The sequence below is a fragment of the Pagrus major genome, chromosome 9 (assembly GCF_040436345.1).
Source record: "Pagrus major chromosome 9, Pma_NU_1.0".
In the NCBI taxonomy this organism is placed as follows: Eukaryota; Metazoa; Chordata; class Actinopteri; order Spariformes; family Sparidae; genus Pagrus; species Pagrus major.
In genome coordinates, this window is record NC_133223.1 from 16,239,551 (window position 1) to 16,311,639 (window position 72,089).

At 40.6% G+C, this 72,089-nt stretch overlaps 4 protein-coding genes across 4 annotated transcripts in view; 2 read left to right on the plus strand and 2 right to left on the minus strand.

The window, feature by feature from the left end:
* The first annotated feature begins 12,746 nt into the window (after window positions 1-12,746).
* Window positions 12,747-17,668, plus strand: ednrbb (endothelin receptor type Bb). Its single transcript, XM_073473727.1, has 7 exons — window positions 12,747-12,980; window positions 13,111-13,223; window positions 13,412-13,616; window positions 13,910-14,050; window positions 14,668-14,801; window positions 14,884-14,992; window positions 16,777-17,668. Exons 1-7 carry the CDS (start codon window positions 12,762-12,764, stop codon window positions 16,945-16,947), a joined length of 1,092 nt encoding a protein of 363 aa, XP_073329828.1. The 5' UTR covers window positions 12,747-12,761; the 3' UTR covers window positions 16,948-17,668.
* Window positions 17,669-25,660: 7,992 nt separating this feature from the next.
* On the minus strand, window positions 25,661-29,746 carry cnmd (chondromodulin). Its single transcript, XM_073473132.1, has 7 exons — window positions 29,675-29,746; window positions 29,387-29,521; window positions 28,745-28,885; window positions 28,514-28,627; window positions 28,222-28,375; window positions 26,417-26,604; window positions 25,661-25,888 (listed from the first exon to the last, which is right to left on the minus strand). Exons 1-7 carry the CDS (start codon window positions 29,744-29,746, stop codon window positions 25,661-25,663), a joined length of 1,032 nt encoding a protein of 343 aa, XP_073329233.1.
* Window positions 29,747-32,849: 3,103 nt separating this feature from the next.
* On the minus strand, window positions 32,850-36,702 carry LOC141001969 (protocadherin-8). The gene is made up of 3 exons (XM_073473134.1): window positions 34,258-36,702; window positions 33,948-34,132; window positions 32,850-33,183 (listed from the first exon to the last, which is right to left on the minus strand). The coding sequence occupies exons 1-3, from the start codon at window positions 36,700-36,702 to the stop codon at window positions 32,850-32,852; spliced, it is 2,964 nt and encodes a 987-aa protein (XP_073329235.1).
* Window positions 36,703-66,481: 29,779 nt separating this feature from the next.
* pcdh8 (protocadherin 8) overlaps window positions 66,482-72,089 on the plus strand; it is a 6,765-nt gene continuing 1,157 nt past the window's right edge. Inside the window, exons 1-2 of the mRNA XM_073473135.1 lie at window positions 66,482-66,554; window positions 69,907-72,089. The exon at window positions 69,907-72,089 is cut by the window's right edge and continues 114 nt beyond it. Coding sequence (XP_073329236.1) covers window positions 66,482-66,554; window positions 69,907-72,089 — 2,256 coding nt within the window. The remainder of the gene's footprint in view (window positions 66,555-69,906) is intronic.

Consider the following 72,089-nt stretch of genomic DNA (forward strand, 5'->3'; position numbering starts at 1 on the left):
TGGGATGTCGAGGGTCCAAAACAAAAGTCTTTGCCCTTGAGATGGCCCTCGCTTCATGCAGGTGCTGAAGGTCATCAAGGATAACACCAGTAATCTCACGGCACAGCATGATGATGTTTACCAGAGTTTTACCTGTAGTGATGTGCCTGAGATTTTTCTTGACCTTTTTCTTTAAAAACTCTAGATGGTTACTACTGACATTGAACATTTTGAGCTCGGGCAATACTATGCTCCAGAGAAAGCAAGAGAAAAGGAGTGAAAGAGAATATTCATGTCACAGTGGTGCGTTTTCTGCCATCTGCAATTTCCATAAAAATCTACAGTGTGAGTGTAAATCAGCCATATACCCACATCGAGTGACTGTATGAGCTCAATAATTTAGAGGTCTGGGAATAACACTAATTAACAGGCCATATATAGTAACTAGATTATGGGAATAAATCATTACAGTAGTCAGCAATTGACTAGAAGTCTAGACTAGTTGTAGTAGATCAAAATAATGTTGCCATCAGCTACAAGTAGTTTGAGAATGCATTTAAAGGAAGATCAGACAAACATACTAGATCTGCTTCTTTTATAAAGTATAAATTATTTGTGGTCTACAAAAAACGTTCCAATAAGGGATGCTACTAACTATCATGGTCCTGTCATTTCAATTTCATTTGATGTGTTTCCTGGATTTTTGTGCTGTCTTTTGCTCTGTTTCCCTCGTGCGTTCTTGTACTCCTCAGCCGCCTGCATCTCCTTGAGTTGTTGAGGAAATTGATAGAAGAATAATTACATTTAGGGAAAGTTATGCCTGCAATATGAAAATAAGTTGCAATCAGTGGAGAAGAATACAACCTATTACATTTTACTTAAGACTCTACTGGATCCGTACAGCCTCACACAACAAAGCATTGTTCTCTAATGCACGCAATTCAGCATTTGCAAAAACATGATGTTGTGTTTATTTCCAAAATAATGCAAATTACCGAACACAACCTGAACATCCAATTAAAAAACTGACTTGAACTCATGCAGTTTTATTCAGTACCCAAAGGAAGTCTTATTAATGTTACAGTACATTAGCATAACTTGCATGGCGGCTGGATGAACAGTTATTATTACTATGTGGTGTTTGTCAGTAGCTGTGTTTCATACACATGCCAAATAATTGGGTAGGCTGGGAAAAGCGGTGTCCCAACTGAGAAAATAGGTATGTGATAATTTTGGGAGATGTGAGGAGGGATTACATGGATGATGGGCATCTAAAATACGTGTGTTTGTGGTTTATTGTCTATTTTCTGTATGTACAATGTGTTTTTCTATAAGAAGAACCAATGACGAGAACAAGCTCCGATGTTGGAAAGAACTTCCTCCTGGAACTGCCTCTTGGAAAGTCGGAGGTCTTAGTCAGCTCTTGTACGTTGGGTTTTTATTGGATTTCACACATTTTTCAGTCATCATTCAATTCTGGACTTCAGCTATACTCTTTCATGAAAACAATTTCAATATCAATTTAGCACTGCATACATCACAGCAGATCTTGGAAAGCACAACACGAATGCTGTATATATGGCCCAATCACAGACAGCCTACACTTCCTCCCTGATATTTTTTATTTCCTGCTGCTAGGTTCCAAGCTGATCTTAATGCTTTCTGAGAGGTCTGCATTGCCAAACCATTTGACCCAATCTTCCATAAATCTCTTTCTATTAAGCTCAAGCTCTGTACAGTCGGAATGTCACAGTAAACGACTATAAGCACCAGTTTAGGCTAATATAAGGCTGTAAACTGTGACATAGCCATAAATGATATCAGCTTTGGCCAATTCTCTGTATTTCTCTCTTAATTTACATGAGTTCTTATATTTTCGGAGGTGACTTCTCCTTTTCCCTTTGTCTGCTAAGCCGCTGCAACTGGATAGTGAAAGTGTACTGGTGGGATATGCAGGTCTGCATCTGGCCAAGGAGAGAGTAAATCTCTGAACTCTTCATTTGGATGTATCTCTCCAGAACGTCTTGCCACGGCTTGTCATGGCTCTCTCGATAAATGAGCGGCGTTAACAGAAAAATTACATTACATTCTTTTTTTTTTTTGGATCACACTTTTTTATTAAGGTCTTTGTAATAAGCTTCATCGCTGACGAAACACGGATACTTTATGATACCAACAGCGTTATAGTGTTTGCTCAATTAGTTGTTGGAACGAGTTTTTACAGTTTTGACAACATTTTGAAAATGATTAATTTCACAATCATAATAATGTTTTTGAGGAAAAGAGATACTTGTATTCTGCACCTTTCGCAAGCTTTGTAGATGTGTTATTTTCTAAAATGATTTGTCTACATAAAATTGTTATCAACATGACCTTTAAGCATCTATAAACTGTAATCAAGTTTCTCATCAGTACTTAGAAATGTCTTACAATTTCACAATAAACATGTTTCTCATGCTTTTTTTAACACTTATTAATGTTCTGGCATCTAAGGACTTATAAGTCCCTTTTTACTTAAGGCTTATTATAAGGACCTCATTGTCTACATTTGTCATGTACAAAACAAAGAGAAATACTTGCTTTGATGGTGCATTTATCATCACCTACCTTCAGCGTTGACCCCACGCTGAAGCGCACAGTGTTTCTCTGATGTGCAAACGTGACGTTCTTGTGACTGTATGAGCACGCTGATGTGTGGGCCCAGGGCAAAGGTTAGAGGCTTGAAAGGAAGCTTACATACATGCGGGTCAATAGACAACCAATTCCAGCGCCTCCTCAAAGCTCCTGTCTCTCTGAGGCAGACAACTCCAACAGGGGTCAGATTAAACCCTCAGACACAACACAGAGATTAGCACCACACCCGTTCTGACCTTTAGCCAGACAGCAGTAGGTTAATCACAAAGCTTTCTCTGGTGTTCTTTACCATTTGGTGTCCAAGATACAAAAGATACAGTTAAGATTGTTTTTTTCACACCTAATAACATTCACATTCAATTTCTAATAGACTTAATTAATGGAATAGTTGGACAGTTTGGGAAATATGCTTATTCACTCTCTAAAAGCAAACATTGATATCAGTCTCATATCTGTCAGCTGCCAGCAGCTGGTTAAACCTAACACAAAGACTGGAAACACAGGGAAACAGCAAGCATGGAACCAAGCCAATCATCTACAAGATGAATCCAAAGAAAATTTGGAAAACTATGAAAAAATAGGGGGAAAAAGAAAAGGTGCAAGATTTTGCATATAATTATATAAATAGTGAGTGAAAGAACAATTCCTTCCTGACGATCGTCAACTTACAGACACTTGTACATGGCCTGACTTGTGATTGTCACCCCTTTGGACGCTTCACACACACATCACCTCCATAACGCAGCATGGCAGAGAGGGAAATCATGGTTGCTCTGTGGTGGGCTTAAGCTACAGCGTTACAAGTCCTAATTTAAAAGTTTGTTGTAACTTTCGTAAGGCAAAGGCAATACCGCACTGGTAGTGTTTTGGTTTAACGAGTGGCTGGGCTAACTGGTGACTTTCAGCTGAATTCGTCCATGGTAAGCCATCTTGCATTTAGTTACTGTCTTGAGTTGCTGAAACTACAGCAACGCCGATACTACAAAGCCACAGACTTACCCTTAGTAGTTGCTAGCTAGCTTCCCTAAACTATGATTCAGTGGGAGTTAACAGGCTTACATTTCATCTGGGCTTTTAGCTGTGTAAGTTCTGCTGCTATGCTAATTAGCTCAGCCCTACATCACATGTTTTGTTGCGCTGACTGGTTATAGGTCTATCCACTTGGACCCAGAGGCATTTCGGTATGCACCCGCTGATAAAGGCCCTTGGAAATCGAAACTGAAATGCAAATTATTCTGGCGGTGCCAGGCAGGCTCATTTGTTTAATGTGTATGAAGAAGAAGGTGTAAAAACATCTATTTGATGTTTTATGGGGGTTATTTGCTGCCACACCATTTCTTGTCAGTCTTGATGCTAAGCTAAGCTAACCGCTAGCTGGCAGTTACTTCATGCGTACTGATGTAATAAGCTACAATATTAGAGTGGTGTCATCCAACTCTCCTCCAGAAAGCGAATTAACATATTTCCCAAAATGTGGAGCTATTACTTTAAGGCCCGATTTTTTGTTTAAACGAGTATAATAACAGTTATTATGGAGGAACAATTACCATATCATTCCACTGGGATGGTAGCATGTGGAGTAGCCTTTATTTGTGAAAATGCCTTTGATGCGTGGTGCTACGTCCTTGTCCTCCAAGATTATGTAAGTGAAGTCAGACGCTCCTGCAGAGGATATTATAATGGCTGCTTTCCCAGAAGGATAACTTTGTCTATTAAGGATCATTAACACTGTGCAAACCTTTTATCAAAGGGAACAAACGTGTACCCTCTCATTAAGTACTTTCACCTTGTCCTTGATCTTCCGCTTTGAGCGCTGCCTAAAAGGATACAAATCATTACCCGTTCCATCTGGACATAAGGTGAGAAAACATTTCTCACTTTTGTAGAACTTCTTCATCACTTCCTTTATCTGTGACAGAAAATAATTACGTTATTTATTAAATTTCTGGGTAATACACTGAAGATAAAACGCTTCTTGTGGTTTATGAGAGGCAACAGCACAGCAGTAAGAGCAACAGCATACCTCTGGCTCTCCATCTGTCTCTGCCTGCAGTAAAAACATGCCAGTGGTAGTTTTGATATCTATATTAGGGACGTGAGGCTGATTGTGATGTAAAAAATCTTTTGTAACAGTTAGTTTTGATCTCGTTACGGTCTGAGCAGACAAAAGAGAAAAACCTTTTATTGATTTTTGGTAATTGAGAAGCATAAAAGAATGCATACTTCATATATTCATCACTTGTGAACTTGTGAACTTGTGTGTCTAGACTAGAGGCCCAAGGTTGCATACTTACAAAAGTCTTTCTTCCAGTTTTCTTGTTTAAGTTTTCTCTGGAGTTGAAAATGTCTCAACCTACATAGAAGTATGTTATTTTCTGCACAAGTGGGAGAAATGCACATAACAATGCCAAAACCTGAAGGCAATGTAGAATATCAAATTCAGATGCGATGAGGGGAGCTCTTTTATGGGTTACAATACAGTAAATCAATATCAGTGTAAATGTCATGCAGTTCAGGTACATGTATGTCCTTTAGCAGCCATTTCCAAGATCCAAGCGACATCTAAAATAATTGCAGATTGGTGGAGGACAGGTTTGTTACTCGCCTGTTCTTCTCCCGCTCTTTAGCAGCTTCCCCCTCCACCTCAGTCATGACGGTCGCATCAACGTTCACATGAATCTTTCTATCCGACTCCTTCTGCACCGATTGTTCTCTGTCTTCCAGGATAAGCCATCTCATTTGTTTAGCTCGCTCACAGCAAAAGAGCTGAGTAAAAGAAAATGTAATTTCTCACTATACATTTTTTTCTTTTTCTATTTCTATTTCACTTACACCGCTCCCTCCCATGAAAAGTCTGTCTGAACATTCATTATGTCTAACGAATTTTCAATTTCTTGCGTGAGGTAAACAAGTCCCACTCACCCTCTCCAAGTCTCTTTCACTCTCCAGCAGTTTACTATATGTGAGGGGCTGACAGAGCTGCTGGCAATAGACACACTGAGCGAGATGCACATCCTGTTTCGATTCAACCTCTGGAACCTACAGAAAAAAAAAAAACAGATTCACAATCACCTCTCCACCTCTGATATTATAGCCTCCACTCGCTGCTATTACTGCTGGGGAAATGAAAAAGGCCATCACTGTCATTTCGAGGCACTATGGGCAATGTAGAGATACAGGAGTAAGTCAACGGTAGCTTTTCAACAGTGGGAGTTTGTTTTGGCTCTGGCTTGTATGCTAAGAGACGAAGCAGCCCCACACGAGGTATATCATGTTCCTTCTCTGGCATCTTTTTATCCTCTCTGTCCTGATGGGAAAAGACTCGTAAAGATTGTTTTATATAAACTACTGTACATACAATATAGCCTATATGTTGACTGTATAGAAGGCTTACCAATCTGTTTATTGCACCAACTGTAAAGCATCTTAAATATGTAAAAGTAGTAATACCACTGTGTAGAAATATTCACTTACAGGAAAATGCCATGCATTCAAATTTTACTTAAAGGTGTCATTCGTAAAATATGGCCAGAATTCGGAGGTACTGTAGCTCCAAAAAACAGGGGGCAGCATATCACCAGATCAACTGGCAACTGCTGCTCTCTGCTAGCTATCCTTCACTGTAGCTAGCTACCGTTAGCTCATTAGCCCCTGGCTCAGTAAGCCATGGAGGCTGCTGACCTAAAATTGAGGATTTATTATGACCAGCCCAGAGGACAGAAGACAAACCAAGACTGTTTTATTTATTTTATGTCAAGTTCGTTTTTTGTGATGAGATACGAGACAATTAAGCAGTGTATGGTTGTATTTTTCTTTTTAATAAGGAAAAGCGAAGCAATAGTGTTTTATTTCTTGTCATTTTGAGAGTTAATTTTGTTCATTTATTACACTAACAGCTCCCATTGGCTATATCTGGCAGCTGAAACTACGGGAGCTATCCGATAATCACATCTTGGGGTACAAAGTGGTATTACGTGGTTTAGGTTAGCTGGTTAGCAGGCAAACTTCAGTAGTTGTCTCTGCAACAGGGCACATGAACATGTGTGATAATGTCAGTTCAGTTTTTGACTGTTTTAAACTAAAATTCTGGCCATATCTTACAAATTGACGTGTTGTCATCAAAACATACATAAAGTAAAGTTCCCACTTCCCACTTCTCTATTTGTATTTTTATTAATTATTAACACTGATAGGGAAAGCAACTAATAAATCGGAAACAAATGGAGTTTTAGTCAAATAAAGGTCTACATGATAGCATCAGCAAACTCTTTTCATTTCCTTACAAAAGTCATATTCATTCAAATTCATGTTTAGCCCCTGTTCTTCCATGTCCCCCCTGCAGTGGCTCTATGCCCACCATCCAGTTTGAGAACCACTGATCTATGATATTATAAATATTAATACATCATCATTTATTTATTTCTTGATTATAATTCATATTAGTAATATGAATCTGGAAAATTAGCAACTAAAGCTGTCGGATACATGCAGTAAAGTAGAAGTACAAAACAGAATAAAATCGAATTACTCATTTAAACTACAAGTATATCGAAATTGTACATATTAGTACAGTACTTGAGTAAATATACTTAGTTACTTTCTGCCACCGGATCTTGTGCTGTTTAAACAAAATTGACTTCACCTGACTCGGCATAAAACACACATCTTGCTGGGAGCAGGCGGCCTGTGAGCAGCCGGGGCCACTGTCCACACTCAGCACCTCTGCCTGCAACAACTGCGGATCATCAATTTCCTTTTGAACTGCGCAACAGAGAAATAATTGGGAAACTTGACAGATGTCGTGAGAGGCAAGAGGGGGCAGGAACAGGTGACCCCCCTAGCACCCAAACTGATGACATGGCTTACCTTGACAGCTGAAAGAGAGGCTCTGCTCCACCCACTCCCAATCTGTCTGGGTCTGTGTGCTCACCAGAGTAATGAATCTTCCATCCAGCACATGCGCCTCCATGAACTCTGGTGAGTCCGGACCGCTCAGGAGGACAGAGACAAAAAATGACAGCAGTGCTTTAATGGCAAACCTCTATTCATCTTTGAGATAAATTGGTAGAGTTTGGGTCCTGTGGGGGCCGAGCAAACAACCTAAACAAGAAGACTTGCAGCTGCCATTGTTATCTCCTAAAGTTGTTTTGGCTGATGTGCTAGCAAACAGTCGTTTTGGTGTCATTTTTGGTCAACACAGCAGCTAGTATTTGTTGACTTTTCTTATTTTGCTATTTAGTTGCTAACCTTATCAGTCTGGGTATGTTGTGCACAGGGATTTTATTGGAGATTTTTGGTGAAAAGTAGGCAAGCTAACAAGATAATAGGCTAATGTTGAGGAGCATAATGCTTTGTAATATCCCTGAAACCAATGTCACAGCCGAGCCTCAGACTAGTGTTTTGACACTGAATAATATTCACATCTTTATCCATCGGAGAGGTCAATTGCTAACTGTAATAAACCTAACTATCCATGTTTTTACAGGAGACTGCATTCACTTTGACTATTTCAACACAGCAATGGTGTCTTCAGCAAGCAATACACATAAATCAGACAGCTGTGGCAGTTTTTTATGTAGTGTTTACATATATATATATATTTTAAATGGCTTTTTAATGCCTTTGACCAGCCTGGCCTTGAATATGTTATTATATGACCATCAAAGAACAACGCGGACCAAAGGCCAAGCATTACAAATTGTTTTAAGGTCAATTTTACAGCAGCTCAAATGAAAATGTGGGTAAAATGTAAAACTGTAGGTTAAATATATGGTGTAATATAAGCATAGCCATTTCTTGCTACAGTATGCAGACTACAGTATGTGGTTACACAGGGCCACCTGGGGGTTTCCATGCTGAAATTAAATTGTCTTATGAATGGGCTGCTGAACTGTGACCGCACTGACAACAGATGTGTTGTAACACCTTGTTGCGGTGGCTCAGCAGGGTGACCAGACATCCTGAAAAGTTTGGGACGATCCTGAATGAAGAGCAGTTGTTCCAAATACCAAATTCTGTCCCGTTTGTCCCAAAAATTAGGAGTAATAGATAAAAAGAAAAGCATAGATGAGAGCTGTCTGCGTGCTGTGAGACTCGATTTGACTTGAGACCTTACTCGGTGACACAGTATTATTAAAAAATGCCGCTCTGAACATATTTTTAGAACGCTGCCAAATTGTCATGAATAATTAAAAACATAATGGAGATCGGCACAACAAGCTGCTACTGTCACCTGAGCAAGTAAAACTCAAAATCCAAATAAGAGAACCCTATCATTAAAATGATCAATTAGTCTAAATCAATTAGTAGATCAATTAAAATATTCTGATCGAGTCACTTATGTGAGCTTTAATTTCAAGACTATTATTGTTGTGTTTTCACTTTTATTTCTATCAAACTGATAAGACTAGATAACGGATGTCATTCCACCAGTTTTAAACCAGATGATAAAGAGTGCAGCTGCCACTGTGGGAGGAATTTGTGATAAAAATATTTTAAAAATGTGTTTGTAAGCTCCTACAGCTTAATGGCATTCTTAACTTCTGAAAAAAAAATGTTTGAAATGACTGTAACATACCTGTCACCTGTATATAATGGTTCATGCTTCTTGTTAAGACATCTCGGACCAGCTCGTCCTCATCAGATAAACAACCGTATAGGTCGACTATAAAAGCAGTTTATTACAACCCATGTTGATGTTTCTTGTTGGGTGGCGACCTCTACTGGCTGTAGTGATTACTACCGCAGCAAAGGAGGAAGTCAGGCGAAGTAGTAAAGAGTAGTAGAGTGAGAAAGTCCTTATAGGTTCGGGTCAAACAAACAGGACTTTCACCCAGGAGACTGTTGTTTTTATCCAGTGTGTAACCAAAAGTAACCTGTGAACTTACTAATGAGGTGAATAGGAGAAGGAGAAGGATACGGAGCAGTTTTTTTCCTCAGGCTCAGTTCATCCTTTGCGCACCACTGTATAAAAAAATTTTAAACTCAAATTTAATTCTACAACCCTGGTGTTGTAAAATAACTATTAAGTGAACCTTTAACCTTTTTTTTTAACCTCCAACCTGCTTATGTTTGCAACTGAAGTTAGCCTTCATAAGTTACCTAGTTATTTTAACCCAAACCATGATGTTTTCCTTAACCTAATCAAGTAGTTTTCTTGCCTAAACCTAACCAAAGTGCAACTGTACAACAAAGGTTTGGTATGCCAGTTGCTGGTACGGTGTAATGGTCATGTTGTTTTGGGAACGGTGATATGTGTTTTGGGAGTAACTGGTAGTCTACCCATTTACTCGTTTAGGTATCTATTTTATCCATTTTATACACTGTAATGTATAATTATGTACCTAAAAAAAAAAAATCAATAAAAGGGATCAGAATCCTACCACCATAGTTTCACAAAATAGGGGCCCCCAAACAAGATTTTGCACAGGGCCCCCAAAATGCTAGAAACGGCCCTGTCAATAAGACACCACATGATTAATCTTTAATGAATATTCTTGTCATGTTTATAGGTCTTTCTATTGTAAATTAAATATGTTACTTACAGATTCTCTTTTATAGGCAATGCACTGAGACATCCTGGTTCTCTCCAATGGCCTATATGGGAAAAATACAGTTGTAATAGTGCGGTGTGTGTATAGACAGCCTGGCTGTGAACTGCTGTCATATGCTTTCTCACCCAACTCACTTTTCTTAATCGAGTCTCCTTGTTGAAGCGCGCCTGCACATAGTTTCCCAAGGTCATTTGTCGCTAGCGGAGCGCAGATTTTAGTGTTCAAAAGAGAGCTGGAGCAGTTGTCTGGTACAATATTAACAATGGGATCTCTCTGGTCTTCATATGTCTCATGCTCCTCCAGGCTTCTCGGGTTGTCACACAGCTGTCGAGGGGAGAAGTCACCTTCTTCAGCACTCTCAGGAGATGCAGCTGCAGTGTCTCTCTGGTAGGATGGAGACCGATATGACAACTGAAGCAAAATCTCAAGAGGACACTCACTGAATATTTCACTGTTCCATTTGGATCATTTTTGTTATTGTTCAAGTGCAGTTTCCCGGCAGTAGTTTTGCATCAGGTTCATGTCTATGCAAACTGTCCTATAGTTATTCGCATTGTTGTTCTCATTACTAAGCCCATGGCACACCAATCACACATTCTCCAACAAACACAGACAAACACAGATGTTTGCTTGGTGTGTGTCATGGCAGTCTGTCCTTGTTTGGAACTGTTTGGAGATTTTTGGTTGGATTTGACACATTCAATCTGTGTTTATCTGTGTTTATCTGTGTTTGATACATTGGAAAAAATCACACAGGAATTTAAGGGAATCGTTTTATTATTTTATTTTATCTTGAGACCCTTCTTTTCATAGTTTGAAGAAAGCATGTGATAGGAATTTGCTGTGTCTTTGACACACTGTAAGATAATTCAGGGTTGTTTGTTTACACAATAACATTTGATATTTAACATTGCAAACAACTATGAAGGTAATGATTGAATTGAATCTTACTGCCTTACACGTTTAAATTTAGTAACTGGGAGTGGTTTCACATATTGTCTTTTTATCAGTGCTGGAGCAAAGTAACTCCAATAGGAGCAGCTGCAGCTTTTCTTTGCATGAAATTAAGAACTGACTCTCCACACTGAGAAAATGTTAAAGGAAATCAAATGTATTTGTAATATTCATCATCATGACTGAAAAGTTGTTGATTCAACTCACAACCTGAATATTAAGGTTACTGAACATGTTTTTACCAAGTTCAGTTAACTGAATAAGTTAATTAAAATATTTAAGACAGCTGTTGAGCTTACATTTTTAAGTTGAAACAGCCTGAGATGATTTACACTGTGAAGTTTTCTTCAGTTTGCCATGATTCAAACAGACTATTACAAAGATAGTACTCATAGTGTGCGGCTTGTGCATGCCCGGTGTTCATATTGCCTGCCTGCCAGTATGTTTCATAATTGGACTGTGACCTCATCAAACTTGCGTAGGTTGTACTCACGTGTTGCCAAAGAGATTCAGTCCCTATAATTAACAGTCTGACGTTAAAGTGTTAATACCTTTTCAAATAGCCTGTAGTACTGTTTTGGTACGACTTGAGAGAAGATAACAAAACCAGATCTGTCTTTATCTACCAGCTCACAACAAAGATGAAAATGTGATATCTCAATCTTAATATTTTATTATGATATTTCCTATGTTTCCTGCATGTTGAAGAGTTTTTGGCACTTTTAGACAATTTAAGACACAGTGGCTGAAATATGCCGCCCTACAGTTTATGAGTACCACACCACTGTGGTAAACACAAATCCCAGAGGCTCTGTGACTTTAAGCAAAAAAACCAAAACAAAACCATTATCTCATTACTAGAATAGATATTTTATTTATATATTTTGATTTTTTGTGGAACTTTGATGTTCAGCTAACTTCTTTAGTGAAAGAGAGGCAAACAATCGGAACATTATATCCCTACTGAGTCCTTTACAATGATCTCACTCTGTGATAACAGACAATACACTTCACCACCATCCTTTCATTGAGGATGATGCATCAAAGAAAGAAATTACAGTCACTACTGACAGATTTATGACTAACGCTGACAACAGAACCTCAGTCTATAAAACCCTGATTTCCGTCTGCTTGGTTATAATATTAACAGCAGGCAGAGCAACGGAGTAGTAGTAAAGCTGTGCTTTGTGTTGAAGGGACACATTTCATGCACATTTTGCACATCTAAAGGTAAGCTGGCATAATTTTGTGTATCATATTGTATCAGTGCTGTTTATTTATTGTTACGTTTGATCAGTAAATTAAATTAATCCTTCTCCTCACCTGAGTGCTTTGCTGCAAATCTCAAGGCTTTGACGCCGTGCTAAACATTTTCACTCTCATTTTCAGTCTGCCGCTGACAAAAAACAACATTTCAGGGGCCTTTTGAGGAAATCATCAACAATGTGGACCATGGCTTTTGTTCTTTGTTTGGGAAATATTTTCATCAGCGCTGAGGCCAGCTATCAGCATTCAGAGCCATTCGCTGTAATTGAGCACTCTGAAACGGCCTCCCCTGGTCTTTTAATACCAGAAAAACCGAAATCAAATAGCTCAATTCATCCACCCAGAGTAGCAGGACCAAAACCACCACACCCTCCTATGTGCTCGGAGTCGGCTGGAATCAGAGATGCCTTCAAATATGTCAATACTCTGGTCTCCCTTGTTGTTTTTGTTGTTGGGATAGTGGGGAATACAACCCTGCTGAAAATCATATATGTAAACAAAAGCATGAGGAGCGGACCAAACATTCTCATAGCGAGTCTGGCTCTGGGGGATCTAATCCACATTGTGATAGACATCCCAATCAATGCATACAGGGTGAGTTATTCATCTCATGCTGAGAAAACAATGTAGCACCTTACTCTGTTCTCTTTTTGCCCATTTTAAAATTTCAATCTCCACTTGAATTGTTTCTGCTCACTGAAAGTGTCCCCTGTTTTTGCTCCAGCTCATGGCAGAAGATTGGCCATTCGGCGTGATACTGTGCAAACTTGTTCCATTCCTACAGAAAACCTCCGTCGGAATTACTGTGCTGAGCTTATGTGCTCTGAGTGTTGACAGGTACGGAGATAAGCAGCACTGTCCTGCGCCCTGCAAGGAAATAGTGTTTGCCAGCTGGTATCTGTATTTCATCAAGCAGACAGATTTGTTTAGCATTAGCCCTTGAAATGTTCTTTAACTGAATAATTTATCATTGTAACAGACAAAAAGTCCCCTAAGCCATAACATTTTCCCATTGATTTCAGCAGATACCGCGCTGTAGTATCCTGGAATCGAATCAAAGGCATCGGAGTTTCAGCGTGGACAGCAATCGAAATAACTCTGATATGGGTTATTTCTATCCTGCTGGCTGTGCCTGAAGTTGTCGGCTTTGATATGATAACAATGGACTATAAAGACAAGCATCTGAGAATATGTCTGCTTCATCCCAGGCAAAGCACTCAGTTCATGCAGGTAATGCAACAGGACAAAACAAACAGATCAACATGTGTTTTGTCTTTTTACAACTTAGAAGAATAACTGTTGACGGGAAGATGAATTAATAATGGCTCTAATATTTTTCTACTAACTTCTTGTAGATGTCCTTGCAAACCCATACATATATATGAGTGTGTGTGTGTGTGTGTGTGTGTGTGTGTGTGTGTTTTCAATATTGTTCGATGCATGCTGTTATGTAGCAACTGCTGAACATCATGTCATTTGCAGCACCACCTGACTGTAGGCCTCTTGTCATGTCTAATCAACAGTTTTATAAATCAGTGAAGGACTGGTGGCTGTTTGGCTTCTACTTTTGCATGCCACTGGCTTGGACTGCCATCTTTTACACGCTCATGGCCAGGAAAATGCTGAGGAACACTCAGAACACGTTAAGCGACCACACCAAGCAGGTTAGTAGTTAGTGCTTTCAAGCACATCTTGCAACTTGTTTTTCACATATCACTTTACAATAAGGTACACAGAAATGTGAGTAGTTAATGAATTGTTAATGAGTAATTCCTGAATAACTGTGATTAGAGGACTATATAATAAATAATGATGAGTTCCTAGAGAAAGGACTGGGAGATCACTTATTAATGAATCATTAGGTGATGATTAGTTCATAGATATCTTTGAATTGACACACTGACCACTTTCTTCATGAGTTGTTTATGATTAACTATGAACCAGCTGCTGAGTGGCAGGGACAAGTAACAACTCATTAACTACTAATTACAGAATCATTAGTTACTCTTTTTGTATACCTGTAGGTAAAGTGTAACATTATTATGTATAGCATTACTTAATGATTAAGTAATTAGTATGTAATGCGTCTATTGGGTAACTACTGTTATGTTTCATTTTACTCAAAGATGCAGAAAAAGAGTAAGTAATGATTCATTAATTAATTTATGTTCAATGAGTCTGTTGAGTACCTACTCATATTCTTGTTTACCTTATTGTTAAGTGTTACCCTTATTTTGTTCTAACATCAACTTTAATATCAATCACATCTTTCTTTTTTCAGAGAAGAGAAGTTGCAAAGACTGTCTTCTGCCTGGTGATTGTGTTTGCACTTTGCTGGCTGCCTCTATACCTGAGCAGGATCTTGAAATTGACCATATATGATGAGAAAGATCCTAATAGGTGTCAGCTACTGAGGTGAGCATAAAGAGGAATTAAATACATTTTTTATTGTGCTCTTTTGTCTGGTAAATGCATAATTTTTATTCTCCTTTTTCAGCATCTTTCTTGTCCTGGACTATTTTGGCATTAATATGGCATCACTCAACTCGTGCATCAACCCTATCGCATTGTACATAGTCAGCAAAAGATTTAAGAGATGTTTCAAGGTAAGAAATGCTGTCACACCCTTTTTGCTTGTCCGGTTGTTCGTATGTAGGGTGCTGTTCAATCTTAGACAAATGTGATGGGGGTGAAAACAGTGTGAACCACAGTCGGATGAGCTATCATATGTGTCATCAGGACATATGGAGTCATGTCTGTAAAATGGCTAGAGTGAAAGCAATGACCCGAGGGCATAATAAGTGAGAATGGTCTGGAAAAACATCGTCAGGAAAAAAAAAAGACAGACACTTGGCAATCTACCAGACAGTTTTCACTGAATCAGAGTGATGTCTTATGAGGAGGAGGAAAACATAGCTTCAAGGCAATTTTCAAGGAAAAATATTTTAAAAGCCTTTATTGTATTAGAGGCACAGAAGGACATATCTAAAAACATGCTTTGATTTGTTTGGGCTGTCATTGGGCTTTATGCACACTACAGTGCATGAAGAACTGTTTTTCCTCTGTTATAATACTGCAAGTGGTGGAAGAATTATACAGATCCTTTACTTGAGTAAAAGTGCGAACATCACACTGTAAAAATGCTCTGTTACAAAGTCCTGCATTAAAAAAAAATGTTAAGTAAAAGTACTTAGTACAATCATGAAAATGTACATACTTAAAGTATTAAAAGTAGAAATACTCAATACAAAATAACAGCCAGTGTGACTCTTACACAATTATGTATTTTATCATTTGATTGTTATTACTGAAGCATTTATACGTAAGCAGGATGTTACTGTTGTAGTTGGTTGAGGTGGAGGTGGACTGCAGCTAATGATTATTTTCATTATGGATTAATCTGCTGAATATATTCTCCATTTATCCAATAACTGTTAGCTGTGAATCCCAGTTAAACAAACAAATAAATAAATAGATTATAATGATTAAAATAACTTTATAAAAAAGCAGCAAATCCAGAAATTGATTCAATCAATTAATAATTGATTAATAGACTGATCATTTTAGCAAAACATCATATTTCATAAGTTCTTTATATTTTTTTATGTGCAAAAATCTTAATTTGTGATATAGCAAGTAATTAAAACTGGGGTAGAAGTAGAAAGTGGCGTGGAAATAAAATATTCAAGTTGTACTTAAAGGGTAACTCCAGCAGGAGTACGACTGCATATGTGAAAAAGTAGTACAAAGCCTTTTGTGGCTGCATGTAATCTGATAGATTTCCTCCAGTGATGTCACACAGTGGCTAAGTTGCACTGTGGGTAATGTAGGTGCCACGTTTTGAAAAGCAGTCCTATAACACTGCTGGACTCATCATGGACAGAATCGATACAGCAGAACCAGCGATAAAACCTTTTCTAGTCCATGCATTCTTCTTCTTTTTCAAAACTGGGTTCCTACATTGCCCACAGTGCAACTTACCCACTGAGTGAGTGATTGCCACTGGAGGCAGTTTATGTCTGTGCAGTGCTCCCCAAGACCTGTGAGCACACTTTAATGTGTAAAATTGGTGGAGTTACCCTTTAAGTAAAGAAGTGGAGTAAATGTACTTCATGATATATTGACTGACTACTGCAAATTATATGATAATCACATCCTTTTTTTTTTTTAGACTTTTTTTCCTCCCTTTTAATATACATTTTTTTCTTTAATTAAAAGAACCCAAATTTAATATTGCTTTTGGCACGTCCCTCCACAGAGAAATTAAACAGAACCGCTTCTTAAGACTGCATCCCACACATAAATAATGCTCATAATATGCCATTTTTCCTCCATGTGAAGCTGATGGGTTTTCCTCTGACCGAATGTCTTTGCGCGTGTGGTCCTCCAGGCATGCCTGTGCAGTTGGTGTCTACCTCATCAAGCTGTTACTCGTGACGAGGTTCAGTCTGTTTTGAAGTCCAGAATGCAGGATCAGGCCTCGGAGCAGAGCTGCAACATCAAAGCTCACAAGCAGACTTCAACACCTCCACCTGAGCAGGAGAACGCTTTACCGTGTTAACCAAACTCGTGTGCAAATCCTTTGTGAGAGTTCTTAAGTATTTCTTTATTAAATATATATATATATGGCTATCAGTGCAGCTCTATCAGGTTAAATACAATGTGAAATACCTTGTGACTAACATGCAGCTCTGTCTTTTGTACTGCTGTCGTCAGTTGAACATCTGCTTTGGCATGAGCAACCTGGAGTCAGACTGTTCAGACTATTTGCCCCTGGGGCTTGACTCACTCCCAACCATTACATCAGATTTTACCTAGTACCTATCCTGTATCATGCATCACAGTCCTCAAATCACTGTTTTGGGCACGATGTTAACCTGGCAGCCATCAACAGAAATCTTGTCACGGCTTACTGCCGGCATGTATATTATTTTGATTCTGGATTCTGGAAAGACGCTTCTGTGCCGTAGGAAATCAAGCAAATGGGAATTCAGAATTATTACGGTGGGTTTTATGGGGTTCAGTGTATTATTAGCACATAAAATGTGTGTTTTCATCTCTGTTAAGTTCCCCATACACAGCAGCTGAAGAGTTTACAGCGCTCCTTTCGTCCTCGAACCTTGAGAGAAACATATCAAATTGGTGCCACCAGTAGATTCCGTCTCCGTTGCTGAATGACTGATTGATGGTGGCCTATTTTTAATGCATTGTTAAATGTGTAATGCATGGAGACACTTTATAAAAGACCTGAGAGTGGCGAAGAAGGAAAACGAAGATGACAGAATGAGGTCAGGAGGAGAGAGGGTGGGAGGAGGGGGAGGGTGGGAGGGAGGGAGGAGGGAGGGGGGGTTGTAGAGATGAGCACCTGATAGGTCTTCCTGTCACAGGACAAGGCAAGCACAAATAGAGCGCTGTTCTCCCAGCTAATGCTGTATCAGCCGGCGAAACTGCCTCGATGCTGTGCGCTGGAATGCCTATTAAAAGTTTATCTTGTCTGAGCAAAGAGCAGAGCACTCGACTGTTTGTAGAGACTCAGTTTGTTTGAATAAGAGCGTTTGAATGCTTGAGATGTTTGTGATGCTTTATAGAAAAGAAATGTGTGATGAAGACACATCTTCGTTATGTTCAAGCCATTAATCTCTGCAGTAAAGCACAACTCAAGCTTGCTTCTTATAGCAGTTTTCATTGTTTTAGGGCACATGTACATGGAAAATCACTTTTGACACGCATTTCTTTTTTTTTTTTAAATGAAAGAATCTGATAGAAAATACAAGATAAGACTTTTTAATTTGATATGAAACCCTTGTGAAAATGGCAACTTTGTTTTATATCATGACTTCTCCTTGTCAGTGCCATTGTACAAAGTGTTTGTCGCTCTAATAGTTCTTGGCACATCAAATAGAGAGCACATGGAAACGCTGGTTCCACATCACATCAAACCAGCAGGCTGCCATCTTTATGCGCCTAATCGATTATCATTGCTTTCCTCCACGTATAAACGCTAGATTGAGCAGTTAGAATCAGGTTTAGGATGTTTATTATGACAGATGAGCAAGAACCAATGTAATCCTTTCAGATGTTAGTGTGTACATTCAGAATCATGTAAAACGCGCAACATTTTAAGACCATCTTGTATATTAAAGATAAATTGGAGGCATCTGACTCTAAAATGTGTTTGTTTGTGATTAGAGATGCCAAAAATATGTTTCGAGACAACGGAGAAAGTAACATGCGCGCTTCAGCCCACACAGTCATATTGTTGCCCGCTGTGCGACACACTCGTGCACCTCTCTCTGTTCTGACATAAGAAACAGTGTCTCCTTGTCTCTGATGCTTTGACTGCTAGATACAACAGTGTTGGACAGGAGATGAGAGTTCAGTATGCTAATTGACGCTGAAGCTTTTAGCAACACATTGCCCATGTATTTTATGTACTTATGTAAATGTATACACATATTTTGGAATCTGTCCTGCTGGATTCTTCTTCAGATTTTGTGCTTAAGAAAAGACTTTAAAAAAAGAAAATCATATTACATTTTAATGGCACTTTTGATGGCTTTAATTTTTTATTTGTGCAATTAAAGCTGGGGTTGGTAAGATTGGATAAACAAGCAAGAGCAAGATAAGCATCTAAATAAAAACATCCCTCCAGGCCTCCCTCCAGAGCCACTCCTCTGGGCAATACCAAACTTTTTAAGTTTGATACAATGCCAATACTAATCATTTTGTAAATGATAAGAAAAGAAAAAAGAAAGAAAAAGATCATTACACTTAAATCACATGACACATAGCCTTGTTATGGCTTGAGTTTTTGGTTTGGTCATTTCCTGTTTTCATTTCTGTTTCAAGTTCTGTCCTCATGTGTCATGTTTTGCTTTTCATTTCCTCCCTTTGTCTGTTTTGCTGCCCTTTTTGCTCCTCACCTATCAGTAATCACCCCATGTGTTTTTAAGTCCTTGTCTTCCTTTCTCGCTTTGTCAGTTCGTCTGTTCTGTTGGTCATTAAGCTGCTGTTTCTGTTTCTGTTCTGTATGCCTGTGTCACTCCTGTTCCTTGATTTGTACCCTTTGGGTTTTTGTAATTTTTTGACTTTTCATTCCTGGATTTGCCCCTGTCTACTTCCCCTGTTTTTTGATTACGTTCATATCTTTTTTTGTATCTTTTTGATTTTGTATTGTTTTGAATCAGTGTATTATTAAAGCTCGCTTTTTGTTTCTACCTGCCTGCCTTTTTGTGTCTTGTGTTTGGGTCCCTTTTTGTTTAAACTTTAAGAAGCCTATTAATAAGTTAAAATTATAACTATAAAAAATAACTGAATAACAACTGTAAAATTATTATTATTTTTTTAAACATAACTCATTACTATGATTAAAATGTAAAATATTGCCAGAATTTGAAGGTCGCTCCAAACAAGTGTGGGGCTGCATATCAACAGAGTAACTGTCTGCTGAGAGTCGGACAACAGTGTGTATAGCTGGAGCATTTTCACATCTTACTGGAGGATTTATTTTTGACAAAACCAGAGGTGGCTGTTGAAAAGACAAACCAAGGTGGTTTTGGTGAGTCTTACTTTGTTTCTGTTGATTTGGTATGAGGTGTGTTTTACAAGGAGGTAATGAGGCAACTGGCCTCCCACTTGCTTGGTAAGGAAATATTTCCTTTCTTGAAACTCGGTTACCATTTGTGCTACTTGGTTATCGACTCGTCTGTCACTTCCACTGTGGCTCACTTGTTCTTTGGGTGAGAGTTAGCTAGCTGCTAAACAGCAGGCTCTGGGGCTGTGCACTGTGAGCACAGCACATTGATGTCATGGCTAACCATATCCAATTACCTCATGTCTCACTCACATGTAAGAAACCACCTAACATCAGCTATCAAAATGAACGTTAACATAACGGAAGTTTTGGCTGCACTTTCTCTGCCATTCTCGTGTTACTAGCTCACCTCACCTAGGCTTGCGAAAGACTCGAGTCATGCGGCACTGAGGCAGGTACAGGTAGACAGACAGGTAGCCTGTCCAATCATTTGATGGTTGGATGGGCTTATTAGAAGCCTGTGACGTTTAGAGGAGCCAGATTTTTTTTGGGGGGTATTTGATTTTTTGATTGCTGTATGGATGTTAAGAGATTTTCTTTAAATATAACAAAATGCTTCTAGAATAACTTATCAGCCGGTAGCTGACTTTATGGAAATCCGAGGTTTGCATGGTGCAGCAGCACACGCCATCAGACCCTTCTGTCAAATACTAATTTGCGTCAAATGCTGTCAAATGCTCCAGTCTCATTCGTCATTGTAAATGCCAGCAGATAATCAACAAATGGTGCAGTGCTATCATGTCCCCAGCAGTAAAAGCTAACAACTGCCAGATGACACTGACAGAATCATGCTCTGGTATTCAGAGACAGGTGACGTCAGTGTCAACATCGGCGAGAGCGGGTGTCTCAGACCTTTTTAGTAATCTCTCTACACACACTGCTCAGATAGGCTCCCCACGGTGCTGCCCAGACTCCCCAGACTGTGGATTTAATTAAACAGTGTGAAATTAATTAATCAGTGGGGTGGCAGGTAAAAGGACTCCTCACTGGAACTGCTCACACAACCAAGACAAGCATTTCATGTGCGCTGACAGTTATTAATTTGCTGTATGTTTTCTACGAGTGTTTCTATATAGAGATGCTGAAATTCTGGGAGATTAAAAAGCTTGGCATGGGAAAAAAGCCATGCAAATTATCAAAATAACAGCCCCCGAAAATCAAAGTGTAAACCTGTGTTTGATCTGTTCTATCAATTAATTAAAAATTTCAGTTCTGTATAATAATATGGTGCAAATTAGATGGAAATGAGATAAAATATTCATTTAGTTATCTGGGGAATCTGCCTGGAGGGCTTTTTAGTCTTCAGTCTGGCTCAAAATGCTGTCCATATGGCAATTATGTACAGTAGTGTTGCAGGAGGATTGGTCTGATGCCTACTGGCAGAGAGGAGCCTGCCTGTGACAAACTGCTGCTAGGATCTGATGTGAGTTGAGGGAGATAATGAGGCTGTTGTAAGCCTTAAGTATAGAGCCTGCCCCCGGGGTGGCATATCCAAGGGCTCAGGCTCCCTCATTGTTGCACGTGCAGCAGAGGATTAAAAACACATTTACTTTTTTCTCATAAACTTTGTCTGTACTTCCCACAACTCTTTGGACAACTTCTGCTTTCATGTGGCAAGCCTCTTGACATTGCTTTGTGGAGGAGCACGATTTTTTTTTTTTTTTTACGGTGTGTAGATGTGAAGTCTTGATTTGATTCTGCTTTGAGCTATCTATAGCTCTTTTTATGCACCCCACCAGAGGATGCGTATGTTCTGGGGTACAACCTAAGGTGACTGAAGTTTTGACAAATGCCACATTGTGATAGAGAATCTTTTAATATTGATCCCATTGGCAGGGCTTTCAAGTTAAATTTGAGTGACAGGATTAAAGGTGCAGTTGTAGTTTTGGGGGAGGAATTTTAACTGGATGCAAAATATCTTCATTGACTGATTTTCTAAGCATAAACAAACTAAAAAACAAACTTTATTTGTTTTCATGACCTTAAAGAACAGCACAGTTTCATACTGTTTTACTTTGTTTATATTTGGCGGACCCTGCCACCTTTCTAGCTTCAAACAGTGTTCTGGGGACCTTGTTTTACTCTGACAACAGCTTGTTTATTCAGTTAATAATAAATTAATAATAAAAAAATAAATATTCCTGAATTTGTATTATTAATAGTTATACTGTAAATATTAAAATTCTGAGTTTGAATTTCTTCTCCAAAACTACATAGTGCCCCTTGACAGAAAAAAATGAGGTGGTATGATGTGTCGTTGGGTAGACAGCATCTCCAGAGAGAGCCCACCTCTTGTGAGGACCTCTTGACATCCTTCTGCAGGTTGGAGGCCTCCACCACACTAACTGTCACACATACAGCCTGTCCCCAGAAAAACAATGGTGCAAATTCCAGCACTGTGTCCAATTTAGACCTACACCGCACTACAGGTTTTCTATTTGAGTGTAACAAGGACACCACGCAACCAAGTGCAATACACAGTAACAAAAAAAAAAAAAAAAAAAATCCCTGCAGTGTGTGCAGAGTAATTGAGTCACTGAGGACAATCGCTATAATGTTTCACGACCGAGAAAGTGTGACTAATGAAATGCAGGTAGGTCTGTAGACGTATTTACAGTTTTAACTAAGTGAAGTAAACAAGACAGACTTCCTCACACAATACCAGCAGGCATTTAATTAATGGCCATTTGGGGCCTGCATACTAAATAGGAGAGTGAGAGACTGAGCGAGAAAGAGAGAGAGAGAGGGAGAAAGAGCCATGTGGGCACAGCAGCCAATGGCAAAGAAACTTCAGAGAGACCTGCAAATAGAAGGCAGAGCCAGACTACTGGGCAGAGCTGCAAGTGGTCACTCAACCATGGGATTAAAAAGCATTTAAGCCTTGTACCAGCCCCCCACCGCCCCACCCCGCGCCTTTCGTCCAGCTATGTTATTTCTGACCATTCAGGAGAACAGAAGAGACAAATGTTCAGAGCCCGGGTTGTTATTGCTGGTGCAAAACTGCGGGGTTACAGGTTTTTTTTACCACGCCAGCATCTATAAGTGTACCGCAGTGTTTTCTTGCAGAAAAACATAATGAGCCAGGCTAAAAGGGTTTCTGTGTTCTGGTTAAGGTGCAAAATGGACTGTCACTACTGTTTATTTCATTCATGTCTGGATGTAATGGAAAACATGCAATCAAATGTAGGACACGTTTACTAGAGTGGTTCGCTTCACACTCCTATTCACACTTCTAATGCCCCTTGGGCAACAACAGGCAAATTTATGACAGGGTATTGACGTATTTATAGGGAGCTACAGTGAGTGCATGAGCTTGATTAGTACAAATCAGTACCACAGTATAAATCACCAGCTACTGTGTCCCAAATGTATTGTGCTGAGTGTTGGTGCCAAGAGGATGTTGGTGAAAGAGCTTTTGATTCGGTGGTCACCGGAGCACCACCACACCACACCCTGCCTGACTGTGCTTGTTTTGATGGGCGATGATGAAAGCACAGGTGGATGCAAGAAAAGCTCCCCTCCCTCGGCTGCTGTGGACTCCTCCTCTGTGGTTTCCTATTAGCGTGGGAGAGGAGGTTTGCAGTCTGGCTGCTGGGCGCAGTGGGTCAGTGCTCACAAAGCTCTGTTTGTTCCCTGGCCTGCAGGGCTCCCAGGGTAAGCTTGGCTCCAGAGGGGAGACAAACAAAAAGGCACCACTGTCTCACACACTGAAGCTGCTCCCCAACACATTCGTCTTTTCTGCTCAATGGGGGTACATTTCTCTTCTTAGGAGAGGAATGGCAAAAGGAAACAAGTTTTTTAGAAACAGGGCCTCGGGATAACAAAACTGCTGTTGTTCTGAGCTATGTATTTTTTCTTAGTTTAAATGCCATTTTGAGTTGTTGCTTGTGGTGATGTGTTTTTTTCCCTTTTGCTTTGTGTTTTTCATCTCCTTTTGTCTTGCTCAGACTCTGAGCTCTTTGTCTTGTGCTGCTGTATCAACATATTCCGAGTGAAACCCAAGGAAACCGCCACCAGCAACAGGCACATAACACATCGTATTTACATTTCAGCTGCAGTTGCTAACTTTAGAGATATTATATAAAGCCTTGTTGGACCGCATCTGGCGCAACTAAGATACCAAAAGGTGTCTCAATTAATTAATAATTCCAAGGTATCTCACACGTCCATATGTCTGCTTGTGATTTCTAAGGATGAAATAAAGTGCAGGGTGCTCTTACAGCTGCTGTCAGGTCAGACGTTCACTGTTGTGCTGCAATCTGCAGTCCAAGTATAACTCCATTATTGAGGGGACTTTAAAATGGGAGCTGTGTGACACACAGCAGGATGATTTAGTTTAATGACCATGGCAGTGACAGTGCTGTGATGGAAATTGGACTCCCCCTGCAAATTTACATCACTTGAGGGTACTTGGGGCTCTTTTAGCGGCTGCACTCCAGAGCACGAGCCATCAGGAGGTCCTGGATATGTCATGCTTGTCACCTTCCTTTAAGTGCATCTGCAGACGTGGGAGAGGGATTAATATTATATAGCCTACGGAAGCACAGAGGCCGTCTTATCAGCACTGCAGATGTGATAAGCACCTCTACCCCCACGAAAAAACCAGGAAAGATCTCCAAGCAAAGAGACAAGCATCTCTTTGTGTTGTTCCCTCACACTGCTTCAGAGTTTCCAATGCGGCTTTAGTGGCAGATATGGTGCAATTTCACATCTGTTGTAATTTGATGTGCCTGGATCACCCTCTGTGAAATCGTCTTGATCGCAACATGGCTCCTTTCAATTATTTAGAAAGTTGGCATATGGCTTTAGAGATAGTAATCTGATTTCTTTTGATTTTGAGGTATTGAGAATAGCTTACGCCACAAGCCCCAGTAACAGCTGCGCGGGGGGAAAAAAAAGCCCGTCTCTGTGATCATGTCATTTGGTAGCTTAGCATCTACTCTCCTTTCTTTTCACTGAAGGAAAAAAAAAGATTAATTTATTTAACAGAAAATGTCACTTCTATGGAAATATTTTCCATCATTGCCATGACACCCATCTCACATTAGTCCACATCAATGCAGATGTCAGTGTGCACAAATTGCATTGCCCTCAAACTGATTCTGAGCTGTGAATGGAAGTTATGGCAACCATTGCTGTCACTTCAGTTTTATCAAAAAAGCACCCAGTGGAACCATGGAAACAAGATGTGACACAAAAAAACATCTACATCAAAGCCAGCATATACTGTAATTAGAATTTATTGAAGCCTACTCAGTCAGAAAAGGTACATGATCCGCTCAGCCCTTGGATTCAGTCCCATACCTTCCATTAAACACAGTACAGTGCATTAAGCCTGGGTATTACATGATGCAAAAAAAACAAACAAACAAAAAAACCCCCCGAATGGGCTCATTTGTGAGTATGTTGCTACAAACGGGAATATGCCATTTATGTGTTCCAGTTTTACTGTATGAAAAGAAATGGTGCATGCATGCAAAAAGAAAGCACATGTTTAAATGGAAAATATATTTGTCATATCAGAAAATCATAATATCCATTTCATGCTAACAGGCATAGCTCTCTGCTAGTCAAACTCAGAAAATAAATATCTGCATGCATAATGAAATAAGAGACCTTGGGGGTCTTTTGGAGGAAAAAAAAAAAAAGATATGTTTTCTCACAAGTGTAGCGTGTTTTCTTACACAACACCCAAAATGCGTGCCACCCACCAGCGACACGGCATAATGACGCGGCAGGCTACCTGGCATCCTCTGTAGTTGTAAGGCCAGGGCCAGTAGCCGCGCAGAGGCTCGCAGATCCTCTGACAGTGAGTGTAGCTGCGTTGGCATTCTGAGCAGCAGATCCCCTGGTGGTCTAACATGGTGTCAAAGGTCATGGCGCCTTCCTCTCCGGCCGCTCCGCTGCGCTGCAGTTTGGAAGCAATGTTAATTTTCGAAGGGGATCTTTTTTTTCTAAATTTACACTCATTTGCAAGTCAGATGTTTTTCAAAAAAAAGAAATCCTCTCATCCTTCCAAACATGTGACTACGCTTCTCGAAGGCAGCATGAATTTTTATAACCAATGGGAATTTTCACTTCAGTTCATAAGTTCATCAATATGGAATGGCAGCTGTTACCCCTGTGACCTGTAATTATAGCAACTAATATGACACCCACTCAACAGCAGCAGCCGCAGCAGCAGCCGTATACAGTAAACTCACAGCTGACTAAATTCAGGTTAACACTTCTATTTCTGTGAGAGCACATGTTTTAACAAGGCTGGTATGGGATGTTATGCAGGAGAAGTGTTGACAAACAGAGAAACTTCACTTCATAATGTTACTTTGAGGGTTGCTTCAGGGCTCAGTGTATGCCTCTTGGTAGTTAATCAAAAATTCACCAGCTCTGGAGCTTGTTTATCATAAACAGCATTGTCGATGAAGTTGGCACTCACATGGTAGGGGTTTTCGGGATTGTACGCTGACCCCGCAGTGGACTGTCCTCCCTCCTCTTCCTCCACAACTCTGGAGGTGCCCTCCTCTGCTTGACTCACCGGGTCCCTCTCCTCGGCAGCTGCCTCCATCTCCTCCATGTTAAACTGCCGTTTGGCTCGCTGTGTGTCTCTCTTTCCCCTCTCCCCATCTGTTACAGCAGCCACAAGAGGCAAGAGTATTGGGTCAACATCCACAAGGCGCCGTACACGTCCTCAGAGCTCAATCCTACATAGCTGGGGCTGTCTCTCATGTCCTGAATTATTAAATTAGCAGCAGTGATTTCAGGCAGTCTTGCATATTTCAAGATCATTCTCTTTTGATACAAGAGCCGGAGCTGTTTTTGGTGTACGGCTCTAAATGGAGTGTATGTTCAAGATGTTCAAGTGTTTCAACAACTTCTCAGAATCAGGATTTTACAAGTGTGTCAGCAGATAAGCAGGGCAACTAAGACATGAATAAACTATGAAGGAACGGACAATAATTCAGATGAAATAGACTTGTACTGTAGTTCGCAACCTTTTTCTCTAATGTATCCAGCCCTGTCAGATCAAGTGAAGGATGCTGTCATTAGATAGGCTATAAACTGGATCTTATTATTTCTTTAAAGGTGCTATTTGTAAGAAAAGTTGATTTTTGAGTCTCATTCCCAACTCGTCAAAAAGTGACGCTTTGGGATTGTAGGATGGGTAGGATGGTGCATGCAAACTAGCTAGCCCCAGCTGTCCCAGTCCAAAAATCCTGTGCTAGCGGTGTAAGCAATAACGCTCACACACAAGTATCGGCCCCCATGCAGGGGTGACTGTTACAGCATAAGGGGGCAATTGTACCCGACACACATAATGCCTTCATATAAATACCAATGACCATAATAAACTCCCAAGAATACAGATATTGTTAAAACAATTTTAGTCATTATACAATTAAAGGTGTAATATCTAAGAATTGGCCACCTGCAGAATTCAAACTCAAACAAATGTAGCATACCACCTGGAGTAACTGCTGATGCTAACTGTTTGCTGCTCTTAGCTAGTTAGCGCAGTTAGCCATGTAGCTAGTGGTCCAGTCGGTGTCGGTGCTGTTTACATCGTTAGCACTGGAGCTTCAAACTGCAGGTTATTCTTGTTGTTTCTTCACATTCTGGTGATAATTTGAGTTCATTTTTAAATATTTCAAATTACAATTATTCATATAGCATCTGTTTCAGGTTATGGATAAACGGTTAAAAAGCAGTAAGCAGAAAATTAGCTACTCCTTGGTCGTCACTGTCACCTGCTATCTTTAAAGGTGCACTACGTAGTTTTGGGGAGGAAATTTTAATCAGATGAGAAAAATCTTTATTGATTGATTTTTATGACTGGTTGATATCAATAAACAAACTTTCCTCAAGGGAGAACACAATTTCATACTGTTTTACTTAAATAAATATTATTAAGTTTGTGTTATTACCTAATTAATGTTGTAAATATAATGTTTCTGAGTTTGATTTCCCCAAAACTGCATTGTGCACCTTTAAACCTCTCTGCTTGCATGAAGTGAGCAATGCAATGTTCACGTGTTACAGCTGACTCATTAAGTAGATATACACACAGATTAGTTGAGCTTCGCTTCAATCTTTCCAATAACCCCTTGGTAACTGCAGAAGTACCCTCTGAAAGACAAGTACCCCTGGTTGGGAATCACTGAAATAGACCACGTTCTTTGACAGCAGAGTAGTTTTGTAGACGGGGTGAATCAATAATTGCCAGAAAGAAGAGAAGAAATCAACCTTTAGGATAGATAGGTTGGAGCCAGTAAATGGGAAGTTCCCCGCAAAGACCCAGAATTTTGTCGCTCAGGAAGCTGGTGTCCTTCAGCGGCTGCTCCGCTGCAACCCATATGAGGAACTCCTCATCAAACCTCACTGGCATGGTTTCATCTGTCTGGCAGGAAGAAACAGATAATGTCCTTGAATCACTGAGAAATGACAGTTTTAAAAGCAAGCAGCAGATCCTCTGTAATTTCTTTTTTTTTTTTTTTTCCCAATTCTCAACGTTCTCTGTCAAGTAGTGTGCATATACCAGGTCAAACATCAACGAGGCTTTGTTGTGAGCTCCCATGTGTGGAAGGCTGGCTTTGATTTGGGATTTTATATAGCACTTGTCTCCTCCAAAGAAGCGGATTCCGGTTATTCCCTGCACCAAATCACAGAGATGCCATGTTTACACTCACAGCTTTGCTACTTTGCTAAGCACACACAAAGTCTCCGCTGAACTACCTCAGGAAGAGAGAACAAGGACAAACTCACTCACAATTTGAAAGTCATGAATCTCCACAGCCTCCTCAGCTCCACTCCCAGTCTTAAATCGCTCCAGGTTGTTGTCAGAATCAATTTCCACGGAACCGTCCCTCACCTCCCCATTGATGTTCATACTGTAACGAACATTATAAACCTGGCAGCAGAGTGGAACGTTAGAATGACTGATTAGTCGAGTTATGTAAATCACACTGTGGCAGACACAATAGAAGTGATACAGAGAAAAACAAGCTTCCCCTGCGCCGTAATTGTCGGTGTTGCTTCTTCTGCAGAAATCCTGTGTAGTTTAAGCACACTGAGAATTGAGCAAAACACCACAGGGGATGCTTTTGCAGACCTTGAAAGGAATGTCTGCCCTACAGGTGAGCTCAATAAGACACAAATAAACATTACACTGCCTCGTAGAAGATGGAGGAGAGCAGCAGCAGCAATTTATTAAGTTTGCATGCATTGTAGGCAGAATTAGATGCAATTTCACGGCCTGAATTGTGATGATGAATATGATTATTGATAGGATTAGAGGATTTTCTAATCTACTTTTCATTTCCTACCAAAAGCATCCTAAAGCCTCCCTGCATTCACTCCACATATCTGTTATTGAAAGGGCACTGCAGCGTAATCCTCAGTCAACACTTACATTTTTATCGCTGGCTTTCCACAGGTAGAGAGCAGCCATGGATGCACACAACATCAACACGGCGCCAACAATAAGAGCCACAGCTCCGAATCTCAGGAGGCGACTGACTGCAGCAGAGGTCGGCGTGCTTTGTTCCTGATCAAAGTTCACATTCAGACGATGCAAAGTAAGACACACTCAATGGTAACCAGGACAACTGATAAAGTTCCTGGAAACCTTAAGAGTTTTATTCACGCATCATGGATGTCATTTATATTTCTAATCAAATAGTTTTTAAGCCCGTCTTACCGGAGGCGTGCAGTGTTCGAAACAGCCAGATCCATGAGTGGTATTTTGGACTTTTTCCATCCCCTCTCTCATGATGTCCTCTATAATTCCTCCACTAATGCTGCTGCCTCTCTGTGGAGAATCAGGTTATCCAGCAGGAGGCTTTTTGACGCCTGAGTGCGAATGACGTACAGTCGATATAAATTCTTTGAGCTAAATTCTTCATCTGAATGTTACCTGTAGGTCCAGGTTGTACCTAAAGCAAGGTGGCCATCCTGCGGTACCAAACTAATGCTAAAGACTTTTGAAGCAGCTCAGCAAAGATTGTCCTGGGTTAAAGGCAGTGATGTAATGGTCGGGAGAAAGGTTATGAACTGACCTTTCAGTCAGCGTTAGTAGAAAAACATAGAAGTGCTCTGCTGGAATGTGAATAACAATAACATTTTTTGCCACTCCACTCCATCTCAGAGGTAAATATTGTACTTTTTGCTCCACTACACAGTTTTAATTACTATGGTTGCAGAGGTGGCAAAAGTCCACACATTCTTTGCTCAAGCAGAAGGACTCTGGTAAAAGTATAAGCACTGATTCTACGTCTTTACTCAAGCAAAAGTGAGAAAGTACAGGCTCTGAAATGCACTCACAGTATAAAAGTAAAACGTGTCCCTCTGAAGGACATTTCAACTGGCCATTTCTGTGCAAAGCTAACTGAAGCTCATGTAATTGAAAGGCTATCAAACTTAAAGGTAGAATTAGTAGGATTTTGTCTGAGCTGTCCCTAAATGCACCACAAAGATAGTTGATTGTTGAGTCTCATTCCCAGGAAGTCAAAAACTAAAATTTGGGGTTGGTAGCGGTGTGAGTAATCGATAATTGATATTTCGCTTCGAATGCAAAAAACTAAAGCATTAAGCCTTTTTTGAAAGTGTAAGGAGTAGCAAGTACAAAAGTAAAGTAAGAGTAAAAGTAAAAAGTTGTCAGAAAACTAAATACTCAAGTAAAGTACAGATACCTTAAAAATCTACTTATGTACATAACAAAGTATTTGTACTTTGTTACTTCCCTTCTCTGCATAGTTGTTTTTCAATTACAGGTTTTCATACCCTTCCTGTGCATGAAAACCATGTATCTCCAGATGTGTTGATTTTTAATGTTTGTGATAAACTGACTGACTAAGTGTTTCTTTACGGGTGGAGAAAATGATCCTACTTCTTCGGCTAAATAAACTATTTCTAACCCCCATGGATAAGCTGGAAAATGCATCTTTTTTCTGACATCTTGAAAATTTGACTTTTTAGACTCTAAAAAGTCAAATTTTCAAGATGTCAGAAAAAAGATGCATTTTCCATCTAAAATTTAGAGACACATGCTTCTCATAGATTATATAGAATATGATGCATTGCAGGAGATTCAACTACTCAACACTATATACTGAAGGTAGTTAGAATGAGCCCAACCTTTAACATCTACAGCAGTAAAATGCAACATACACATTAATGCAGCAAGTCAGGTTTTTAATGGAGGTTGTAGTGGAATATTTTCACAGTGTGGTATCAGTACTATTACTGAATTAAAGGATTTGAGTACTTCTTTCACCACTGTAAGTACTTACAAATAAGTACTGTTGTGATAAGTACACAAAAGTCATACTTGAGTACATGTACATGTACAGGTACAAGTACAAGCACAAGACACAAGTACAGGTACAGGTACAATGTCTGCCTCCAAAATTTCGTGGAGTGGAGGTATAAAGAAAATGGAAATACTCAAGTAAAGTACCAGTACCTCAAAATTGTATAAATGTACTTAGTTTTACTGTGCATATTTTACTGCACAATGAGTTATTTAACTCTGATCATTTAAATACATTTGTCTGGTTACTTGGCTACTTTTTTTGAAGTAAGGTTTTGAATGCAGGACTTTTGCTTGTAGTGGAGTATTTTCACAGTCGGAGTACTTCTCTTGCCACTGTCAGTACTCACAAATAAGTTGTGCCACGCTTTCAGAGAATACTTGTATGTCTTTTTTTGAATCACCCACCTCTAATGATTTGATGTCAATTATGATATGAGTGTATATAAATAATGCAGATTTGCTCCAGTTCCTGGCTGGTTACAGGTGTCAGTGGGAGTGAACAGATTGCGCTCCCTGTAGTCAAACTAGGTCTTTATCTTCCCGCAGTATGCTAAGACAGCACTAACTTGCAAAACCACACACAGACACAGACACACACACACACACACACACACACACACACACACACTCACACTCACAGAGACAGACATAACCTCTGCTTAATTATGAGTTTTGTGATTTGACAACGGCGGAAAGGTAGTCTCGTGGTCAAGGTTACTCTGTCCTTGTCGTAACTCAAAAAGAAGAAAACACAGTAAGAAAAGGGATTCAAATGTGCAGTGCTGCTGTTGCTTGGAAACAGATTGAACCACATTTTTTGGATAATTGGTAAGCTGGGAGGCAATCAGAAAAGGTGAGGGGATTCTTTGACCTTCGAGAAAATATGTAATTGTAAGAGCATTTGATCAGCGATGCACTATTTGCATGCAAATTGAGGCAGAACAGTAACTACATTGTGTAGAATAAAAAGTATATGACATTGGCTTACACTTCGCTATCAATTTGGCTGTGATCGTTGGAGGAGCACATTTTATTTACTGCAGCTTATAAGCCTTTAAGGCAAATGAAATGCATTCAGTTGGCTAATTGAGGTTAGTCTGCGTGCTTTCTGAATGTCTCCTCAGGACAATAGGTTGTACTCTTACTATGAGATTACATTTGAGTCCTGTAAGCCCAGATAGCTCGACAGCAAAACAGTTCCGCTTTTAACTCTTTATTTGTGCAACAATGTGACAAAACTCTACCACAAACATGGTAATCTTTCATATTGATTGTTTTCCACAGCAGGAAGGCCCCTTGCAGCCTCATTGTCCATTGGTCATGCCCCTTAAATAGTAACACATGCTCTTGAAAATGTATAATAAAATTCTTCTTTACATTGAATCATTATGAAAAATATATTATTAATGTACAAAATCTTGCATATTACACATGATACAATGAACAGTCTTATATGAGCCAAAAGACACGACATACTACAAAACACAGCAACAACCCAACATAGAGTCAATTAAGATCAAAGAACTGTACAGTAGAAAGACAAATTCCCTTTTTTGGAGCTTTAAGAGTTTGTGTACTCTGGGATGGAGATCTCATCCGTTTCCTGTATTCGGGCCGGCGTCGGCGGACCGACGAGAATATAATCAAACTCCTGGTGTTGGACTTTTTCATACACACTTTGCAGACCGTTGGTTTTAGGTAAGTGAGCAGGGTAGTAGTTTTCCCTCCTGGTGTCCCGGGGAAGTGAAGCTGTCTTGGAGAAAGTTGACAGATGCGGTCCACAGGCCATGCTCGTGTTGGGCCGTGTCGCTGAGGGGCTCCAGCATCGGTCCGAGTGTCCCAGCACCTTGCACTCGCTCGTGCACGCCCAGAGACCTGAGGGGGAAACAGTAGAGCTGTCAGGACGGAGAATGAATGCATTTGCTGGCTCCCCTGGTCGAGGTTAAAAAAAAAAGTGATCCCAGGTAATCAGACGATTAATTAAGAAAATTAATTGCTGATTCCACCATCTTAAAGGTTCAGTATGTAGTTTTGGAGAAGATATTTTAATCAGAAGAGAAGGATTTTAAAATAAACAAACTTTGTTTTCATGAATAAACTGAATAAACAAATTGCCTTTAAAGGACAACACAGTTTTACTTTGTTTATATTTGGCGGACCCTGCCACCTTTCTAGCTTCAAACAGTGTTCTGGGGACCTCATTCATAATTGATAACAGCTTGTTTATTCAGTTATGGAAAAAAATCTTTATTTCTGAGTTTGGATTTCTTCTCCAAAATGACATAGTGCCCCTTTAAATGTAAAGATTTGTTGCTTTTCTTTGTCATTTATGATAAAAAATGAAGTGTTTGGGGGTTTTGGACTTTTGAAGACCTCAATTTGGGCTTTTTGATCAGCATTTTTCAAACTTTTTTCCCCATCTTATTGACTAAATGATTAATCGATTAATCATGAAAAGTCACTGGCAGATCAATCGACAATAAAAATAATCTTTTGCTGCATTGTTATAACGGGGTGCAATCTGCATGGTGCATGGCTTGGATGAAAGTACAACCCACACTATAAGAAGCCAAGGATTTCATCTTCCTATCCTCTCAAATTCCTCTGAATTTCTTGCAGCTTTATTTTGTTTTCGTGACACTTACTGTTCGTCGGCGGCGACTCTTTCTTGTGCACGTCTCCACTTATGTCAGAGTCGCTGTCATTGAAGTCGCTGTCCCCTTTTCCGCTGTCCTTGCCACTGATGTGGGGATCTCTGGCTGAGATGGTCGTGAATGAATTGCCCTTCCATATCGTTATCGGCCTGACCGTCTCTTTCCCGTACCCTGGCAGCGTGGAATAACCCTGCAAAGACACAAACAAATCCCACATAGATTTTGAGTCAAGATGCCAAAAAAGACCAAAAAATCAGCGTGAAACACACTTTAAAAGAAAATAAAAATACTTGCCTTTAATTTACCCTCCATCACTCTGCTGTTTGACTCAAAGATGCCTGCTGTCTGCCTGCCATCCTCGCAGGCTGCCTCTGTTGTGTTGCTGCTGGCCAATGGAGGCTTCTCTGGAAATGGATGGGCATCAAACACTTTGCCTTTGTGGTTGGCAATCAATGAATCGATGTGACCACTTTCCACTTGCTCCACATTTGGTGCGTCTTCTTTCTCCTCGTACCCCCCCTCCCTGGTCTCCTTTCTCCTGCGGTTGCAAATGGTTGTGATGAGGATGATGGCCAGCAGGAGGAGGGAGCAGCTCCCTGCCAGGACGATGATGATGGCTATGGACATGTCCCACTCAAAGAGCTCCTCGCTGCCATTTTGAGAAGAGGAGGGCATGCTGGGCAGAGCTCCTTCAATGAAGCTCAAGTGAATGACGGCTGTGGAGCTGAGCGAGGGGGACCCGTGGTCGCTGACCGCCACTGTGACTTTGACATTGTCTGCCAGATCATACGTCAGCTGCCGGCTCACGTGCACCTTCCCTGTGTCTTTGTTGACAGAGAAGCCCAGGTGTCCCCCCTCTGTGATTTTAAAGGACAGCTGTGCGTTTACGCCCTCATCAGCATCTGTGGCCTTTATCTGGGTTACCACATAACCTGCAGGTGCATCTTTGGGCAGGAAAACCTCAGCAGATCCTTTGTAAAGCGCTGGCTCGATGATAGAAGGCTGGTTGTCATTCTGATCAACTATTTTTAGCCTGATGACAGCTGTGCTCTGCAGCTGTGGTGACCCCCCATCACTCGCTTGGATGTGTATGTCTAGCTGTTTCATCACTTCATAATTAAAACTTCTCAGAGCGTATATGGAGCCAGACACTGAGTTCAGAGACACAAAGGTGTTCACAGGGGAGCCCATGATGAGGCTGTCCACCAGTCTGTACGTGATTTTGCCATTATTGCCCAGATCCGCGTCTGTGGCCTGGACTGTGGTGATGTAGGCCCCCGGGGCGTTGTTTTCCACCACTGAAACTTCAGTGACAGCTTTACTGAAGTGAGGGGCGTTGTCATTCTCATCGCTGAGTCTAATGGTGTACTGAGTGATCTTTCTCAGCGGGGGTGACCCAAAATCCTCAGCCATGACCGTCAAGTTGTACTCGCTAATCCTCTCCCTGTCTAGAACGGCCGCTGTCACTATCATGTAGCTGTCCTCGTAAGCCTGGCGGAGTTTGAAATGGTCGTGGCCGTACAGTGTGCAGTGGACCTGGCTGTTCACACCCGAGTCTCTGTCCAGGGTGCTGATCAGCGCCACCAGACTGTCCTTGTCTGCCGCCTCGCTGATGTACGCGATGCCCGTGGTGATGGAGGTCATCGGGGTGATGCTGATTTCTGGGGCATTGTCATTAACGTCTGTGACGTGAATGATGATTTTGCACACGGAGGGGGTCGGGTTGGGTCCCAGATCGGTCGCCTGCACGTCTAGCTCGTAGGTGCTTTTGTCCTCGAAATCCACCGCGCTCCTGAGCGTCAGGCGACCCGATTTGTTATCCACTTGGAAAAGTTCTCGGATCTCGTGAGAAACCTGTTTTCCGAAGCCGTAGACGACCTCCCCGTTCAAGCCCTCATCAGCATCAACTGCGTTCAAGTCCAGGATGACAGCGCCAACCGGTGCGTCCTCCGGCAAACTGACGGAGAAACTGTTCTGGTCAAAAACCGGACTGTTGTCGTTAAAGTCAGTCACTTTGATAGTGATCTTTGTTGACCCCGATCTGAAAGGATTCCCGCCGTCTGTGGCCACCAGATCCACAGTGTATGATGACTGAGTCTCCCTGTCTAGCTCCTTCATTAGCACCAATTCCGCATATTTAACCCCATCCGCTCTCAGGAGCACATCAATGGTGAAGTGACTGTTGACAGAAATCTGATAGCTCTGGATGTAGTTTGACCCGACGTCTGCGTCCGCAGCCGGGTCCAAGGGGATCCGGGAGCCCACAGCTGCGTTCTCTGAGATCTCCACTATAGATTCCCTGTTTGGAAACTCCGGAGAGTTGTCATTGATGTCCTTTATTTCCACCTCAACATGAATCAATTTGTAGCGATCTTTGGAGAAATTCACCACGTCAAAAGTAATGAGACACTGTGGAGTGTGTCTGCAGATTCTCTCCCTGTCAATTCGTTCCCCGACAGCGAGCTCCCCGTCGCTTTCTCTCACCCTGATGAATGAAGCGTTGAATTGTTTCATCATCCTAAAATTGGTCTTGGAGGAATGAGACAGACTCAAGGACATGTCCTTGGCAAGGTTTCCGATGACTGTACCTGGTGCGCCCTCCTCATTGGTCTGGTATCGAATAGTATTTCCCTCGGACCGAGCCGGCGAGGCAAATAAAAATTGATGGATTGAGAATATTAAAATCCACCGGTGCCAATAAGTTATAAACTGGCCCCGTATCATCTTCGTGGTGATCTTCCCCTCGGTAAGCAGCCTCATTGCGCGCAGAACAGATGAGAGCAGTTCACCTCTGGAGTAGTGAGCTCTCCATGCAGCTCCCGCGTTTATGAACTGAACTGTGGCTGGAAGTGAAAGTTACTTGCTCCTTGCGCGCAGCCAGTCAGATACGCTTGTTGCCTCGCCTTCAACACAGCTCAAAATTCTGCAGTGGCGGGGTTTATACAGCTCCTCATGCTAATGAGACGAAGTGTGACCAATCCCTCGCTTTAGAATTAAAAATACCCCCTTATGAAAAAAAAAAGAGAAAGAAGAAGCTCTAAGCCTGTTTTCAGAGTGAACACTGAGGGAAGTTGCAGAAAAGAACAAAAAAAGAGGAGCAGAATAGATATGCCATTGCTTGAAGATAGTTCCTGCTCTGTTTATCGTCTTATTGCAGCCATTACCGAGTGATGGTTTTATTTAGCAAGAGCCTGTTTCTTCTCCTTTTGATGTTCGGTTTATTGTCCATGGAGCGAGTGAGTAAGGTGCGTAAATGGGCGCGCGAGCAGCTGCGTGTGCGCGCGAGCGTGCGCACGCACTCTCACCAGGCCAGCTCCATTGTCTTTTTGGAGAGCTGAGCTGAGGTTCGGTTCAGGGTGCATCTAATTTGAGAACAGCTTTATTATCTGGAGAGACATTCAGCGAGAAAGCATCCACAACCTCTCCATCACCTCGTATAGTTGATTTTTTAAATGTTCTGGTTATCTGATATGTATAAAAAGGTGAACAATGTTACACATCCCGATTTTTTAACTTGAATGGAAAAATATTACATGAATAAAGGGGTGCTTTCAAGGGCCTCCTTGAGAATATTTTCTCACTTTTGAGGTTAAAGGATAACTTCACCTAAGAATGGAAAATGCAGTCATTGTCTACTCAACCCCACTCCAATGGAAAGTCAGGCGAAGTTTAAATCCACAGAACATTTCTTCACAGCTTCTTCTAAACAACTGAAGTAGATGGGGACTTGTTTTAAAGCGTAAAGAAACAACCAAAAAATGGCTCCCGACAACTTGTCTGTGAAGCCCTGAGATCCCAAATTGAGTTAAAAAGATATTATTTACAACTTAGCCCCGCAGTCGAACTCATGCACCCACTTCAGATTGGGTGCAGGCTATTGCTTTTAGCTCAGCAGCTACAGTGAGGACCTTGGTTTTTAAAAGGATATAAATAAATTAAGTCTTTTCCAATTAAGTTGGGATCTCAGTCTCCATCTACTTCAGTTTGTTTAGGAGAATGCTACAACGCTGTTTTGCAGTGAGGCACCAGAAATGTTTTGTAGACTGCAAAACTTCACCCAGCTTTCCTTCGGCATGACAGTGATGACGGAATTTACAGAGAGCCTTATTTATCTTTCCAAATCTTACATCCTTCTCCTCTCTGGGTAATGGGCAACATATGGTATGTTAACATGTTTATCAAGGATCAAGGTACTTTATTTGTCTTTTTACAAAACTGGGTTGCACACCGAAATGAAAGTTTGTAGTCCCCTTCATGTTGCACACATACAGGTAATTAAATTTAGAATAGAAAAAAAGAAGAAAATATATACAGTTGCTAATATACATATTGTTGGAATTGGCTTAGCTCCTACACATATATACATATATCGCCTGGGTTTTGGCTGCAACCCCCCACTCTAAAAATATGACTTCATACATCATGAATTTCCAATCGCATCTGATTCAACTAACATTCGGTGCACCATGATGAGGATGAGCCATTCACTTTTGCACCTTTACATGTGCAGTTTAATAAGAACTACACTATATGAGCACCCATATATTATATACTTTTGTGTGCTTTTGGTTTGTGGCTGTTTGGGGCTATAAGCTCTTTAGTTCCAGCTGAGGGAAATCTTAATGCCAGAGCATACAGTGATCTTTAAGACAATAGTGTGCCTCAAACTTTCTGGCAGTGATTTCTTGTTTCAACGTGACAGTGCCAACATTCAAAAAGCTAAAAACCCATGAAGAAATGGTTTTCAAAGTTTGGTGTTGAAGAACTTGACTGGTCTGCACAGAGCCCCATCAAACATCTTCGGGTTGAATTGGATGATGACTTGTAGCCAGGTCTCCAAACATCAGTAGCCAATCCCCAATAAATGCTCCTGTGACTGAAAATGCAGATCCCTTTATCCAGGATCCAGAAGATTGTAGATTCATCCTAGCAGGGCAGAGGATGTTGTAGCAGAACACCACATACTTTGCTCAATACTGGAATTTCCTGCTTAGATTCATATCTTGAAAAATACCAACATTCAGTACCATTTTCAATACCACAAGGAAGAGTTCAAACCACTGAGGGAAAACATTTGAGATTTGTATTCAAAGATACATACATGAAGCCTTGAACATGACAAAGAGGCACAACTTTACTTGGTGAGTAACAGAGAACAGAACATCTATTTTTTCACTTTAGATTAGGCCTCAAAATAATCTTGCCTTAAAATAAGCTCGCTGTCAGAGAGAAGAGAGCAGGAAAGTGCAGTAACAATAAGAAACACAAAAATGTGAGTAGTTACTGAGGAGCAAGTGAGGAATGAATCAGGAACGACTTAAGAACAGACTGATGAGTTACAGGAGATACTACATTAATGAATCATTGGGTAATGATAAGTTCATTAATATCTGTGAATCGTCATACTGACCACTTTCTTAATGAGTTGTTCCTGATTAACTATCAACTACTTGCTGATTGGCAGGAAGTAGTGAGGACTCCTTAAATATTAATTACTTAATCATTAGTTACTCTTCTTTTGTTGCACCTTCAAGTAAAGTGAGACATCATGCTGAGTAGTTACCCAATAGAGTCCTTTAATACTAATTACTTAATCATTAGTTACTGTTTTTGTACCTTATTGTGAGTGTTACCTCAACATGTATCAACCAATAGCACAATGCCACCACAATCGATAACCTCAAATATCCACTGCTGCATTGAGCCCACAGTTCTCTGGCTCATTTGACTCCTGTATTGTATTGCGCACATGCTCCTGTTTTGTTGTACAGGTATAGTATGTCAACACTTGTTAAGCTTATTTCCCACATTCTTTGAAAAGTGATAGTGAAATGAAATCAGTGGGATCTGATTTAGTTTCCACCAACATATGTTTGCATGCCCATTCTTTCTTTTTAAATACTCTTTCCAACCTCTAGTGGAGCTTATTAGATTTGATGGAGTGATTTTTTTCCCCCACTATAATTATGTTTGTTGCACTTCTTTGTTCTGCTGCTGTGGAAACTGCACAGTACAGCAGAGAAACCCGGAGTATAGCTGTTTTACTACCAAAAATCTGGATAGAAATCACTTGTTTGGGGCCTCTGCTCACTATTCATCTCTGACTATTTACTTCTAACTTCTCCATCTACTGTGTTTCTAAATGAGGTGTGGAAGAGAGCTGTTTAAGTTGACAGCTTGTGTGTGTTTTGCTGGGAATGATTCATTAGTCAGCCAGAGTCCACGGCGTGCTGCTGTTGAAGCGCAAACAATAATCTGATTCAATAATGCTAACAATAGCAATAATAATCTGAAACATTGGGAAAAAGCCCACAGAGGCACATTGAAAGGGAAACGGCTGCAGTAAACAACAAAGGTAGGAGGGCAATTTTACAGTTAAAGGTTTCCAGCTAATGGAGAGAACAACTGTGACAGATTGTATTTACTTCTTAACGCATAGGTTATCACACGAGGGAACAAACAGTGTTCAGATAATGTTTTGGAATAAGTTCATATATTAAAAGTGCTCCGCATACAGGCAATAATTGATCATTTTCCTGTTTGATTAGAGTCACACTAAGGCTGACAATGTTTCTTGAAGTCAAAATCACCCACTTACCAGAAATATAAAAACAAGTTTCCTGAGTTTAAAATGGGTTATTTACTTACTGCACTGCACTATCAGTGGTGATACAGTATGATTAGTGTGCAGAGGTTTTATGTTGATAAGGGAAATGAAGATTCCTTCAAGCTGAAATCCTGCAGAGATAAAAATTTGGGCAATGCACGGTACGTTTATTCCGATGGAAATGCATAAAATTCATTTTCACCTGCTTCTGTCTCATCCTCAAATTAATTTCTTCCAATGCTCAAAGACACAAGCGCCCAGTGTATAGTACCGTCAGTCTGAAGGTAAAAATATTCTGTTATTCTGTCATTGGGTTTCTTAACTGCGTTTCTGTGATGGTCCCAATTCACACCGGGTCCATGTGGATGTCTGATGTTTTCTTTAACTTGTGCTGTCAACAAGAGGCTAAATTTGGAGGCGCTCCACTGGGGATGAAATTGAGAAAAATGGTGGCGTTGGCTCCACACTCAGGGGGATTTTGTAAGAAGACTGGTTACAATAAAAGCAGCACTAATCAGTATTTTCATAGAAACAATGGATGAAATGACCATGCGCTTGTTAGCAGTGACAAACCCACAGAGAATTACCACCTCGCTCTCCATTTCCATCAGCTTTATGGAGCGTTTTAGCATTTTATGGCTCTGTTTTGGTTATATGGTCCGTAGTATTGATTCACTCAGACTGCTCTCATCAGTGTCATTTCCAGCAACAACAGGCAGTTATTTAAAGAAGAAGAAGAAGAAGGAGAAGAAGAAGAAGAAGAAGAAGAAGAAGAAGAAGAAGAAGAAGAAGAAGAAGAAGAAGAAGAAGAAGAAGAAAAAGTAGAAGAAGAATTAATCATATACAATCACACAATGTACAGTGTAGGGAAACTGGTTCTCTGAATTTAACTCATCCAGAGGGAGCAGTGGGCAGCTAACATACAGCGCCTGGGGACCTACTCCAGATTCTACACCAGTGCCTTGGTCAAGGGAACTGTCTGGAGAATTAACCTAATGTACATGTTTTGATGGTGGGGGGAAACTGGAGTCCTCGGAGGAAAGAAAGGCCCTGCCCCAACCAGTATAAAGACATTAGACATCACATTAGCTTGTGAACATAGTTGAGCATTTAGCAGCTAAAGAGCCAGATATTACTTTAATCAGGAGTTGGAGGAGACCAAAACAAAGCTCTAAGGAGAGTGAATTCTGGACTTTTCATTCATTAGGTGGACACAAACACAACTCTGAATGAACTTAAATGCTGCTCTATATCTGCAATGGTCAACTATATGGCCCTACTGTATCTCAGAGGCAACTATTTATATTTATATTATATTTATATTTATATATATTATATTTTACTCCACTACCTTTGTCCTACAGCTTTCGTCACAAGCTCCTTTTCAGATTATAATTTTTCATTTCCTTCATTCTGGGTGAAAACCTTGTATCTCCTTTTATCATTTTCATTTTGAATGTTTGTGATAAGCTAAAGGATGATGTGTTCGTTTATGAGCTGAATAAAGTCTCCTCATTCAAAAGCTAAATAAACTATTTAAAACCCTCTTGGATTAGCTTGAAAAATGAACCATCATAAAGCTGAAAACTGTTTTTCTGAGACTGTGAAAATCTAACCTTTTAGAGATACGTGGTTCTCATAGATCTTATACTATATGATGCATCACTGTAGATTGAATTACTCAACAGTACATAAAATAGTGAAAATTGGCTAAAACTTTAACATCTACAGCAATAAAATGAAACATACAGTAATTCGGCAGTCATGTTCATCAAAAAGTAACAGATATAAAAGAACTTATAAAACACTGACAGGGAACATTTTACTGCAGAATGAGTACTTTAATTTTTGATACTTTAAGAACATTTTACTTATAACACATGCTTTTACTTAAGTGGAGTATTTCACAGTGGTATTGGTACCTTCACTAAAGAAAATGATCTGGATACTTCCTCCAGCACTGCTGCTGCATGTGTAGGTACTATCGGCAAGTGTTTGCAAACAAGTTAGCCATCTGAACTCTGTAACACTTAATTATAACCATCATTAATAACTGTTGAATTATTGTTTAATCATAATGTCATCATAATGTCAAAACTGCTATTTCTTCACATTCCGTTGATAATTTTAGTTGACTTTATGTCACCTTATAGTTATTTGACCTTTAAACAATGAAATGTATTGTAAACTATTCATTAAGCAATAAAAGGTTTATAAACATCAGTTGAAGCTTTATAATGGCCATCCAAATAATGTTAATAGATGAAAAACACGGTATTTATAAACCATTTACAAATTAATATGAACATCAGTTGCGACTTTACAATTAATGGTTAATTAAGCATTTTAATATTTGATAACAGTGAAATAACTGTTAACTTAAGTTGTATTAACTATACATTCACCATTTATCAATGCTGGTTAATATAAGTGTTACCATGAACTTTGTAAAGTGATAATATGTTAGAGTTTTGTTTACAGCTTGTTGCATTGCAAAATAGCCAAAAACTCTCTTTTCATTGTTGAAGTACACGTAACATTGATTAGTGGAGTTAATATAGCAAAAGATAGAAGATAGATTACTATCATCTTCATCAAAGTAAAGGAAAATGGAGACACTTCCCTCCCAGTGAAATATTTCTCAGACTGGTGTCATAGTGTCAATGCTGAAGTGTAAAATTTAGTAGAAACCATTCTAGACAATTAATTAAATCTTTTTTTCGACCTTTTTTCTTCTTTCAGCTTAATTAAGGACCACATATTATAATGTAGGCTGATTTGTGCATTAATGAGAACAGAGGTGATCATAGATTCAGTGTGGGCGATTCTCTTTGGATTACATTAAACCAGGTCAAATGGCTGCGGTGATAGATGGATTATTAGACTACAATACAGCATTAGTTTGAACTGGGACACGGAGGAGTTTATGTGAATTTATGATAAGTAAATGGTTGTTTATGGCTGAGAAGGTTATTTAGCAGATGGGTGCTTTTATTGTGGTGTGCAACTTCCACAGTTTGTTGTTGCTTCATTTACATACCATATTTAATTGTATCGTGTGCGGCGATCGAAACGCGTGAAATATATGGAATGTTTTCTGCAGCAGTGGATTTTCTGCTCATTATGACCTGTCAGAGATTCAAGCTGCGTGGAGGTCCAAATAAGCAGTGCTCCACAGTTAAAAATGATAATAACACAGAGAGCAGAATTTGACACTTAAAATAAATATATAAAATATTCCACTACATGAGCTCAAGGTCACTTCTACAAGGATACTTTATACAGCATCCTGCAGGCTCTGAATTCAAGCTACATTTCATATTAATATTTCATTTTATGTCTTTGTAGCAATTTATATAACTGTTTTTTATTCACGGCGAAAGCAATCAACTGTCATTTGTAATAAAAAATGTCTGCATGATGCTGATGGAAAGTCATGATAGCATTTTCATGATTAATGCTATATAATTGTGTCGAGTGTAGCTATTTCCATGAAAGTTACTGGCAAATTATTCACAGCCTCAAACAGATTCAGCAAGAGAGTGAAGGAAGCAGGCGGCAAACAGAAAATGTATGAGAAAAAAAAAAAGAGAACTGTTGCAGGGAAAAAGATATTTCAAATTTACTGTTGGCCCACAGACACAATTCCATATTTAATGGGATTGTAAATGCATTCAGTTTCAAGGGATGCCTTTTTAGTTCTCTAATCACTCTGGTCCATAATGTGCCTTAAGAAATGCCATGATAGTCTGCATTTGTGGAAGGCACTTGGCTTCGCATTCTCTTGCAAAGATTAGAAATCAGAGGCAAATTATAATATGGTGGAGCTCAGCTCGTCTGAATATTGCTGTAGTGGGAGATCGCTTGCCTTAAAGAACTCAATATTCAACGTCTTTGAGAAGCCAGACTCGTTTTATGTCTCTCCAACTCTTAATGTTTCATGTCAGTTATTCTGCCCATGCTCAACTTGACATTAAAATATGACATTTGGTTTAAGTGGTCCATCTGACACATCAGCAAAGGCTATTAACACATAGTTCCGGCTATGTGAAACGTGAGCTTAATCGTTGTGTTACAGATCAATCAAATGTACTTACCGCTCAGGAGGAACTGTGCAATTTACAGAGTCATTTTCACGAAAAGTGCTGCACTATAGCATGTACTGTTACATACATGCAGGTAGAAAGGAACAAGATGTGAAGGACAGAGAAATAACGGTGTGGGATCTTAAAAATAATTTATAGAGTAGGTGGTATTTTACCTACTGCACCTTTTCTATTATTATGAGGTATAGTATGACCTTCACTGAGCAACAAAGCTAGATGTTGGGTGAAGATGAAGTAATGACTTCTATGTAGCACTTTATGAATCCGCAGTGATTTTTTTCAGAACTACCTTATACTACTGACCTACATTAGAGTGGGTATCCTGTAATGAAAAGCACTGACAATGTAAGTTCAGGCATTTGTGAATTCCTCCCAAATGCTGCGTTGCAGGCAGTAGGTAATACTCTACCCCCTAATATTACAATATCTTCTGTTAGTTACCTAAAGTATAAAACTCTTTAAAGCAACATTATGTAACTTTTTCCATTTTTCGATTAAAAAAACATGCAATTTCATGTTATTTTGGATTATTATTGAATTTAAATAATTAAGTAGATAATAAACAAACAACAAACAAGAAGCTGAATGATAAAACGTGGTAGAGAAGTCCACTGGTGAGTAAATACAACCATCAGATAACTTTGATTTTAAAATTATTCAGCTTAAGTGGTGCCCAAAACGGCTTGGGTGTTGTGCCTAACCCTTATAAGGGTCGGGAAACCCTGTACGCTATTCATTGCAGGCTGTAATCTAAAGCGTTAGTTGTTAACTGTTAAAGGAAAGATTTGACATTTTGAAAAATATGTTTAATTGCTCCATTGCCCAAAGTTGGATGAGAAGAGTTACACCCTTCTCATATTTGTATGCTAAATTTGAAGCTTGCCTTTAGAAAGAGCCAAGCTAGCTCTTTCCCCCTGTTTCTAGTCTTTGTGCTAAGCTAAGCTAACCTAACCGGCTGCCTGCAGCTTAATATTTAGTGGTATTACAGAGGGTTTTGTGTGTATAACAAACAACATGTTAATTAGTGAGCTTCAGAGAATCTAGTAGGTGGATACTGTTGCCTTTGGACAGAGCTAGGTTAGCTCTTTCCCTCTGTTCCCAGTCGTTGTGCTAAGCACAGCTAATTGCCTGCTGGCTGTCATTTGATATTTATCAAACAGTCATGAGTGTAGTATTGATGTTTTCATCTTACTCCTGGCAAGAGAGCAAGCATTTCTCAAAATGTCAAACAATTCCTTTAACATACACGTAATGAAGACATTTCACATTAAAAGTAGCTATTTCTGCAGTTAATGTGAACAAAGGCAGAGAATTGTTTGCTTCCGTGTTTGTTAAACTGTTATTTATAGAGTCAGGGCTGAAAGGATTTCTTTCAACTCGGAGATAAGATGGTAATGGGGTCACACTCCCCTCCTATTTAGCTGTGTCCTTTGTCTTCCTTTGGTATATACATGTGTTGACCTGGTCCGCATAATTGCCCCATTGTATTGCCAATGGTGACACGCTTCACAGGGGTTTACCCTTCACATGAAAGTGAACACACCCGCCACTGAGGTTATTTGAGTCAACACTTATTTTCAACACTTACTCTTTGAAGTCAATTTAACTCACCAAAGGGAGGGATCGGGACATTAGAAATATGTGGTGTACGAGGAGAAAAAAGATGAGTTTTGTAGAGCGAATATGAGAAGCATTATGGATCGTCTTAGCTTATTATAGGCTGTTGAAAATGCATTCTTCAAAACATGCTTTTAAATACAGGCTGTGAAATCTCAGATGGCCACAGATCCCACAGGCAACATCAGATCTTTTTGTTCTGAAGACGCTCTCCGCTGATTAATTCAAACATCAAAATAAAACTCTGGTGTTTTCATATGCGAGAGTAAAGCCTCCGACGTCACATGGGGGTTTCAAACCCCATCGGAAGCCTTAAACTCAGAGAGAAGCCAATGTTATGTTTTATTGATTCTTCTTCTGGAGTTTGGAGACAATCATGCGGGTGAATATTTCATTTCTCGCTTTATGTTTGGACTGAGAGCTGTATCCCAGTGTTCAAGGTGTCTCTCCAGACATGTCCCATAGCAGACATAAACAAAGTTATTAGATGAGCAAGACAAGATTCTGAGGGAAATTCAATGCTCGGAGCTTTGGAGGAGCCCTCTGACAGTACGTTCTGGCAATTCAGACTGTCATGCTTCATTGTTCTTTGGGGGAGATGAGTGTTGTTTGACTTTGAATGTTACCATCGAGCTTATAGACTCACCGGTGGTGAGTCTCGCCTTGCATTATTGTGCATGTAAATGAGAATTTATGTTTTGCAATGAGGTGGTACTCCATGGGTTTTGCATATTGAAGGCAGATCAACTTAAATATGTACAGTAAGTGCAAAGCATTGTAGAAATTTAGGTCATCTTTCACAGGCAGTGAGATTTTCTCTCTTTGTGTGTATATTTAAGAGGAGGCGGTGTGACGTGTGTGTGTGTCTGTGTGTATGAGTGTGTGTGTGAGCACACATGGGGGGTTGGGGGTCATATCTGTAAACGCAGCGAGACCATCACGTCTCATACAATGCAGATGGAGGAGGCGGCTTCCAACATTTAGTGTTTTCTTGCCACGAGCGTTAATATGGCTGTTTCTGCTCACGCTGTTTTGCTGCGAGCAACATGGTGTTTGAGGCATGTGCTTCACAGGACTGGATGAGGTATAATTATGTAAATTGTATTCAAAGGAATCAGCAATAGCTCATGTGGAATGGATGTGTCAACAAGGTGTCCGCATTCGCTGTGAGAATTTGCTAATTAAACATGACACCGTTTCTCTCTCAACACATGGGCACAGTAGGATTTAAAAAAAATAAAATAATACTGTGGTGTATATTGTGTTGCTGGGTGAAAAAATAATCTCCTCGGAAAAAATAGGCTTTCATTTTGCCAGTGGAAGTGTAAAGAATTCGCCCTCGAGTTCACTACAGGACCATTAAACTTTGTACATGTTGTTGACATGTGTGTAATGAAAGTGCCTAAACTTCAAACAGCCTGTCCGCACAGCACAGCAGCCACTGTGATGCCTTACCACAACACAAAAAGGGATGATTTATTACACTGCTTATTTGTCTGGCACGCTAAATGCTTGAAATCTATTTGACAGCGAGCGTAGATAAACTACTGCGCCTGAATGTCTGAAAAGCACTGTACCTGAAAAGCAAAGATTAATTCAGTCCATCAGGAAACAAAAACACATTTTCCTCGTTTTTTTTATATGATATCTCTACCCCTGATGAACCAGCCTGCGCAGACCTTATCTTTTTCTGAACTTATCAACGTGAACAAGACACAGGGGAATAGCCGAGTTACAGCACTGGCTGTAGTCAAGGCACGTGACGTGGGTGAAGCACTGAGACAATTAATGAAGGAGAGACAAAGTGCTTGGAGAGCTCGTGAATGACACTTGAGCGCCGGCGAGGAGTGAAAAAAAATGAGTTTTGAAGTTTTTCTTTTACTCCCCTACTCTTGCGTTTGCCCAAGATGAATTGGCTTTTCAGATTTAAGAAAGTGCATGGCTGAAATACAAAGAGAGGCTCATCTATCAGCCCCTGAATAGTGAGAGAAAATCCTGTGGCTGTGTGGAGGGAGGGGAGGAGAGGGGATGGAGGGAAGGGGGGGATGCGTTGTTGGGTCTCTGATTAGACCCTGGGCCAGTTCTACTCAGGGGCTTGGAGCGCAAACATCAATCCTCTCTTCTTCCACTTCAAATCCTTTGAACCACTTGAGACAATTTCTTCACTGTAAGCCCCCTTTTTAAAGATTTTCTTTATCAAATGTGCCAGCGTACTGTATGTGTCAATGAGCACTCATTGCTGCTTGGTTGTTTATTATGTTAAAATTCTAACTTGACAAAAGCGAGCTCTGGGCATCAGTAATGGGAGTTGGAAAAAAAATAACAAAACAAAAAAACATCCAGGCTGCACTCCCATCATTCAGAGGTCCAGTTGTGCGAGTGAGTGAAGCTGCAGATGAGGAAAAGTGGAGCATTAGAAATGGCTCTCCCAAAATATGTCAGTCTAAACACAGAAAATACTGATAAAATTTAAAACGCCTGCCAGCCTCTCTTACACACACACACACACACACACACAAAAAGAGCATAAGCAATTACACACAGAGCGGCATTATAGAAAGCTTTTATAATGTTTCCAGGGCGTCAAGATCTTAATTTTTGATGCCGCTTTATGTGCATTCGGAGTGTAAATTGGCCTCCCCAGTTTTCTGAAGTGATAAGAGGTAAACACCAAAAACCAATAACTGTCAGGCGAACGTTAAATCAAACTGACAAGTCTCTTAAAAGGTACAGCCATGAAAAATTAACTGGGGGATTTTTGAGGAGACTTAAAATGTGTGGAGTAGCTCTTTTTTTTTTTTTTTTTCATCCGTCTCAGCTGGTGTGATCTACGTTTTTTTTTCACACTGTGACTGACTTTAGTCTGAGCTTGAATACAAACAGTTTGGGTGACATTCAGAACAAAGTGAATTTAAAAGCTCTTTATTTCAGACAAGATAGTACCCTCCTTGTCTTTTTTATTTGCTATGTGACAGCTCATGATTATTATTCTCGTATTCCACAGAGGCAAGTCAAAGGAGGTTAACTCAACACGGATATACTGAACTGACTCAGGTCGAAATGGTCACCTTGTCTTCCTGTTATACAGCCTCTGAACATCCTGTCTCCGCACGGCTGATTCTGCGACCCGTGAGTGGAGACTTTAAAGATTTTCTGGGCTCAGTCAGTCTCAGCTGTGTCCTGGGTTCAGGGAAACTGTGAGAGAATCAAGTCAAACCCCCGACAGAGTACGAGTGACATTAAATCCTTAATAGTTATTGGTAAGATATTAAGGGATTACAGCACCATGGGATACAGAGACCGAACGGAAAACTATCTGTCAAACATCCTCCCTCAGATTACCACGTTACATGCTGATGCGTCTAACAGCCCCTCTTTGTGTGTACCATAAATCTCATCAAAATGTGCATATATGGCAGTTCTGGAAATGCAGGCTAAAATTAGAGAAGGGAGAACTTCATTGCCCTGACACATGTAGGTCTTCAGTCGCTCGGCTTTGCTAGGTTTCCAGAGAGCAATCACACAAAGATTGAGCAAAGGTGCGGCAAACTTAAACATGTCAGCCAATTTCAGACGTGTGAAGCAACAGAGTGCTTCAGTAGCGCTAGCGGCTCATGGCCTCGGGTCCCGGGCTGTCTGAATCTGAAATTCACAGTTCAGAGCACACCCGGAGATGGAGCCGTAGAAATCCTTGATGCCCTGCACAATGAGGCCATTTCATAGTAGATCACGGTAGTCTCTTGCTGGTGTTGAAGGGAGAGGAAAAGCATTTTGACAGGCCAATGAAGAATTTATTTGAAATGTCTTGTGGTGTTGAGAAGATTTGCGTGCTCTTCAAAAAGCTACAAGGGAAACCATCGGAGGGTGCACAGATAGGAGTTTACACAACTGTTCCTCCAGCCTGGTCTGAGTGCTTTATCAACACTTACACCAACCAGTATTGAAGATGATCAGTCCTTTATCCACAAAATCTCTGTGTTTTTTTTTTTTTTTTGCTTGTCTTGAATTGTCAGTTTGATTCAACACATCACTTTTGACAGTGTGTCCACATAGCCTGAGCGAACCACACAGATTCCATGGTATCTCGCTGTGCACAGCAGTTTGTATGGAAACACGGGAACCAAGAGAGAGACGCTGAACATGAGGGAGCATCAGAGAAAGTGATTTAGGCTGACAAGAGAGTTCTCCGCTTGATTTTTGCGGTGACAGGCTGTGACAGTGCTCAGAGTGTACAGGTAGGGAACAACAGTGGAGAATTTTGCTCAGAGTTTTACACAAAAATACAAAATATACTTGTCGCCGAACATAACGTGAAGGGATTATGTGGCTCTCAGCCCCCGAGCCCATTTGTTCTTAGTGAAGACAAAAACAGGTCAACATTATCATAAGGCCATTATAGGCCAAATGATTTTCTAAAGCAGCTGCATACTGCAGTCTTTAGAGAACTATTCAAACCACAGGAAATAGTGGATTTGTTCAGGACCATTTTTATCCGTGGCTTTGGTGCACCAGTGAGTATTTATGGCACCACGACAAAATTAGTGTCCATGTTCATTGTAATGGTAGAAAATATCATGCAGTAGACCGAGACTTCGAAAAGGTATCCTCTGAGAGACAATTTGTGGGATTGCACACATTGTCATCCACTATGAAGGAATATAACTGTCTGTCTGTCTGTCTGTCTGTCTGTGATTCGTATATCTCGAGACGTGTTCATCTGGTCTACTTCACAGTTGGTAGTTTTGTTGCTAAGGAAGTGCAGTGTCAAATGTGGTTCAATTTTGACACATTATATGTTTATTATTAATACATTTTAAATAAAAAAGCAAACACAGCTGTTACGGTTAGGCAAAAAAGGACCCATATGCAAGATACCAAGGCAGGCAGTTAGAAAAAACAAAAAGCAACCTTTAATGATATTAAGCTGTAGTCCATAACAAAGGCAGGCAATAAGAAGCAGAGCAAAACCAAATAAAACATTAGAAATCAGGAAGACACAATGAGCAAGGGTGGCAACAAAGGTAAAACACAGGGAGCTAAATGCAGGACTGGGAAACCGACTTGGAAACACAGGACTGACATAAGGACAAAACAGATGAACTGACCGAGAGACAGGGAGAGACGCTGAATTAAATACACACGATAGGGGCAAGTTAACTAATAGGACAAACAAAAAAGGCGGGAAAAGACACAAAGGCAGGAAATGACAAGTAAAACATGACACATGGAGAGAACCTTCAAAATAAAATAGAACATGACTGCTACAAAAACCCAAACCATGACCACCGCTCTGTGCAGTAGCTGGGGCGTGGCTTCAGCACTCTGGCCTCATGGCTCTGCAGACTGAAGCTGGGCTCACACGTGATCCCTCTCACATGATCTCATGGGGAAGCAGACTTAAACAATATGGAGATTAGCATGGTGCAACTACTTGCTGTGGTAACTTGTTACTTGTTAAAAACAAGAGCAGAAGGACGAGTAGGGAGACGCGTTCAACACAGGTTTTCTCTTTCTCTTCTGGAAGAACTGTAGGTGAGAATTTAAGTTTCTGTGAACAGTAGTATGCTAGCTAGCATTAGCCTCAAGGGCTAGAATGTTGACCTTTGCTTGGCAGCCTTGAGAGCTGCTCTGTGATGCCTCTCTCATTGGTTATTGTGGTCTGACTCGGAAAGTACCGATGTAATCATTCAGCTTTTACATCCAAAACTGCACTCCCCAGAAAGGGCCACTTGAGGCTCCAAAGGTGAGTCAATCCCCCGTATAAACACGGCCAACATTACAGCAGAAATGAGTTCTTTTCATAGTCAGGTAGGACTACAAAAAACGGTTTTGGTCACTAGGCTTACAGCTAATTTCCCCAATATTTTTCTTATTTACTTCACTTGTTTAAATTATATTAAAGCTTAAAGATATGCAGAATTAAGGGCTCTGCTGCTCTGAGGGACAGTAAGCCGCTAGCTGTCTAGCTAGCTTTAAGTAACCAGGCCTCATTTAGCCTGCCTTAGTTTCACGGCTCTTCACCTCTTTTACCTTTTTTTGAATAAGTTAGTTGGAGTCAGGCACTGCCCGAGCCAACACATGAGCTTTACAATGGCTCTTCAGAATCCTGTGGGAGACATCACAGAGACTACATCCATGTTTTAACAGTCTACAATGGTGTGGCTCACTGATGTGTTTTTTGGATATAAATGGAGGAATATGGCACAGAGAAACAAGCTTTATCAGGCTTTTGGCTACAGAGACAAAAGTTGGAAGGGATTTGTTCACAATGAGAGAAATATATATCATCACCAGACTTATTCTTCAACCTCCAGGGATTCCAGCCAGCGCTGGCTTCATTAGCCAAGGTTTTGACACATTCATCCCTTTTACTCCTGCCTGCACATGAATACAATTGAGATCAATGGATTTTCTGTTCTGGTGTTTACAGCACTGAAAAACGACATTTCGAAAAACTCAACAGAAACAGGTCTTTCTAAAGACAGTGCCTATGTTTCTTGGGATAATCTGTCCCAAAAAACTCAAAACTATCTGCATGACTGTATGCCTCCATTGGCACTTGAGAAAATCTGCTCTTTCAATTTGACCCAAGATCTGCAGGGTCAAGTGGCAGTGCAGGTACGCAACTTGCGAAAGGTGAAGTGAAAAAGAAGCAGACCTATTTTCATGCAATTCAAGCAATTTGTGAAAGACTCTAACTGTGTGAATTCAAATGCTGTAAATGATGGCATGTAAAGCTAAAGGGCGATGTCAGATTTGTGAAATCAAATCTCTTTACTATCCATAAGGCATACTGTGTAGGATTTACCATTTGTAAGCACAGCACTCAAAGTTGACCCCAACCAGCTCAACAGTCGAAAAGAGCTAAAGAGTTCATGCAAAGAGCAGGAACCAAGCAGAGAAGTGAGTCAGAGAAATAAAATGTAAGTTCCTGGATAAGTGACGATTGAGAGGGATTATTTTTGTTTTAAGGAAATCCTGCATAGTATATCTTTAAGAAAAAAATGGTTTTACACAATACAAGTACATTGCGAAGGTAGAACTTTATAACCTCGCTAAAATGTATTTTGTTTGTTAATGTGTTGCAAATGTAAAGCATTATTGTTTTGCTTCTTTGTTGTGATTTGTGGAGACCGGCGCTGTGCCTTAAGGACATGCCGGCCTGTAGCTGGTCTGGGTGAATATCTGTGAAACAGACAGTATGTACAAGCCAGAGGGCATGTGAAATAATTTACTTTCACGCTGTATGCCTGTCTAACTGTCACTGTCTTTTTATTTCCAGAGAAGAACAGATTATTATCTACTAGATTGTTTTTTTTTTTTTTAGCTCTGTGGGTTTTTTAATATTTCAAGACTGGTTCTGCTGTTGGGTTTCCATGGTGGCAGACTGTGGGTTGCACTGGGGACAGTTTCCATTTAGGTGTGGCACATGGCATTTACCGAGAAGAGGTGTGTGGTGGCAAATTTGGGTCACATCGCAGGAGTGTTTTGACAGTCGGTAAACCTCCTGTCTGTTCCTGTTTTCTCTTTTTTTGCCGCTTTTCTTGACGTCACTCGTCTTATCACTCTCATCAAATCAGTGAAACTGTTTGTGACAGCTTTTATGTTGATAATATGACTGCTATATTGATTTATAAATGAATGTATAAGATGAGGTGGTATTAGGGCCGGGGTACTGTTTGAATCACTGATCCTCTACATCGGTTGACCTAATTATTTTTAACTAAATGTTTCTCATGTGGGGTCTAACATTGTGTAGTTGCAGCTTTGTACTGTGTACATGTGCACCATGTATACATTGTATTAGTCCAGCGGAACCAATCTCAGTATATGATGAAGATGGATGCAGTTAAAAAAACCCTGCTAGGCTAACTGAATGCAAAATAACATTTGAAAAACACCCAGATGGAAGCATTGACAGATCACTATTCTGTGAAATTTTTGTGCCATCAGACTACTTCAAGCTTAAAATATCACCTCCACCACATGACAGCGGGCTATGAGGTGCGACTTAGCTCAACTCCAGATGCTAACGTTAGCGTTAGCAGCCAGCCTCATCAAGCCACAGGCAGTCAGACACAAACTGAGTAAATCTACCTGTGACAGATTAACTCAATCACAAAATGCAATGCAATGCAATGCAGGTCAATTTCTGCGGTAGAGGACAAGGGTTAATGGAGACTTAGGCAATCAATGGTATGTGCGATTAAATTAGATTAATAAATCGCAAAGCATGTACTTAATTAGATTTTTTTTTTTATTGCTTGACAACCATTCTTTTTATTATGTTATTTCAAAGTGTTTACATCTCATTCATCTAAAATGCATGTTTGATGTTTGTTTCATGTCATGGTGATTCGATCTATACTAAAATATAAGCTACCGGATTCATGTACATTGGCACAAAATTTAGAATGGTTTCGTGACTCTCAGCACGACTATCTTTCGTGCCTGCACCTTGTTTCTTTGACTAAATGAAACACTACATTAACATCACATCGAGTCACATGGAGGTAGTTGGGGCAGATGGCAGGACGGTCACACCGGAAATTAGGGTCGCATCCAGTCTGTGGTTAGGCGACAAAAACACTTTGGTTGACGTTCAGAAAAGGTATTTTTTATTTTGTGATAACTCATCTTTAACAATGTGAAAGATGAGTTAGACTGATAGCATCATTTATTTTCCAAACTTTCTATAGATATCGAGATAATATTGTTATCGTCCTAAAACACACAATAATACTTTTACGATTCACTTTGGTTAAGATGAGCTAAAAATCCTTATTTTGGTTATACACTATGTTAATAAAAACATTTGTCCTTGAAACACTGATGAAATGTAATATTCAAGATTTGTGTACATGATCATGAATTTCCATTTGTGGACCTTCCTACTTCACAAACTGATGTGATACTGTGTTCTAATATACTGTGTGTCCAGTGTCAGCTTTCTTTCTACTACAAGTCTCCCACACACTCACACACACACACACACATAGACACAAAGGTTAATTAGGCACAGGTGTGCTTCGTTGACCCACTGGATTGCTCGTGGCTGTTTCTGTAGCTCAGTGTGTGCCCTGCCGGTCATACAGCTTAAAACAGAGACACCAGCTCCCAGCAAAGGTTGAGGCGGCCAATGAAATCACTCCCTGCCAAACACCAGCTTTTCTCTAGAAACACAAACCTCCGTCTTCCACCAGAGAACTGACAATGCTCTAAAACATATAGTTTACTTCTGTTCGTTCATGCTGCTGTGGACTCGTCTCTTGAGCTCCAGTTAGGGTCACTGGAGTAAAATCTACACTGTGTCTCAGCTAAACTAGAATAAAGGGACATTATAAATTCTATCGTGCATGTATTCCACTTTTAGTCTAAAGTACTGGAGATTTTAAACATCGTTTGAATGCATTATGTATGGAAGTCGATAGCCTTTCTCGTATATCTCTGCAACTGATTGTCATGTCATGGCCACTGAACCTACTGGGCACCATTGCTCTGTTAACATGAGGAGTACAAGGAAGAATCGACAATCCGCACTGAGTGGGATACTGAACGCTCAAGACTGTGGAAAAAGACGGTTTAAATATTAAACCAGAAATCCGCCAGTACTCAAAACATTAAACAGATCTCCCTCTGTTCGCTGTCTCTCCGTGTGTTGTTGAATATATTCATATGGGCTGGCTGACTGTGCTGATAGCAGGTGCATTAAAAATCTAAAGTTTATAAATGATACATTGAAGAGCAGGGAACTGTTCCGATTTCCCTTTTATAAGGTTAGCAGAATGGGCTCGTGCACTGATTATTGTTCTCTCCCTTGAACTAATATCTTCAGGGCTCAGCTCGTGGTCAAGGACAAAACATTCTGGGATGGTCTATTCTTCAGCTCGAATTAAATATTTATTCTGTTTTGAGAAGGGTCATTTCAATTTTGCTCCTGCAGGCTCCTCCAGTCGTTCTATTACATAACTCACAATGGAAACTCTAACAATAGTTCATTTCCTGCTCCTGAAGCACCAAAATGTACTCTCCGCTGTTATACCTGGGTTTCAACATGGAAGTTTGATCTCCTTCTTGCGGACTGACTGACCCCTGCTCTTTCACCACACACCATAGTAACTTCTCTAACTCATACCCCAAAGGAAAAGCCTTGCATTACACATTCAGCTTCGGTATTGCAAAGAAATTGATTGTGTGGAGTGAAAAAAAAAAAAGCAATGCTGCCGAAATGCATTGCATATTTCTTATTTCCTCCATATTGCTCTTACACAGCGACAGTTTGCATTTCAAACGTAAACATGTCGGATGTTTAAAATAGGTTGCAGAAAACAAATCATGAACACACCTACATTTCCTGATTTGTTAAACAGTGTGTTTCTGGCTCAAGATTCAACATACTAATTAGCCCCTAGGAGATCCGTCTAACAGTTTGTGATGTTTTTTTTTTTTTTCCTGATTTTTAATCAGTCTAATTTCTCTCTCCAACACACAGGCACGTTCGGCGCCACACACACAAAGCCTCTGTTTGCATAATGTGCTCACTGTCTGCTCCTCTGAGACTAAGCACTGTTTGCGCATCCCTGCATCTATGTGTATCTACTGCTCTGTATGTGTGTGTGCGTGTGTGTGTGCGTGTGTGTGTGTGTGTGTGCGCAAGCATGAGATTGCTCAAGTTCATTTGTATGTGTTTTTGGGAAAGAGGGCTCAACCCTCCTCCCCTCCCCTCCCTTCCCCTCCCACTCCACCCCCCGCCACCCCCTACTCCTTTTTAGTCTGCTGCCCTGGCTGTGGCTCGACCATGATTGCTCTGACAATTCAACAGAGAGAGAGAGAGAGAGGAGGAAAAAAAAGAAAAAAAAGAAAACACCTTCTGCCAGACTGTTTTTCCTGTTCTGTTATGGAAATGAGATTTTCCATCTCACTTCATCTTCAGTACTTAAATACCTCTTTGCTGAGAATAGGGCTGTCTGGCCTGTTAACACGTTTCCTCCCATATAAGTGCTCTGTTGTTCTGCAAAGCTTAGTTGAATCTCAGCTTCTGTGCCTTCACAGAGAAATTAGATTTCCTACAAATTGTGTGAAATGTGAACTGTCCTATTAGGCGTACGTTTATTGCTCTCTAAATCACAGTTAGTGTATGTTGTCCTGATGGCAGACTGCTGAATCTCCTGTTTGTATTATTCCCAGAAGTCATGTCTTATTGTGGTCTTCATTCACTTTTCTGCTCAGACATGCTGCACTGTGAGCTGATTCATGGTAAATATCGCCGATCCCAAAAGCACATTATGTAATTGTAGCCCTTTTATTCATAGTGCACTCTTCGGGCTGTATTTGAAAGTGATTTGCCAGATAAATGAGACAAAAAGACAGGATGGAGATGACGAAAATGGACAGAAACAAATTAAAAAGTGGTAAAACCAAGAAAACATTAGAATGTCTGTCGTATCCTTTCTTTCTGCCATAGTCCAGTGGCATGGTTTGGGTTTCTGGTTTAGTCATTGTTTCCTGTTTTATTTTGTAAGGTTCATCCTCATGTGTCATGTTGTGTGACTTCCTGCCCTCTGTCTTGTTTTCCCTGCCTTGTGATTGTCCTGATTAGTTTCACCTGTCCCTGATTATCCTCCTGTGTATTTGGTCTACATGATTTCCTCCTCTTTGTCTGCTCCCAACGTTTTCCCTTCTTACCTGTGTTCAATTAGTTACCACTCCCTGTGTATTTAAGTCCTTGTCTTCTGCTCTCTTTTTGTCAGTTCATCTGTTATGTTTTCCCACTTCAGTCCCCGTGTTCCTTATGTTCCTTGTGTTCCTTGTGTTCTTTGAGTTCCTGCCTGTGTTCCCAGTGCTTTTTTGGTTTGTACTCAGTTTAGTTTTTGTCCTTCTTTATTTCTTGGATTTGCCCCTGCCTGCTTCGCTTGTATTTTGCCGCCCACCTTTTCGTTTGGACTTGTATTTCAGCTTTATGTGAAAACAAGCTTGCTTTTAGTTCTGTTGCCTGCCTGTGTGTCTTGCGTTTGGGTCCATTTTTGTGGTTTCGACCTCTCAGATGGCTAGAGCACAGGACATCAGGTGCCATACATCCGCAGGACCCATCAGACAAGCAGCACAACTCACCAGCCTCCTAATCTAAAAGATTTACAGCTGAATGTTTGAGTTGAGTCACATCAGTGGTGTTGTCAAGTAGGTGCCTCCCTTTACGGATGCTTTGTTGAGTTTGGCTCACAGCAGCCCAAGAAAACCAAACAGTGCAAGACCATCCACTGACTCTGCCAAACCCTGTCTCCTGGATGTGTGTGGATCTCTAGGTTATCAACAAAGCTATTAATTGAGCTGCTACAAGACATAAAAATGACAAATGTGCAGGATAAAATACAAAAAATAGTCATTCATTAGCTAAAACAAAAAGAAAAGCCTGAAAAGTATGTTTCACAAAGTGTTTAATGAGCAGAGGCTGATAACATGCGAGCCAATTTGCGCGAGTGGATGTCATTGAATCGCAATATGAAATTAATTTAATACTTAAAAAAATCAATTAAGATAATCTGCCCTCAACAGCAAACAAAGCAGACATGGGAAACATGGCTGAGGAGCTGGAGAGAGAATTTCTTAATCTCAGATAATTAATAACTAGGCCCCCATAAAACACTCATTTGCTTTTTTGCTCTGGAGAACATGAAATCTCCTCAAATGTACACCGACACTATTCTTTATCAGGCCTTGTTCTGTAAAAGCACACAGCCCCGGATTCATTTTTATGAGAGCTTACAGTATTCTATTCATAGAGCCCTTTAGAAATAGCAAGCATTCATAATGGAGCCGGGATCTGATTAACCTCCTCGCTTGCCGGCACAATGGCAGGCTACCCTGAGACTCAGCCCCGTAATGGAGTCCGCTATCACCAAGCGCACTCCAAACATTCTTCGCACCGCAGGACTCGACGACCAGATTGGAATCCCTTAACTCCCCTCTGCACTCGGCACACAGTGGGGAAACAAAACATCCTCTAAGCTGATGCCCCTCAACATTAATCTATCTCCCTGCTCCACTCGTGCACACACACACATTATGCACCATAGGCGTCCTCTTGAGTGCCTTTGTTGCAATCTTGCATTCCTAATTGTAAACTCTTGCTCTATTCTACATCTTTGAAGCTTTTGTCTGTGAATATGTACCTTTAATATACGTGTCCACAGTGTGTGTGTGTCAACCTACTGTTAAATATCATGCAATTACATGTAATAGCCCTCCAACAGGCTTTTTACTATATTTATGAAGCTTATAATGTGCAATTTTTGGGTTATCGTAGTACATTATATATTATATTGTATCCCTGTTATTTTGTTCTCCGTGTGAGCAAAATAACATGTAACACAACACAATAGGGGGCCATCAAGTGAAACATTTTTCATAAATTGCCATGAGTATTTAGTCCTTACTTGCTTTCTTAGATGATATGAAGCATTACTGGGTTGTTTCAAATGTGCATCACCCACCTCAATGTTGCCATCTCCTGGCCTAACAGGATTAAGCAAGACGCTCACACACTCCTCTCTGTTGTGGAGCAAATGGATAGCCTGTGCCAAATATGTCAGAGGGAGTGATTACACCCCTCAGTGGCCAGTTGGCCCAACAGTCCGCCCCCAGTGGCCAGCCCTGTGGGGGCTGTCAGGACCAGGCAGACTGGAGCTTGGTAAGGAGCCAGTCCCACGTTTAACAGCCAGCTCCTGCCCAGCCCAAGTGTCATCTGCACCTGCCAATGGGAAGCAGTTCTCACCCATCAGATAATGGCTGAGAGGAAATTGCTTCAAGGAGGCGACATTCTAGGATGGCAATATGGAGATGTGAAATATATTCAAGGAGGAGGAGGAGAGGGACCTGGTCCTTGAAAAGGCAAATTAGCATTGACATACACATCCACACACACACATAGAGGCACATATAAATATACTCATGCACAGACATTTTTACATGTGCACACACACACACCAGCAAGGAGGCTATACTTAATCTTCCCCGCTTTGAATAATATAACCGTCCAAGGGAGAATCAAATTTATTCACAGCCAGGACTACCAAGCAAATGCTTATTTACCTCACCTGATATAGTAACAGCCAAGGAGTCATGGGAATATGGATTTGCAAGTTGGTACATCCCGGCTGCGGACGCGCTGAAACAAGGACATTTTTAAGCGCTCTTAGTATCTACAATGACCAGTTCAGCAGTGACGTGGAAGATGAAAATCAAAGTGAAAGTTGGATATGGTTATGTCAAGTCAAATATGCGCCTGCAGATCAGCACGCGCTGGAGGTTAATGTGCAGGCCTGCTGATCTTTTGGAGGCCCTCATCCGTGTAGCTTAAGGCGGTGAAATTCAATATGAAGCATGAAATGTGAAGTAGTCATCATAATTGGACTGAAAACCCATAGTGGAGCCTTTACCAACAGGAAGTATAAAGCACACACCAAGGCCACAAGAGGAGGGGAGCTGATTTCAAGAAGAATCCAGTTGGTTGGTGCAGTATTTTGAGGTTGCCAGACTCTAATTAGCCTGTCAGGACAACATGTTCTCTCAAACAAGTGGTTCAAAATATTGAATTATTATTTTTTTTTTCAGTGAGAGAGTTAATGATCTGTGTCTGTCTGAGAAGATGCACACACTTTCAGGATTTGTTCTGGCTCGCTTGCATCTGATGTTTCCATGGCAAAGTTTCAACCTGTAGATGGCACTCTCATCCCTGGTTTTAATCCAAACCTTTAGGGTCGACTCCCCATTTTGAAATGACTGGCCTCAATTCCAAAAACCTGTTTTTCTTTGTTTGTCATTATGATCCTTTAGCAGGTATTTTGTCAACGGTGCCGAGGCAGGATTCTGTAATTTCTCACCCGGCGCTTAGATTAGAATGACAGATATTGTTGTGCTGCAGCGGTAGCATACCTGTTTGTGCATATGGCCAAAGCTTATTCAAAAATGCTTATGCATAATGAAGTGCAGCTAGCAACTGTTGTTCCAATCGTTCGCAGGCAGCGGGCATTAGTTACACAGTGGGGAATGGTTGGAGTTGAGTGGGGGTAGAGGAACCTCAGCCAAACATGGTTTGTCTCTGAATACTAATGCCTCTTTTGATCTGCCTCGGCTTTTAGGAGATTTAAACAACAAAATCTGTCTTTCCAAATTTCTTAATAGACTCAGCCTTTTGTGGCCAACATGAAAAAATCCTCGAAACATGTTTACACGGCATCCATATTAATGTTCTGAATTTGTTTAAAACATGTAGAGTCCGCTGAGATCTTATTACAGACAAACCCTGTATTATTCATGCTTGGCCCTAATAGACTAATTAATTTATCATAAAATAGTCACGCATTTTTTATGATTTTCTTATGTTATGCATTTATTTCCATAATGGATCTTTGTTTTTACAAATACATCTTTTTAAGTTGCCCCTCATATGTCCTAAATTCAGTCGCTATGCAAAAGAGATTGCATCCCTGCTGAAAAGATCTGAATGCATTAGTTACAGAACTACACAGGAAGCAAAAAACAATTAGACCTAATAACATCAAGGCTACAAGTACCTATGTGATTTATATGGCCCTAAAAGCTATTTAGGAGCATATTGTGACAGAATGTTAAGTGTGATTAGGGACAGTATGTTAAACATTTGGCCAGTTGTAATCAGTTGGAGAGCTGCGAGGATGAGCTGTGGTTGGGGGGTTATCGGTGCCTGTAGCGCCGCAGGAGGTGCCAAAAGCAACAGAGACCACTAGCCAGTCTGAGTATTTGGCACCTCCACAGCTGCTGCTCACATGCTTCCACCCTCTCGTCACACCGAGAGCCAATACCAAGCACAGGATAATCTTGTTTTATCTGCCTTTCAGACAGCCCAAATGGTCGAGATTAAACCTTCCACATGACCCTCACGGCCAGAGCGGTGACATGTATACCCCCAGTTTATTAGAGCACCTAAGGTTAAAGTGAGATGAGGAAACTGATAAGGGCCTGGCCCCGAAAAATGGCTGGATGGAGTTTCCAGCCTGGGTGAAAAAAAAAAAAAGGGTCTGTGCCTATCTAAATTTAATAAACGCTGCGTCTTGAATACAAGTCTATCTCTCCTCAAGGTTGTATTGTTATCAGAGGAGCTCATTTAGGTATTTAGCAGCAGGGACTGTGTGTAAATTGTTAAATGGGCAGAGATGAGATGATTTACAGAGATCAGCACAGCTACCGTCGTATGGTCAATTACTAATCAGACTTCGTGTATGTAATATTTCGTATTGAAATCCTTTTGGTATTAATAGAAGTCAGCTTTGAAGGTAACACTTTGCAGAAAGAGTATGAATCATTTACTTAAGTAATTATTAACTGAAGCATGACTCATGATGAGTTCATGCATTAATTAATGCAGGATGTATCATCAACTCCTGTTGCTCACCATTAAAACAATTATCAAATCACTCTGACTTTATGCAATTAGTTCACACTTAATAGGTCATCAGTAAGAGATGTTAGTTTTATGCCAATTCTGTGCAAGTGTAATTATATATTTCTGGTTATTCTGTTAATGTTTGTATCTGATGACCAGTTTTATTAAAAAAAAAAAGTAGCTGCTTTCAGAAAGTCTGAGCAGACACATGGGTCTGAAATAAAGTTTTGTGTAAATGGAATCCAGCTAATTTGTTCGCATATCAATTAATGTATGAAGTATATGGGAATTAATATTCATTAAGTGAAGATCTATTAACTTTGAACTCTAGTTACATGAAGTCGAAACGGTGAGCAACAGGAATCCATGATACATCCTCCATTATTTAACACATTAAATCATCAATTGTCAATAAATTATTAAAGAAATTCAACTCACGATTTCTCTTTCTTGAATTATGGCATTATCACTGTGTTGCACTGCATGAAAGACATTTTTCCTTCTGCTTCAAGCCTTGGTAGTGCTCTTTCCATAGCGGTATAGGGCTTATATATTGCAATGAAGTACAAGTGTACAGACAGCAAAAGACACCCAGAAACTGCGTGGGTTTCTGTGGGTTAATTAATACATTAAAGGGGCGCTATGTCATTCTGGAAAAGAAATTCAAACTCAGAATTTTTATATTTACAGTATTAATGAGGTTTCTGAGTTTCTGATACAAACTCAGAAATAGTTATTTTTTCCATAACTGAATGAACAAACTCAGAGGAAGATAAGGTCCCAGAACACTGTTTGAAGCTAGAAAGGTGGCAGGGTCCGCCAAATGTAAACAAAGTAAAACAGTATGAGATTGTGTTGTCCTTTAATGAAGATCTTTCTCTTCTGATTAAAATGTCTTCCCCAAAACTACATAGTGCACCTTTAAATCATCATAAGTCAAGCATTAGTTAAGCATTTCTTAGTTATATTATTTATACGCTTATTATAAAGTCTTTTTGAACGTATGTATCACTTAGTGTTTTTCTTTTGTGTCACAGTTTTGTGCAGCTTGTTCATTGCTTCATGCTCATTTTGCATTATCTGCACACCCCTGTACTGTATGTGGCCCTACTCTGTATCTGTGCCACTCTGTCTGTTTGTGCATGGTATATATATCTGCAGGAATGCGATTTATATAGTTTCATGACAGCATAAACCCAAACAAACCAAAACATAAAAATAAAACTCCAATGATCCCAGCTCACCTGTTGATCACTGCAACTCTATATTTTGGCATTGTTATAAAAAGAAAATCCCAACACAGTAATCTCAGTGAGACAGACAAAATTAGACTCTGATAGATAACAGTAAACATATCAAAAATATCATTTTCATGAAGCCTTTTTAGCATTTTCCTGCATCTTGAAAGTATTTGGCTGAAAACTGGAAACCTAGAAACTCTAAAACAAAAAAGAAAAAAAAAAGAAAAAAACTTGGCTGACAATTTTCTAGCAGTGGGTGACATGGTGGCTGTTATCCAAAAGGTGGGCCTTTGAGACATTTGTTCCCAGTGGCATATGCCAGGATTACTGCTCCCGGTGTCACCAAATGCTTTTGCTGCCTTCCTACCTGGTGGCGTGCGAGGAGGAGAAGACACAATCTTCACATGGAATTCAAATAATGTCAAAGGCTGGTTGACATCAGACTGATTTCTGACCATCATCGAAATCACTGCGATGTCGACTGCCAAGGCAAGATTAACAATATTCTTACCATTAATTAAAATCACCTCGGTAAGAAGAACAGATGGCCAAAGCCATTAATCTGCTCTGATGCTCTTACTGTCACCACACACGTCTTAATCAAGCCGTGATCTGCATTAATCACCTGACTTAAGTGACAAACAAGTATCACTCCTGTGTTAGTCAGGCTTTGTTTGTGGTCAGACCTCTGGTGACCTTGTAGTGATGTATTGATCAGAAAAATACTCAAGACATGAGTAGGTGATGTTAAATATTGAGGCAGTTAGCTCAGACACAACCTCGGGCACGTAGACAAAATCACAAATGAGCAAGTCGTCACTCCCTGCTTTAATCATTATGTCTGTGCTCTTAATTCAAGACTGAAATATTTTCATCTACAGCTGCTCAGCTGTTACCTTGAAACCGTTGCAACACAAAGTGGTAAGTGCGTGAGGCATTTGATAAGATTAAAGTGTAATCCTCTTAGTGGCAAACAACTAATTTGGCTAATAATTCTGCCTTACCTTCTGACTCCTCGCAGCCATAAAATCCTGGATTTCAACACCCAGCCAGCATGGGACTATTGTGCTGAAGGCTTTGTGTGTCTGGTAATGGCAGCAAAGTATCTTATGTTTGATCCCCCTCTACGTTCAGCTTGATCTTGTTTTTGATTAAGGATGAAAATAGAGATAGCGAGCGAATAAATATAACCAGCAAAGTAGTAGATTATGAGAGATAGAGGCAACCTTTCATGTTTACACTCGACATGATAATATTTCTCCCGATGCTGTTGCTTTTAAAGGATTAATGATTTGTGTTTGATTTTGTATTGGCCAGCCTGAGCGTATAGAACAAAACAGCACTCAATTGAATGATTTGTGGCATAATGCAGGCTTCAGCATCTGGGGAAACCACTTGTTGGTTCAGTGTCTTGTGGATTTGAGAACAAACTCTTCACATCCGCTTCTGCTGTAATGTAATCTGACTGGAGCACGTTCCAAGTTCAATATGCAAATACTGCAGCTTTCAATAGCATGCATTATGAATGGGCTTACTCTGCTGGAAAGTGTTTTCACTTTTTTTTGTTTGTTTTTTTGTGTTCACGCTGCTTGGTATTCTTGCCAAGAAAAGCAGGCAACATTATCTGAAAAAGAAAAATCAATTTTCACATTTATCACATTTATTAAACAGGGCATGCCCAATCTGAACCTCACTGGTGCGTTGTTATTGGACTTCTGTACTAGTCATGCGTTGGCCATATCAAACACCACGTTCGAGGGTGATTCATAAATGTACTTAGTACCAAAACGATTGGCTCTGTGGTGGTATCATTAGATCTGAGAGAACTTGTTATAAGTTTAAACTGGGAACGTCTAGCTGAGGCTCCTGTCTGAGGGTCTTAATCGCTCATCTCTGAAAGAATTTCTCATGCATGTTCAAAGCCTTCATTGTGGAGGCGGCTGCTCTGGGTTATGGTCAGAAGGTCGTCAATGCCTGTCGTGGGCGAGGTTTTCCAGGCATGTCCGGCCAGTAGGAGACCTCGAGGTAGACCCGGAAGATGATGGAAAGATTATTCATCTGAACTGTCTTGGGATCCCTGAGGAGGAACTACAAAACATTGCAGGGGAGACTGACAAATGAACATGCTTAGCCTGCTGCGACCCTGCCCCTTCCCTGAATAAACGGCAGGAAATGATGTATGTATGGATTGACATTCAGTATTTTAGCAAAACTGGACTTGTTTAACACTTTAAAGATGGATGGACAGAAGGATAGATGGACAGAAGGGTGGACGGATGGATGAACATTTATATAAGCAAAACTGCGCTTGTGTAACACATATGGAGCTCCTTATCACCTCTTGCTGACACATTATCACAACTATCTCAGGTCTGTGTGGCTGTTTATTGTGTGATTTCTCACACCTTCCTGTATGTGCCCTCTCGGGGGCTCAGACTTCTCTCAGCCAAACTTTTGTGAGGTGTCAAGAGCCCTTTGAAGAGCTGCAGACGCCTTTTAATCAGCAAAAGCTAATCACCCATATGGTTGACAAAGGTCTGGTTGACTCATGCGCTTTTGTTATCACTATGGGAGCTGTTTCTTGTGTATGTATGTTTGTGTTTGTGTGTGTGTGTGTGTGTGTGTGTGTGTGTTTGTGTGTTTAAGTGGGAAGAGGAATCTTTCAGTGTAGCCAGCACTTCTTTTGTCTTCCAACTTCCAAGGCTCTTGTTTTAGAACTATAGTTGAAAAGGTTCAATTAGGTGAATTTAATTGTTTATTACAATACAGATGGTTATGATTGCTGCTTTTTTCTTCTAATGATACACTGTACATTATGTGTAATTAACACTGTGCGTGTCCAACACACAACACCAATCAAATGACACTTGTTTGACTTGATGGGGCTGTTTTATTTACAGCATCACATTGAAATTCCTCCTCTGCTATTTGAGCAGATGAGACCTTGTCTACGGATGCATAACAGAAAGATGGATGTCTGCCTTTGCTTTATTATGCAGATTATTGATGGGCTATGTCTACATGAATACGTGTGATTGAGAGAGAAAAAGGAGTGTTGAAATAAATATTTATAGATTCTGTTTGGGTTTTATTAAGCTTAAATGTCAGTGTGATGTGTTTGATGACACTGCATGATTATAATACATAGGTGTGTATGAATAACAATGAAATATATCCAGTTCTAAGATCCTCTTTTATTAGATGCTTTCTCCAGTTTCATACTAGAATTACCCACTGCTTTTATCTATTGGTTGAAGGTAACTAGGCACTTTAAATTAAGAAGTGTGTTTATGTATACTTCAGGATTTCCATTTTATACCATTTTATATTTTCGCTTCACATTTAAGGGGAAAATATTGTACTTTTAACTGAACTACACTTACCTGAAAGCTAAAGTTACAAGTTACCTGATTGCTTTTAACTAGTTGCATGAAAAACCTGAAACTTGGTGTATTGTTACAAGTTAACCGACCCATCAAGATATAACATAATTAAAACCTAGCTCCACCTCGAGCAACAACAACATTAAAATGCTGCTCATACATGAACGGCTGACATGGTAACACTTTATAATAGCCATCATTAATAAATGGCAAATTTATAGGTAATCAAACTTTATTTCAATGTTAACAAACGAGGAATTTTGCAATTGTGAAGATTTGTAAACACCAGTTGCAACTTGACAATAAACAATGGCTTCATACATGGTTTATGAAGCATTTCATTGTTTGTTGTTTCATTAACTATAAATTCACCATTTATCAATTATACCGCTAACACTTTATAATAAATGCAACAAATCATATTGAAGGAACGTACTTATTGGATGGAGATTCGCCCCGCTGCATCGGTCAGAATGCATTTGACAGGACCCTGGTGTTCATTCACTGCACTTTATTAACTTGGGTCTCCACATTAGGATATCTGAGTGAAGATTTGTGAACATGTGGTTTTTAGCATGAACACAAACTCCACTCAGAATTAGACTGAGTGCAACTAGGAACGCTCACATATGGATTAAGTACTGCTTATCTAATGCATGACTCATGATGATTTAATGCATCCATTAATGCAGGATGAATCATAAATACCTCACATTAACAAATGATCGAGTCGCTGTGACTTTATGTCATTTGTTCATTCTTAATAGATCATCAGTTAATGAATGTTAATTCACAGTTATGTCAAACATGAACTGATATGCTGTGGATTTAGCTCGATTTGAGTTGCGTTAAAGTTGATTTATCGTATAAGTTTAGTATGTGAATGTTTGCATCTGACAACCAGCTTGCTAAAAACACAGGCTTATGTTTCTACTGTTCCTTAACTGATGAAGTCATAGTTACTCGATTATTTGTTAATAATGAGCAACAGGGTTTCCTGATACATCATGTATTATTTCATGCATTAAATCGTCATGTAGCTAAGCATTATTTCAGTATATCATTTGTACCCTTATTATAGAGTGTAGCCCATTAATTAATGAATAGAAAACATCCAATAATATATCTAATAAAACACTGAAAGAAGCTTTTATGTTGTACATTTTTCTAATCACAGTTTCTTAAGTACATTTTTGAATTCAGGACTTGTAACTGAGTACATTTACATGTGTTTTTGGTATCAAATTTTATTTTTCTCAATGCTGGAGGTGTCATCAGCCTTTAAATGTATATATAATACTTGACATTAATGATTTTAATTTAACTATACAAGCACAGTACTCGTGTTTATCCGTGTATAATAGGAGATTCATCAGCTACCTGACAAAAGGGCTCTTATGTGCCCCTTCAGTACTGAGAGTTTCACATCCTTCCTTCCTCCACCCTGGATGGCACACGGGTAGGACAACTGCAAAATAACAAGAGTGAATGAAAAATACGTATACATATACACTTACACATACACAAATACATAACATTTCAATTATATATAAATGAAACATCTGTTATAAATGTAAAAAAAAGAAGAGTACTTAACATGTTGATGCTTTAAAGGGGCACTATGTCGTTTTGGAGAAGAAATTCAAACACTTATAACTCAAAATGTTGATATTTACTATATTAATGAGGTTATAACACAAACTCAGAAATATTTATCTTTACTATAACTGAATAAACAAGCTGTTCTCAGAGGAAAATAAGGTCCCTAGAACACTGAAGCTAGAAAGGTGGCAGGGTCCGCCACATGAACGAAGTAAAACAGCATTAACTTTTGTTGTGTTGTCTTTTAAAGCCTCTACTGATTAAACTATCTTCCATAGTGCAAAATAACCTCAGAACTTCTTCCACCACTGCTGTTCATTTCAATAAAAGTACAGCAAAACTACATTCAGGGTCGATGCTCATCATTTCTGATGTTGTGAGCCCTTGTTTACTTTTGCAGCAGCAATCAGCAATTATAATCTCATTGACATGTGGATCTTCTTTATTTATTTTTTTTTATCTCTTTCCACCCCACCGTCTGCATAATTTCCTAACAGCCGGTTGGTCCTTCAGGCTTTCAACAGGTAGGCTTCAGCTCCATCTGATGGCTCTAAGTCCTATCAACTACAGTCCTCCCTTAAGTGATTTAGTTAGCTAATTAATTACCAGGTGCAGATTTATTTAAGTAACGCTGTTAGCAGCCTGATTAAAGCCCCACAATCAGTTTATCTAATAAACCATTTGCACACACAAAAGTGAGCAGCAGCAGCAGCAGCCGCAGTTTGCTGCGGGGCCAAACGTCGCCCTGTTGGTGGTCCACTGGAAGGCCATTGGTCGATGGGGCAGGCTATTTGCATAGACCGGGGCTTATAGACCCACAGCAAAGTCAGAGTTTGACACAGTTGTGAATCGACCTGACACAACACGAGTGGAGGACTCTTTGCATCATTTATGACTTGTTTGAGCAGCACTGTGTAACTCCTCAACATGGGATTTTGCAGTTTTGCAGGAGTTGGACTGTGCATGCTGTTTGCTTTATTTTACACAGCTCGGTGTACAACCACAAGGTATGTCACCTACGAGGAGGATGCACCCGGGACGGAGATTGGGAATTTGTCCCAAGATTTAAAGATCGATCCGGCCGATGACCCCGACACCTCGTTCCGCTTCATGCAGGAAAACAACTCTTCTGTGATTGAAATGAGGGACACTGACGGGCTGCTGAGCGTCGCGGAGACCATCGATCGGGAGCAGCTGTGCCCCAGGTCTCCGCGTTGCTTCATCAGCTTCGACATCGTGGCCCACTCCAAGGAAAAGTTCCAGCTCATCCACGTGGAGATCGAGGTGAAAGACATCAACGACCACTCTCCTCACTTTCCGCGCAACGAGACGAGTTTGGAGATCGTGGAGAACGTCCCGCTGGACTCCAGGTTCCCGCTGCAGATCGCTCTCGACCAGGATGTGGGTGAGAACTACATCCAGAGCTACAACATCTCCCCGTCCGCTCACTTTGCAATTGAAGTGCGCGATCGGGAGGATGGAGTGAAGTTTGCAGAGCTGGTGCTGGTGAGGGAGCTGGACAGGGAGGTGGAGGACTCCTACACCATCGAGGTGACTGCTACTGACGGAGGAGCGCACGCAAAGTCGGGGTCGATGGTTGTAAATATCAAAGTGCTGGACTTTAACGACAACAGCCCGACGTTTGAGCACAGCTCTCTGAAAGTTGAGCTGAATGAAGACTCCCCTGTGGGTCACAGAGTCCTCAGGGTGCACGCGTTTGACCCGGATGACGGCATTAACGGCGAGGTGGTGTACGCGTTCGCAGACGGGCTCTCCCCAGATGTTGCACGCCTCTTCCACATCGACCCATATTCCGGGGACGTGACCTTGAAGGCGCTGGTGGATTTCGAGAAAAGGAGGTCGTACGAGCTGAGCGTCAAAGCGTCAGATCTGGGCGCCAACTCCGTCCCGTCCGGCTGCAAAGTTGTGATAGACATCGTGGACGTGAATGACAACGCGCCGGAAATCAGCATCAAGCCGATGACCTCCAGCAGCGATGGGGTCGCCTACATCACGGAGGCTGCGGCCGCGGAGAGCTTCGTGGCTCTGATCAGCACCTCGGACAGAGACTCTGGCTCCAACGGGTACGTGCGCATCAGCCTGCTCGGGCACGAGCACTTCACCCTCCAGCAAGCCTATGGTGACTCTTTCATGATTATAACCAGCACTGCTTTAGACAGAGAGAGGATCCCCGAGTATAACCTCACAGTGGTGGCTGAAGATTTGGGAACCCCCCCTTTTAAAACAGTCAGGCAGTACACCATCCGTGTGACAGATGAGAACGACAACCCTCCCCTCTTCAGCAAGTCTCTGTATGAAGTTTCAGTCCTGGAGAATAATATCCCAGGCTCATATGTCACCACTGTTGTAGCACGAGATCCAGATGTGGGGAAGAATGCCAAAGTTTCTTACAAAGTCTTAGACTCAGAGGTGCCAGGAGGATCTCCAGTGTCCACTTATGTCTCTGTGGATTCACTCTCAGGCTCTTTGTACACTTTGAGGTCTTTTGACTATGAGACTCTTCAGCACATCGACCTGGTGATCCAAGCTGAAGACAGAGGCTCCCCTTCCCTCTCAAGCACCTCAACAATCAGGATCAGAGTCGTGGATCAGAATGACAACTATCCCTACTTCACCTTCCCCGTCCTGGTGAACGACTCCGCTGACATCCCCCTGCCTGTCAACGCACCTGCCGGCTACCTGGCCCTGAGAGTCTCAGCTGAGGACGAGGATGAGGGAATGAACGCCGAGCTCTCCTATCAAATCGTGCAGGGTGACCCGAAGATTTTCGCGATCAACAAAGACACGGGAGAGATCGCCTTGAAACAAAAGCTGACGGCTGAAATTGGCGACGTGCTGGAAATGAAAATCACCGTGAGTGACAGTGGCAGGTCCCCGCTCTCCAGCAGTGCCACTGTTAGGTTTGTGATCACAGAGACGGAGCCCTCTGAAGACCAGGTCGTCATTGTGCTGCGGTCGAGTGAGGAAGGAGGCTCCAGCTTGGATGGCTCACTAATTGTCATTATCATGCTCGGAGGGGGGTGCGCGTTGTTGCTGATTGCAATTGTGGTGGTGGTTGTCACATGCAAGCTCAGCCGTGGGGGGAGAAACCGTGGCCCCAAGAGGGAAGTGTGCCACAGCCTGTTCGACGGCGGGCCCATGGCCATGCTG

What these genes read in the sequence shown, in the direction of transcription:
- ednrbb (XM_073473727.1), top strand. Translation starts at nt 12,762, where the DNA reads ATGTGCTCGGAGTCGGCTGGAATCAGAGATGCCTTCAAATATGTCAAT. An exon ending in TAAGCGACCACACCAAGCAG is followed by an intron (nt 14,051 to 14,667) that starts GTTAGTAGTTAG and finishes TTCTTTTTTCAG; the next exon opens with AGAAGAGAAGTTGCAAAGAC. An exon ending in AATAGGTGTCAGCTACTGAG is followed by an intron (nt 14,802 to 14,883) that starts GTGAGCATAAAG and finishes CTCCTTTTTCAG; the next exon opens with CATCTTTCTTGTCCTGGACT.
- cnmd (XM_073473132.1), bottom strand. Translation starts at nt 29,746, where the DNA reads ATGAGAGAGGGGATGGAAAAAGTCCAAAATACCACTCATGGATCTGGC. An exon ending in GGAAAGCCAGCGATAAAAAT is followed by an intron (nt 28,886 to 29,386) that starts GTAAGTGTTGAC and finishes CTCTGCTGCCAG; the next exon opens with GTTTATAATGTTCGTTACAG. An exon ending in ATCCCGAAAACCCCTACCAT is followed by an intron (nt 25,889 to 26,416) that starts GTGAGTGCCAAC and finishes TCCAAACTGCAG; the next exon opens with CGCAGCGGAGCGGCCGGAGA.
- LOC141001969 (XM_073473134.1), bottom strand. Translation starts at nt 36,702, where the DNA reads ATGAGGCTGCTTACCGAGGGGAAGATCACCACGAAGATGATACGGGGC. An exon ending in TCTTTGAGTCAAACAGCAGA is followed by an intron (nt 34,133 to 34,257) that starts GTGATGGAGGGT and finishes GTGTCTTTGCAG; the next exon opens with GGTTATTCCACGCTGCCAGG. An exon ending in GACGTGCACAAGAAAGAGTC is followed by an intron (nt 33,184 to 33,947) that starts GCCGCCGACGAA and finishes CCGTCCTGACAG; the next exon opens with CTCTACTGTTTCCCCCTCAG.